The sequence below is a fragment of the Ochotona curzoniae genome, unplaced genomic scaffold, assembly GCF_017591425.1.
Source record: "Ochotona curzoniae isolate NIBS_2020 unplaced genomic scaffold, NIBS_Ocur_1.0 scaffold_4701, whole genome shotgun sequence".
Classification (NCBI taxonomy): Eukaryota; Metazoa; Chordata; class Mammalia; order Lagomorpha; family Ochotonidae; genus Ochotona; species Ochotona curzoniae.
The window spans coordinates 64951733-65007258 of record NW_024467122.1 but is presented as its reverse complement, the minus strand read 5'-3'; the positions used below and the strand labels follow the sequence as shown (position 1 = coordinate 65007258).

Here is a 55526-nt window from a genome sequence, read left to right as displayed (position 1 = left end):
AACAGTGCTTACATTGTAGGTTAAAAAAAAAAACATTTACAAGTGTCCATCGTGTACCTTGTACTAATATCTTCAATCATTCCTAAACTTACAATACTTTCCTCCTAGCACATAATCCAGAATCCGCTCATATGATGCCTTGCTCTCGTCTTTCTAGAATGCTCCCTTACTGTCTGTGTTAGTGAACTCTTCTCCACCCTAAGAAATACCCAAGAAAAGCCCTTACAATGGAAAAGTTTATTTTAGCTTGCAGTTTTAGGGGTTCAAAACTGAACACTTGGCAGACTCCCAGGAAGGCAAGAGACAGCGATGGTGAAGCACAGGTAGAGCTGCTATCAGCAAGTACTCTGCGAGGAGGAAGGAGGAATGACAAAACACCTCAAACAGCCATCCCACATCACTTGAACCCTTGCCCCTCCTGGGCCAACCCAACATCGTGACCAGCTAGGTACGTCCCTGCACCTCATCACCTGAGCCTCCCTTCCCACAATGCACCAGGCACCATGCCACTTTCCTAGAGATCAAAACACGGCTGCAGCCCTGGCCGAAACTCTGCCTGCTTTCAATGGATAGTTAGCCTAGTCCAGGACACTAACAACTCCTTCGTAAAAGGACAATTCCAATTCAGTGTGTATCATTCCTGTAAATACATCCTGCTTTTCTGCACACCTCCACCAATGTCTCTTCTATCTTGGTAAGAGAGCCCAGCCAGAAGGCATCTCCTGTATAACCAAATGATAACACAGTGAGCTAGGTACCAGGGTAGGTAGCTTTTACAGCCAAACTTCTCACAAGAACTACTTTCCAAGGACACCTTCGCTCCCATTAGGCCCATCTCCCATAAACAAATCAGATCCAGTTTGTACTCTCTCCCATCATGCCATCCTGGGGTCAAACACAGGCCTTTAAGGATATACTGAAACTAAAATTCAAACCACAACATTCTGCCTTTGATCCCCAAAAGACAATGGGCCTCACAATGGAAAACATTCATGGGGCTGGCATGGTGGCTTAAGCTGCCCCCTGAAAACTTGGCAGCCCAGACAGTGCCAGTTTGAGACTCTACTTCCAATCATGCTCCCTGCTAATGCACCTGGGAAGGCAGCTAAAGCTGGCCAGAGTAACTAGAGCCCTGCACCCACAGGGGAGACCTGGATGAAGTTCTATGTTCCTATCTTTGGCCCAGACCTAGCTCTTGCAGTTATCTGGGTAGTAAATCAGCAGATCTCCATCTCTTTCTGTGTAATTCTGCCTTTCAAATGAAATATTTAAAAAAATAAATAGAGGAGCCAAGGTTATGGCATAGCGCATTAAGCTTTGACACTGACATCCCAGATAGGTGTGGGTTCAATCCTAACCATGTATCTTCCACTCCAGCTCCCTGTTAATGTGCATTCTGATATGGGATGTCAGTATGCCAAGCAGGACTCTAGTTAAACACCAGCCTCAAAGCACATATTAGTAGATCTAAAGGGAGAGAGAAGATTCCAAAACAGTAATAGTGGGAACTTTGTACTGGCAAACCAGGGTAGGGGGCGGGCCTGGTGGGGGTTATTGTGGGCCGCTCCGACTAGGCTGCAGCTCCCACTTGTTTATGTGAGGGCTGAGTATGTGCTGGGCAGAACCAGGCTGGACTGCAACACCCATTGGTTCCAGTGGAAGACAGGGATGGAAACAGAACCACCCAGCAATTGCAACCACCAGCTGATCGGGACAATGAACTGTGCCGGGCCCTGTGCTTGCTAGTACATGCGGGAGTCTGGACTGGGAGCACCTCAGACAAAGTTTCTTTGGGGATCTTCCCGATCGAGCTTCCGGACTCAGAACCCTAACCATCAAAAGACAGAGGACAGAACAAGTCAATCAACCATCTCAGCTATATGTTGGCAGCGAAATACGGGGCAAACAGAGACTCTATGATGGACTATGTCAATCAGTGGATTCTCCAACAACCTCATTGTGCTTGGAGTGGTGAGAATGGCAGCAATTCAGAACTGTTGAATTATCAAAACCACTTGAGCAAGACCCCTGGAGCATGCCCCATATCTGGGACCTGAGGTGGGTGGGAGACTGCGTGAGGCTTCTCCCTTAAAATCCCCTTTTACATCAGCTATATTAAGGAAACAATGCGGAACTAATTGTCTTGCCCATCTTCCTGTAGTTCTTGAATCTTTTTACCCTAACTCTGTCAAGATTGTCAATCAATCAATCAATCAATAATGGTGGGAACTTTGCACACTCCCTTCAGGAAGGTCCAGAGCAGTTGGTACAAACTACACCATCGATCAAATGGACCTAACATCTCTACACAACACTCTACCTAGACAGATCATACAGCAGGTCACAAAACAAGTCTCAGCAAATCGTAAAAACAGGATTCAAGTCAAGGATGGTTTCAGATCACAGCGATATACAACTATAAATCCATGACAAGAGGAACTTTGGAAGCAATATGAATACATGCAAATAAATTATTCTTGAATAACCAACAGATCAAGGAGTAAATTAAGAACGATTTTGAAACATTCTTGAGACAATTTAAAATGGCAATACAACATACCAAAACCCAGAGAGGCAGTATTAAGTGGAAACACTTTAGCCATTAACGTCCTTTTCAAAGAACAAAGGTCTCAAACAACTTATTGCAATACCTGAAAGAACTAGAAACACAAGAGCGATCAAACTCAAAATTAGGAAAACCCAAGAAATAATGAAACTCGGGACATGAATACATGATAGATTTTAAATATACAAAAAAGGGGAGGGGAGAGAAGGGTGGTGCCATGGCGCAGCATGCTAAACCTCAGCATCCCATAGAGACGCTGAATTTGTGAGCTCCACTTCCAATCCAGCTCCCTGCCGTGGCATGGAAAAGCAGCGAAGGAGGATCCAGTCCTTGGGCCCCTGCAACAATGTGACAGACCCAGAGGAAGCTCGAGGCTTCAGAATGCCCCATAATTTACTGTAGCACTGCTCCAGTATTCCCTAATGTAACTGTTTTTTTTAAAAAAAGATTTATTTTTATTATTTTTTTATTGGAAAGGCAGATATACAAAGAGGAGAGACAGAGAGGAAGATCTTCCGTCCGATGATTCACTCCCCAAGTGAGCACAACGGTCGATGCTATGCCAATCCGAAGCCAGGAGCCTCTTCTGGGTCTCCCACACGGGTGCAGGGTCCCAAAGCTTTGGGCTGTCCTGGGCCACAGGCAGGGAGCTGGATGGGAAGTAGGGCTGCCGGGATTAGAACCGGCGTCCACATGGGATCCCGGGTGTGCAAGGCGAGGACCTTAACCACTGTGCCACCGCGCCGGGCCCAAATGTAACTGTTTTTTATCAAGGTCTCCTGCCCTCCCCTGCCTAGCTTCTTCTCTTTTGAGGCTGACAATTTTGAGATCTGGGAGGACTCCTCCACGCCCTTACAATTCTGTTGGTGTCCACCCCGTGCGGTTACACTCTCAGGCTGGTGTCACATGGTGCCCCAGCCTGCCAAAGATCACGTGGCGGACTTACTGCAGCTTTTCCTAGCTGGTGCTCCATATCGCCAGCTGGTGCTCTGTGGCCTCAACACCACCTCCAGTTCCACTAGGCACGGCCTTCTCGGCTTTCATTTGAATCCTCTGGCGCCCCCTCGTGGCTCTCCCATCGCTCATCCCGTGCACACCTGAGGAAGCCCCGCCTCCTGGAGCTCCCCAGGTGTAGCCACCAGCACAAGCCACACCTGAGTCCACTTCAGCCACGACTGCAGCTCCTCCGGCCTTCACTAATCAGCTTCCATTTTACACACACTCATGTCTTTACGGAGCGACTTTCCCCCCCCTCACTGTGCAATCCCCAACAGGCTTGTTTGTGTTTCCTTCTGTCCTTCTTTCCTTCCTTCCTTCTCCAGCCAGGCTGTGAATTTTCTAAATCTCTTCATCGAGCTCCTGTTTCTCAGCGTAAAACTTTCACAAACAGCAACTCATCTTGCAGCCCTAATTAGTTGTGCCCTTGAGTTTTCCTCCACCAAATCAATTTATCACCTGTGAGTTGAGGCTCACACAAAGTTTCTGCACAGGAACGCAAGAAAGCCGGCTGCTTTGCCACAGTGTAACAAAGACAGCCCCGCTCCCCCTAACAATTCTCAGTGCCACCCGCATCCTTACCAAGAGTCCCCTGACCCTGTCCTTCTCCACCAGCCCGCAAATGAACCACTTTGAGGGCACTACTGAGAACTTTGTCTCAACAGTTCAGCCAGTCTCTTCCCATCTTTCCTTTTAATAAACCAACTCCAAAGGCTGCTCCACATTTCCTGATGAAATCATGCTCCAACACCTTGACACCAATTTTCTGTCTTAGCTTTTTGTCACTCTAACAAGACTTAGAAAGGAAGGAAGTTTCCTTTGACTCACGGTTTTGGAGAGTCACTGCTCGAGGTGCACTTCAGGCCATTCCTTCAGCCACCTGCAGCGGTCAATCCGGAAACCGAGACCGGGATGGGCTTCCAGGGCCAACCCCTTCCGGGGAACTATCCGGATATCCTACAGACCTTCCTTTTAGCCCACCTCCTCAACAAGGTAATTGGGTTGTTTTCACTCTATTTGAAAAGTGCGTGGCGTTTGGGGAAGACAATGAAATATCTAAGCCTAACACCATCCACACGCAAAACCCAGTTCCTCCACTGAGCCCGCGTGGCAATCTCATACCCCACAGAAGTAATCTGTGACGTCTTTAATCATTCAAACTTGCTTTTTGTCCCCTCACACTAGTTTTTTTTCTCTTTCTCTCGTATATCACATTGATTTAATGCCAAAATCTTCCATTCCCACAGGCAGAAAGCTCTGGTAAAAACCAAATTCATATTGAGTCTACATGTACCACATCGCGAAATACAACACTTAAGTGTTCAAAAAATTTTGGTGGGCCGGCATGAGGGCTTACTATGCTAATCCCCCACATACAGTGCTGGAATCCCATGTGGCTGCTGGTTCGTACCCCGATTCCTCCACTTCTGATCCAGCTCCCTGCTAATGTGCCTCACAGTGCAGCAGAGGATGGTCCAAGGACTCACGCCTCTGCACCCACTTGGGAGATCTGCAAGAAGCTCCTGGTTCCCAGCTTCAGACTGGCTCAGCTACGGCCGTTGTGTCCATTTTGTGTCCACTTTGGGGGGCGAAGCAGCGGATGGAAGATTTCGCTCTCTCTGTCTCTTAACTATAATCTTCAAGTTAAAAAAAAAAAGGAGGGGGGTTGACGATTTTTAAAAAGTGGGAAAAGCAAAGTGGTCACTGGTGGAAGCTGGCATCTACAATTGGGTGGGCAGTAGAGTGGAGGGGAACAAGCGCTTAATGAGGCCATATTATGAGGCAGGTACACTGCTGAGCAGGGCTTCAGTCTGCTTCATTTACTTCTTTACACGGCAGTTAAGTACCAACAACATCATCTGCATTTTCCAGACAAGGAGTCGGGGATAAGGAAAGGAAGAACCGCGTCTCACGCCCGGCCACGCTCCCGGCTCCTCCCCACTCCTCTCCCACAGCAGCTCGCCCGGCGGCGGGCCGGCCCTTCGAGAAGCCGCCCGCGGCGCGTCTGCGACGTCATCACGCAGGGCCGGGCGGCGAGGCCTCGTCCTTTAAATGCCGTCCTGGCAGGACGCGCGCGACTGTGAGAGGAGTGGAGGAGCGCGTGTGGGCGTCGGGAGGGCGGCCGAGGTCTGAGGCGCCGGGGGCCGGGAGGTGGACCGAGAGGCTGCCTTGTCACGGAGAGGCGGACGGGACGGCGCTGCCCGGTGGGCTGCGGGAGGCGGGAACATGGCGGCCCCCTGGGTCGGACGGGGACCCGCGGCTCCCGGTTCGACGCGGCCCCGGTTCCCCGCTCCCATTCCGCCTCGTACCTTGCTTGCCTGCAGAGCGTGGTTGTTCGTGTCTCATAGGCCGGGGCGGGGTGGGGTGGGGTTGGACATGGAAAGACACGGAGAGGTCACGCTGAGTGAGCCTGGCAGGTGTCACTGAAAGCTGCAGGGCCCTGCTTCCCCGCAAATGTGACGCCGGGGTCTCTGAAAGGGCGAGGGTGCTGCCCCCTCACCGTGCTGTCTTGGAGAAATGGCAACAAGATGGACTTGGACAGTAAGGGATTAGCGGGGAGCTGGGTTTAGATGCACGGGTTCTGGCCATGGGGCCAACGTCTTTTTGGGTCCGAAGTCGGGTATCCTAAAGAGTGACACGCTGGCGTTAAGTGGAAAAGGACTCCTACAATAGATGCTCAGTTAAAAACAGCCTGCCAGCGTGTGTGTTTGAGAACAGGTGATAGGGAGAAGTTTCTCCCCGCCTGGCCCTAGCTAACCTCTTGTTTTTGGTCTTGAACCTTTGGTTTTTCCTCAGTGGAGTGTGTGTGGTTCCCGAGGGGCCCTGTCTCTGGGCTGTTAGCCGACGTGTGGGATACAAGCGAAGCTGAAATCTAGAAAGATGAGCTCCAGCGTGGCCGCAAGTGAACCAGTGCTGAACTGGTGAGTTGTTCATCCTGGCAGTCCACCTGAGGCAGTGAAGTGGAGCCCGTGGCTGGGGCAGCAGAGGAAGGCTTCTGACCAGGAGAGATTTGCCAAAGATACAAATCCAGGGTCCCAGAGTTTATTCTCACTTTCACATGCTGAATGCTTTGTAAGGACTAACTAATAGCTGCACTTTTTTTTTTTTAAGGCAGATTTCACAGAGAAAGAGGTAGAGCGATCTTTGACCTTCTGGTTCAGATCTTCGACCTTCTGGTTCACGCTCCAAATGGCCACCATAGCTGTAGCTGACCTAATCCAAAACCAAGGGCTTTTCTCTGTGTCTCCAATATGTATGCAGGGGCCCAAGACCATGAGCTGTTCTCTGCTGTCCCAGGTCATCGGCAGGGAGCTAGTTGGAAAGTGGAGCAACTAGGACACAAACTGGCGCCTGTATGGGGTGTTGGCACCGCAGGCAGAGGATTAGCGTGCCAAGCCGCTGGGCCAGCCCCTGCTGACTGCAGTTTGACTCCTGAAATGCAGCACTCCAGTTGTGCTTGGGTTTAGACGTGGTGGAATTTTGTTTTGTGTCCAAAACGCTTGCCCATTTCCAGAAAAGGAGTAACAAGGGCCTCCCCCCCTTTAAGAAGAGACATATTTCTTTTTGTTATACCGGAAATTAGAACAAGTGAGAAGACTGTAGACTGCACTTTAGATGTACAGAAAAATGTCATAAATGGAGAACCAGATGAACTAATGTGTTTTGTAGACATTCAGCTAATATATATATTGAAACTGTAGATCATTTTAACACAACTTGAGCCAGCCAAAGGGCATACAAAAGTCACAAGATAACAAAGATTTTTAAAATAATAGCTGACTCCGTGTTCAGTTGACATGTTCAGTAAGTACTTGTTTAATGCAAACAAGACTCCCCTCTCCAAGACCCTCATGGTTGGAGGCTGCTGATTCTCTGTTTGTTGATAAACAGAAACCTTAAAATGTAAAGAGATGTCTCAGACATGGTGCCATGACAAGGTGATAAACTCTCCACTGGCACATAGCAAACAGGAGATTGCAACTTTTCCATTGATATTGTAACCACAGGGGTTTTCTTTTGTTTGTTTGTTTTGTTTTTGACAAATGCCATTAAAAACAAGAAATGTGTTTAGAAAAGATATCTGAGAATTTACCATTTAGGGAATAGGACAACCAGAACCTGCTGCTTGTCTAGATTGTTCTTTTGTAGGATTTAAGAGGTGTGTATATCTGTGTTCCACGCCAGTGCTATAAAGTGTGTTGAGAGGCAAGGCATTATGGAATCAAACACGATCTAGAATGTTTGCACAGAATCGTAGCCATTGAAGCTATCCGTTTATTACAGTATCCAACCTACCTTTGTCCTTTTTGGATGATTGGTTTTTATTTTTAATTTTTTAATTCCCTTGTCAGCTAGCATTTTTGGAGTGTTTATGACATGGAAACTATTGACTGTAATATGTTTGTCTCTAACCTCACTATGTTATGCAAAATCGTGTATCACCTTAGAGGTGGTTTGAATAAAGAGATGCAATTTATCTCTTTACCAAATCAACAAAAATTAGATTTGGATAGTCAGTCTGTATATTGCCTTTTAGCCTGGCACAGTAGTGCGTGAACAAGTACATGGAGAAGTATTTTCTGTCCCGCAACCAGACATCTTACTGTGCTGCCTTGGAGCCAGCGGTGAGCTCTGCCCCAGGAGACTCTTCACTGCACGTCAGTCTGTTGTATCTTCAAGTCTCAGATTTCTCTGACATTTCTTTAATTGAATAAATTGTTATTTGTAGGGAAAGCAAAATTGATAGTAGCAACTGAAAATTTCATAATGAGCCTGGGCTTCAAGTTATCAAAATAAAACATCCAAGTTCCTAAGCCAGATGCCTGAAATTGTACATATAAAGAGGAGAATTAAGAGGAAAAGGGTGTGGAGAGTGTTAAGTTATGACACTTCTTAGTATAGTGGAAATTTGCAGTGGTTAAATCTGCACTTTGTTTCCCAGGGATGATTCACCCAAAAACGGCCTTAAGACATTTTTCTCTCGGGAAAATTATAAAGAGCATTCGATGGCTCCAAGTTTGAAGGAACTGTGTGTTTTGTCTAGCAGGTAATCTGTGTGTTTATTTGACTAGCCCTTATTTAATTGCTGCTACCTTGATAGTTGTGGTTTTGTATCTACTGCCATTAAACATTGAAATTATAGAAATGTAGAAATTAAAAAATAGAAGAAAATTATTAAAGCTTGACTATTTTTTTTTCAGATTTTTACACATGAGTATTTATACACAGAGTGGATCACTCTGTAAAACATGTGTACTCTGCCTTTACAACAGTGTTTTGTGAGCGTCCTTTCTGCGCTCACGTGAAGCTCAGTCCTGGTGGCTGCCAGTGACTTCAATCTACAGTTGTGCTTGTAGTTCAGTTAGCTAGTTTTATGTGACAATATGTTCTTCATTGTTTTCATTGTATTTACAAACAGTATGTTGGTGAATTTTTTAAAAAAGGTTAGTTTTTATTGCAAAGTCAGATATATCTAGGGGAGGCGGAGAGACAGAGAGGAAGATCTTCCATTCATTGATTCACTCCCCAAGTGAGCGCAACGACCAGTGCTGAGCCAATCCGAAGCCAGGAGCTCTTCTGGGTTTCCCACATGGGTGCAGGGTTCCAAGGCTTTGGGCCGTCCTTGACTGCTTTCTCAGGCCACAGGCAGGGAGCTGGATAGGAAGTGGAGCTGCCAGGATCAAAACCAGCGCCTGTATGGGATCCCAGTGCATTCAAGGCAAGGATTTAAGCCACTAGGCCACCGCAGCAGACCCTGAATTTTTTTTATGTTTCTGTAGAATCAGTTTATAGAAATCAATTCCCGAAGTACCATAGAAATTTTTTTTTGTATGAAAAACTGTTCTGTGAATATTTTCAATTCTTATTATTTACTTACTACCACCTTTTCTTTCTGATTGACTATTTCTGTTTTGTTGTGGATTAATCCAAAACCAAGTAATTGAGTTTATTGACAAGATGTCTAAATGCACTGAATGAGGACTAGCAGTCTCCCCTTGGGGAAGTCGGTGTTGACTTCCTTCTCTTTGCCTTCTTCCTCTCCTACCCTCTTAGAATCCTGTTGTCAGTCACCCCTGCTTACTCCTCATTTCTAATCATCTTGAATAATATATAATTTTGCTCAAGTTTTTCCTGTTCACATCATCTCTAGATTCTGTATTCCTTCTTGGCTACCCTCTTATTACGTCTCTTATTTGTGCTTAGACTTCCTTAAAGACTTGTATGTGCTTGCTGAGTGAAAATAAGGAGCAGAACATTTACAAAGACCTATGGAAAATGTAGAACAAGATAGCACTAGTAAGTTCTTCCTGCTAAATAATTGAAGTATACATGGGTTAAACTGCCTAGTCAAAATGTGGATAAGGGTCCAGCACGGTAGCCTAGTGGCTGAAGTCCTCACCTTGCATGTGCCAGAATCCTATACGGGCACTGGTTCTAATCCCAGCAACCCTGCTTCCCATCCAGCTCCCTGCTGTGGCCCAGGAAAGCAGTTGAGGACGGCCCAAAGCTTTGGGACTCTGCACCCACATGGGAGACCTGGAAGAGGCTCCTGGCTCTTAGCTTCAGATTGGCTCCGCTTTGGCTGTTGTGGCTGCTTGGGGAGTGAATCATCAAGTGGAAGATCTTCCTCTCTGTCTGACTTTCCAATAAAAAATAAAATAAATCTTTAAAAAGTGTGGATGAGTAGGATGGATTGTCGAGCCAGACCTTGAGTTCACTGCATGTCCACTGCACTTTCTTTTCCCTGGACATCCCACTCGTGTTTCTCTGGCCTCCACCCACCAACCTTCTAAAACTCTTCTCACTGTCATCATCAGGCTCCTGACTGTGGAGCAGTCCATGGTTTCTGACTTCTGGGTTACTTCTTTCAACTTTCACATGCCATTATCCTCATCAGGCTTCCCCCTAAGAGAGTAATTAATAGCTTTCAAAAAATACTAATCACAATACTAATTTTGTAGTCTTAACCCAGCCTTTTGCATCTGAATCTATAGGTAACAAGAATATGAACCCGACTGAGGCTGGGGTAAAATCAGGGTAGACCTTCATATGAGTATATCCTGTCTTTCTGTCTGTCATGTGTGCCAGTTGTATACAGTAATCTGCATGCTGCTGCTTTCCAACTCTGTTGGTGATGTCTCCATGTCAGTACATATAAATTCATATTTTTATGGCAGCATCATGTTCTGTTGGGTGGATATCATTTTTTATCCTTGATTCATGTTTAGCCTGCTTCTACTCCTTTGTTATGAACAGTGAGCAGTTTTTAATATTTGTGTTGCTAGAATAAGTTGAAGGGAATGCATATATGCATTTTGAAAGGTATTACCAGATTGTCATGAAAAACATTAATGAAACAAATGCTTTTTTATATTATCAAGTGATTGAATAAATTCACAAAAAAGCAGCCAGTTGTATTAAAGAGATAATTTCAAACTTGAATGTTCTGGAGAATTTCAGAAGCACCTTTCTTCTTGGCAGAAATAGCTAGGGTATCCGCTACTGTCAGCTGGAGGATGTTACGGCAGCTAGACTGCCTCATGTATGCGCATCTTTGGATTTGTGTCTTAAATATTTTTTTAAAAAAAATTTGTATTTCTTGGGGACAACTAATTTCTTAAAACTTACCAGATAGATTAAAAATTGCCTGTATCTATTTTAATCAAGGAATACCTACCATTTTAAAATTATTTTTGTGTTTTGATAATATCTATCTTTTAAAAAAAAAAAAAGATGTGTTTTATTTACCTGAGAGGAAGAGTTGTGGAGAGGGAGACACATAGAAAAAGAGATCTTTCTGGTTTATTTGCTCGTTCCCCAAATGACTGCAGCGACTAGGGCTGACATAGGGCTGACCCAGGCCAAAGCCAGCAGCCTGATTGTAAGTGCAGGGACCTAGCCCTTAGACTGTTGTTTGTTGTTTTCCCAAGCAGTGCGCAAAGTTGATTGAAGTTGAGCAGCCGTGACTAGAATAGGCACCCCACATGGCAAGCCAGCCTTAAGATAGCAGCTTAGCCTACTGCACAACAGCACCAGCACCAATAACATGTGTCTTAATCGTTTCCAAAAAAATTTCCCACCATTTTTTAAATTATCTCAGCCTTCATTTCACTGTAAAAAAAAATTTTTTTTTAATATTTGTTTATTTTTTTATTGGAAAGGCAGATTTATAGAGAAAAGAATAGACAGAGAAAAAGATCTCTCCAGTGACCACAATGGTTGGAGCTGAGCCAATCTAAAGCCAGGAGCCACAAGCTTCTTTCAGGTCTCCCAAATGGGTGCAGGGTCCCAAGGAGTTGGGCCACCCTTGACTGCTCTCCATGCCGTAAACAGGGAGCTAGGTGGAAAGTGAAGCAGCCAGAACACCACTGGTACCCATATGGAAGCCTGGCACTTGCAGGTGGAGGTTTTGCCAGTCCCAAAGGAAAATTTCTAACATTTTCTTTGTTCTACCCTTCTTAAAACTGAAAGTTTTTGATTCTCCCTGTTTTTCGTAGAAATTTTAAGTAAAAAGAGACTGGGTAGTTGACAAAATGAAGGCAGAAAACTTCAAACCATCTACTGTACTAAAACAGAATGCTGCAACTGTGGCTAGGGTGAGGCCTGTCAGGCTCTGCCTCTGCTCCCTGATGAAGATTTTGACAGCACTGCACACGGAAATGATGTTGATGTGCGGCCATTTCCCTCTGTGCAGAATGTAGCCAATTTAAGCTGCTGGGGTTTCTTGACATTCCTACTCTGGCATATCTGAGTCAGCATCTTGTTGCTGCAGCAGCTTAATTAAATTTGCCAGTTACTGCCACAAGGACAGACATGTTCTCACATTTAGAGAGACAGCTGTGAAGCAGTATTGTTACGAGTTGCGGTTTGAGTAGTTCTCAAGACATTGTCTAGTGAGAAATCAACTGGCTGTAATATATTTCTCCCAAGATCAGCAGTTAATATTCATTTTGTTAACCTAAAATATGCTTATTTTTATACAGCTATTGGAGAAACTTTAGTAGCTAAGTATATCTTTTTGCCTACATTATTTTCAGAATCAGTATAAGCATCCTTAATTTAAATTCATATATTCTTTTCCTAATAACTAATCTGCTTTCTTAATTAGTTTTTCATCCATAGCTTGGCTGTAAGAGTTATCTTTAATGTTTTGCTTTATTTGAGGTGCCTGAATCTTTTCCAAAAGAGACATTTTTATCATTTTCTATTATTATAAAGTTGATTTAAAACAAAATGGGGTCCTAAGTCAGTCTTTGCCTAGACATAGATCCAAAGCAGTAATTCTCAGCCTTACTAGGCTAAAGCCCTCCTGCCTTTTACAACAATTATTGAAAAAAAATCGCTTATTTTCTGAAATGAAGTTAATATGTATAATTATAACTTTTAAAGGCAATGTAATACCTTAAGTATGTAATGTTAAAAGGAAAAGTATTTGTAATGTATATTTTACTATGTAAGTACATAGATACTACTGATCTAGAAGATACGATATGGTTGTAAAAGACACCAGTTAAAATGCAAAGGTTTTTTTGGTCATTGTTTTTAATATTTGAAAGACAGGAAGAGAGAGGGAGACAAGGAAGAGAAGAAGAGTCAGAGCGAGAGTAATTTTTTGTTTGTAAGTTCACACCTTAAGTGGCCACAACCCCCATTGCTGAGCCAGGCCCAAGGCATAAGTAAGAAATTCCATTTGGGTCTCTCACACAAATGACATGAACCCAAATACTTGTGCCTCCGTCTGCTGCTTTGCAGGAGGATTAGTGGAAGCTTGATTGGAAGTTGAGCATACCAGACTTGACCTACACTCTAGTTAGAAAGTGGGTGTCCCAAGAGGCAAGTAACACACTGCACCACAAGGTCCATTCCAATCAAGTTATATTTATGGGAACTAAGATAATCAGAGGAAACACTGAATAAAATGTGCTGTTATGGTAAGCAGTAACAGGGCAGATTTGCTTATGTATGAGTAGAGAAGCTTCAGGAGACCTTTAAGAGTTGTATAGAATAGTGCCACACATTACAGACTGCTGGTCTTAACCTGTACCTACTTCAGCTTCCTTCACTTCTTTCCTCCTCTTTTGTGACAAACCAGATGCACTGAGCTTCCAGAATACCCCATGCACATTAGTTCACCATTGGTAATTAAGAGCTTCCGCGCTCTGGTGTTTGCCCACCCTTTGCTTTCTCCCTGCTCCTGCCTGGTCCTGGTGTCCTCAGGGTTCTCCTCGCTCACCTGCTTGGTATGTTTGGTTTGGACATCTAAGATCTCCACTGTTCTCCATTTATTTGGCCAATCCTTTTGAACTTTAAAGTCCTGGAAAACTGAAATTGTCTTGTGCCTGGGTGGATTGTGTTTAGTATGTAGCTGGAGTATGGTCATCACTTATATGATTGAATAGAGGAGTCATGAATGAACCAATGGTGGCCATCTTCCTCATGACTTTTGCTCCCTGAGTGAATTTTTGCTTAATGTGGAGCCAAGTCATAGGAGCAGCTTTAACTTGACAGTGGATTTAAAAAATGTAGTTTCTTAGTGGTCTTCTAAATCTTGTTACTGAAAATGGGGTTTACAATAACTAAATAGCAGGGATAGACAAATGATTATACAAGACAAGAAATGTGTAGCCTTCTATTGATTTGGAGTGGTGAGGTGACTTTTTTTTAAACAATGATTAGCATTTCACAGATACAAAGTAACATTCTTTAAGTGTATTTCATTATAAATTTGCCAGGGTTTCTCTTTTGTATCTATGAAAAACATGAAGGCTTAGTCACATGTGAATGGTAGAGGATTGTGTAACTTTGCTAAAGCTGCCGTTTATGCCATTAAATGACATATAGTGTTGGAATTTTCTTTTTAATTTTTAAGGTTCATCAAGGGGACCAGAAAATGTTGAACTGCAGGGTATCTGTTAACTCTAAGTTTCAACCCCCTTATGTACTATTACTGACTTTTGTTCACTATGTTAACTGATACCTTACTGAAGAATCTAATTATTTTTAAAAACTGACATTGTAATGTAAAAGCAAAATACATATGTATATAATGGACAAAAATATTTTCCTCTTCAGTAAATGGAATAAAGTTCCAAACTGCGTAATTAGTCTAATAGGTATGTCTCTCCCTCCTCATCAGGTAATTGAAGGTAGGCTCACAATGTGATCCTGCCCTGCAGAATACTTCATCTGCACTAAATGCTTGAACATCAAAATGCAGGTGGCAGAGTTGGGGAATAAGCCAAAATACACTGTGTTAATCACACGTATTCTCCTTGGTGATTGAGAATCGTGAAGTTCCATGATAGTAATCTTCATGTGAAAAGCACATATTTGTAAACTGTATTTCTTTTTCCAGACGTGTAGGAGAAAATTTGAATGCCTCAGCAAGTTCTGTAGAAAATGAGCCGGCAGTTAGTTCAGCAACTCAAGCAAAGGAAAAAGTTAAAACCACAGTTGGAATGGTTCTTCTTCCAAAACCAAGAGTTCCTTATCCTCGTTTCTCTCGTTTCTCACAGAGAGAGCAGAGGACTTATGTGGACTTGTTGGTTAAATACGCAAATATTCCTCCAAATTCCAAAGCTGTTGGAATAAATAAAAGTGACTACTTGCAGTACTTGGTATGTATCCTAACCCTCCAGTGTTATTGAAAATAAATAAATAAAAATTAGCTAGCAACTGTTTTTGTTAAATTTACTTTTATTTTATCTTTCCATGTTTGTAAAAATGGAAAATGTAAGGCATTCAGTTGACAAAACATTGATTCTTTCAGTTTCTCAGAGATTGAGTTACATAGCAGGTGTTTTGTTGTTCCTGTTATCTGAGGTGTGAGCAGTAGGTCAGATGGCCACATCACAGGCTGCCTGTGTTTAGAGCTTTCATCTGGGCCTGCAAATGAGTCAATTATTTTGCACAAAGTTTTAACCAATCTTTTTTGAGATTATCTTTAGTAATAATGAACATTATGGGTTTTGTCTTTTAATTTGACTTGGAAAAAGCGATAATTTGCCTTAATTTGCATTGATTATTAATGTAAGTATTTTCCATTTGTTTATGAGGTATTTTTTTCTTTACCTTTTGCTTGTCCGTATCATTTACTCAGTTTTCTAATGATATTTTTTAAAAATGTTAATAGTGGTATGTAAAATAAGCTTTTTAATTCCTAAGTATGTTATCCAATTTTAGTCATTTGCTTTTCTATTTTTGTGTTTTTAATAAGGGATTTACCACTCTGATAGAATTTTAGTTAACTTTTTATCTGTGATTTCTCCTTTGAATTTGGTGGGTTAATTATTCCTTACTTTCAAATTATTAAAGCAGTGATTGAGAAGTTGCTGTTACTTAACCACACTTTTTATTCCAAGACCATGTCTACTTTTTTGAAAACCAGGATATGAAAAAACATGTGAATGAAGAAGTTACTGAATTCCTAAAGTTTTTGCAGAATTCCGCAAAGAAGTGTGCCCAAGATTATAACATGCTTTCTGATGATGCCCGCCACTTTACTGAGGTGAAAAAAAGTCACATTTATGTAGTGTCCAAATTGATAAGCAGTAGTTACATTCCAAAATATCTGCTGATTTGGCCACCAGTTTATGAAACTCAAAACTGTTTAGAAAACAAGTGTACCTTTACTTATTGATGTCTTAGATTGACCAGAAGCATTACTACTTCATTAATCTGTCATGCTTAGTAATATTCATAGAAATCTAAACTTACTCTGATCACACATGTAACTTTGTGGCAGTAAATTGTATTGAAATATTCATATGAATTTATTTGTGCATTTCTTAAATAGCAGGGAATGTCTAATAGGACTGCTAATTTTAGTATTAAATATCAGTATTTTAAGAAATCATGTTAAAAACTACTAAGGGAAATGAAAAATTGAAGAACATAATTATATGTAGACCTAGAAACTTGATTAATAAAAGGAGGCTAGTTTTTGCAGTGAATGGTTATTCTCTTATAACTGAAATATTTTCGTTGCATTATTTCAATGGTTCGTTGTAAATGAATTTTTCTTAATTATTATCCTCTAACAATTTTTTCCCTAGCAAATTTTAAGAGCTTGTATTGAACAAGTGAAAAAGTATCCAGAGTTTTACACCCTTTATGAAGTCACCAGCTTGATGGGATTCTTCCCATTCAGTACAGAGATGGGCTTGAAGTTAGAAAAAACTCTACTTGTGTTGGTAAGGTTTATTATATAAAAAGACACACTTTTAAAATCTGAAATATTGTCTATATTTTATGTAGATTTTGTTTTATGTCAGAGCTGGACTGATCTGAAACTAGAAGCCCAGAGTTTGTTTGGAGTCCTCCATGTGGATACAGGTGCCCAAGTACTTGGGCCATCTTCTACTGCTTTCCCAGGAACATTGGCAGGAGCTGGATCCGAAGTGGAGGAGCTTGGACTCCAACTGGTGCTCAGTGGGATGCTGGTGTTGTGGTACTAGTTCAGCCTGCTATACCACAATGTCAGCCACTCTAAAAATATTTTGTTTTTATAAAAAATTAATACTATTTCTTTGCTTCTTGTCTTCTTCAATACTGCTGAATACAAGAAAGTCCTTTTAAGGGAATTTATAGGCAAATATTTAAAAATAGGTGTGGAAAAGGGTTTCTATTTACAATTACTATATTTTATTCTTAGTAAAAGAGGAGAATAAAATTTAAAGTGCAGGGGGAATTCCGTGAAGGCTCTCATGGATCCTTTCTTCCAACAAACATTGGTCTTTATCAAACAAAATCATCACTGTCTTAAAGAGTTTCTAAATGTCTCAATTGTATTTGCTAATGTGATGAGTTTCAAGTTACAAGTTTCCTATGATGAAAAGAAAAATATCAGGATGCTTGCAATAAATATGTACTTCTTATCTAGGGCAGTGTAAAATTTGTGAAAACAGTATTTCCTTCAATGCCTGCAAAGTTGCAGCTCTCAAAAGATGATCCTACAGTTGAAACACCAGAACAAACAGCGGAAGCTATGCATTATGTAAGTACCAACGTGGCTTTGAGCCTTACTATGTAATCTGTCCCTCCCTAAATGCATAAAATCTGATTCTCTAAAATCATCTTTATGACTGTCTTCCTTTTCATTCAACTGTAACCATGTAATATTTACACGTTTTTCAGGATATCAGTAATGATCCAAATGCAGAGAAACTTGTCGCAAGATACCAACCTCATATAGCTCTAACAAGTCAATCATTGTTTACGTTATTAAATAATCATGGACCAGACTACAAGGAGCAATGGGAAATTCCAGTGTGTATTCAACTAATACCTGTTGCAGGTTTGTGATGTGCTCTTCAACAATGCTGTCAGAAGGCGTTGAACCATTCCATTTTAGGTGTCTGAATCTCAATGGCCACTTGTCAGGCATAAAATCTAAAGTTTGACTGAATTCTAAGTTTGGCATTTACCCTCTTCGGAGTTTTTTAATATATAATATATAGGAATTGACACTTTTTGGATCTGTAGTAATGTTGGAGGATGGAGAACTTACTAGGGAAGAATGGCTACCATTACAGGAAGTGGCCAGATTCTTCTTGTGCCCAAATGAAGAACATTCCAGGACTTTATTGGACAGCTTCAGGTGGATGTGTTTCTGGGACTTAGCTTATTTGCCTGTTACGGGAATTTAGAATTAACGGAGTCCTATACTTAAAAACCCTGGGATTATCTCTGTATAACATTACACATTAATTCCTCCATGTAAAATACCCCCTACTGTTTTGGTTTGTATTTAGTGATTTTTTTTTCTTCTGCCAGAGCTAGTATTTTTATAACAAAGGTAATAAATGAAAGATAATGTCTAATGAAACAACTACAAGTTAAATATATTATCTGTTGTAACAGTTTCATAATTTTTGTAAGTTGATTTAACAACTGAGTAATAATAGCCAGAATATAATAGTGAAATCTGAGAAACACTAAGTCTTGTTAGAAAGTGAACAGATTTCTGTGGCAATTGGATTTTCTTGCCCTTGGATCTCCAAGGGACGTTAATACCTTTTCGCCTCTGAGGTGATAGATACGAGATGTGCTGCTGATCTTGATTTCCTTGTTTTGTGATGCTTCTGTCATAAATCCTGTTTTATTTTTGTAGTGAAATTATAGGTACTGATAACCCACTCTGTTTCTATTTTAAGGGTCAAAACCAGTTAAAATAATTTATATCAATTCACCACTTCCCCGAAAAAAAATGACAATGAGAGAGAGAAATCAAATGTTCCATGAAGTTCCATTAAAATGCATGATGACCAAAGCCACATCTGTTCCAGTCTCTGCAGTGTTTATGGACAGACCTGAAGAGAGTGCATCTGAAATAGACGTATGTAATCATTGTTTTCTCTTCAGGGAAATGGTGCTTGTTTATTCTTGAAAGCCCAGTTTCATTTCAAGTTTTCAGACCTAGTAGTTAAAAATGAAGGATTCAGTTGCATTTCGGAGGGCAGGTGTGTTGGCTTTGCAATTGAGATAATTGTGTTCCATGTCAGAATGACAGGATGTGAGTCCCTACTCTTCCTCATTTCAGTTTTCCATTCATGCATAAATTTGGGAGAAAACATGATAACTTAAATGGTTGGGTCCCTGCCACCTATAAGGGAGACATTGACTGAGTTCCTGGACCCAATTTTGTTCTGGTTCAATTCCAGCACTTGCAGGTATTTAGGAGAATGAACCAGTGGAGGGAGCAACTAATTTAACTTTCCTAAGCCTCAGCTTTCTCTTTTTATTAAAAAAAAAAGTGTGACCATTATTGTGCAGTAGGTTAAGCTATTACATGATGATATCACATTCCATATCTGACAGTTACATCAAGTCTCAATTGCTCTGCGTGCTATCCATGTCCTCAGCTGATGTGCCTGGGAAGGTAGACAAAGATGGCCAAGTGCTTGGGACCCTGCTACCCACAGGGAGACCCAGACAGTGTTTCAGGGATTTTGTTTCAACCTGGCCCAGCTGTTGCAACCTGGCACCAACTGTTGCAGACAGCAACAGAAGATAATTTGCTTTTTCTCTCTGTATGTGTCTGTGTGTCACTCTGCCTCTCAAATAAATAAATGTTGAAAAATCAAATAGAGATCAGCATCTGGTACTGCATACTAAGCCACTCTCTGTAGTGCTGGAATCCCATATGGGTACCAGTTGAAGTCCCAACTGCCCCACTTCCCATCCAGCTCCTGTTAAAGTACCTGGAAAAGCAGTAGAAGATGGCCCAGGTGCTTGGTGCACTCACTTGAGAGACCCAGAAGAGGCTCCAAATTCCTGGCTTCAGCCTTCAAAATTTAGGAGTGAATAAAAGCAGTCTTCTCTCTGAGCTTGGGTTGGTGGTCAAGGGTGCAGATGCTAATAAAATAACCTCAGAAATGTAGGAGTGTGGAGATGCTATTGGAAAAAATAAAGCAAATGAAGCAGAAATAGATTTTTATTGAGGATCAGTAAGGTCTTTGAGGATTGGAAATAGGAACAGATTTTAAGTGAGGCAGAAAACAAAATGTTTAGAAAATTTTATTTAGGAGTGCATGTAGTTTTAAGCATGCCAACCTTTTTGTCTGTAACTGTTTTTTTTCTGCCATTTGCATCTTAATATTTTTATTACATGTCATAAGCATACTTCCAACTTATGTTTTGTTTTACAATCTGTCTTGATCTACTGAAAACTAGTGTGGTGAGGCCAATGTTGGAAACTAACAAGAATATGAAGTAGGGATGAGAGTGATAATAGGTGATAAGAGAGGCTTATTTCTGCAATGGTAGGCCTCAGCTATGAACTGTCCTCGTGGTGACAGCTAAAATGCTGGGTTAAGTATAAAACTTTCTGACAGATATCAGTGATCGAACAGGATAGTGAGGTCCTGAAGAAGACAGAAATCCAGAAGGAGGGACTGTCACAGGCCACTGAGAAAATGAGCTCTGTAATTTTGACAGCATCCTGAGACTAAAAGGACAAAGGTCAGATTTCCATCAAGGACTTGGACTGCAGGGTACTAAGTGGCAGGATATAGCATCACGTTACACCTCACGTTACATACGCTTGATTTCCAGTGATTGATATTCTGATTTCTGTTTCTGTGTATTCTGTAATTATCATTTCAAGTTTTATATTTACTGATTTTCAAATGCTTAGTACATTGTTTTAAATCTCAAAACTTTCTAATTTTATTTATTCCTAGAATGCCAATAAGACCTTAGCAGTTCCTGCTTTGTACTTGAAACTTACTTTGTGTATTAAGTTATAGTCTGTTTTTGCCAATGCTCCTTGCAATCTTGGGAGGGAAGAGAGATATTTTTGACTTAAAAACCAAAGTGTGTTTTAGTAAATAGTTTTCCAACTGTTAATTTGCATTTATTTAATTAATATTGTTCGTGCTTTGTATATTCCTGTTTGTTTTTGCTTACTTAGAAACCTTTTATGATTGACCAGGTAAAATGATCAGATTCCCTTGTATTTTTTCCTCTATATATCTGTATGTTTTCCTTAGAGAGTACTCCCGTCCCTTGGTTCACTCCCCACACACCCACTGTGCCTTCCCCCTGACCAAGACTGAATCTGGGGCTTGGGACCTTATTCCTGGTCTCCCCTGTGGGCATAGGACCCCAGTGACTTTAGCCATCCCATTACTTCCCAGGGTGCTGGAATCAGGAGCCAGATTCCAGAGTCACCCTAAGTTTCTCTGTGGGGACACAGGTGGTATCCTAACTTCTAGGCCAGACATTTGCCTAACTGTATCTTGATGTTACTTTGTGTGTCACATTTTGTGACCTTGTGCATTCATCATCAGCTTCTTTTTTTTTTTTTTTTTTTCAGTAGAATACTCTTTTTTGACCAAAATCTTTTGTGGTGATTTCCACTTTGTCTAACACTGATATTACTCTTCCTGCTCTCTATGATGTCAGATCCAGGTGTTTTGTTTCAAAAAGAGCAAGGTACTGTGCCAGAAGACTGTCTAAACACAATGTCTTGTCTGATCTTTAGAACAAGTCTGACATAACCGTACAATTTCTGTATTAGAACTGGAGAAATTGAAGCTCATGGTGGCTAAGGAATTTATATGCCTTGATCTTTCTTTCTCACTACATAACTGTTGGTAGCATGTTTCTTGCAGATTCTAAACTGTAAGGCTAGTGATTGTATATATAGAATCCTTAAAAACATTTCCATGGCATTTATCTTAAGTGTTCCACCAGACTGAGGAGACATCTTATGGTTCTATGTACTTGGAGAGGTGATAGTTTATTTTTATTATTTTTTTTATTGGAAAGGCGGGATATACAGAGAGGAGAGACAGAGAGGAAGATCTTCTGTCCGATGATTCACTCCCCAAGTGAGCGCAACGGCCGATACTATGCCGATCCGAAGCCATGAGCCTCTTCTGGGTCTCCCACGTGGGTGCAGGGTCCCAAAGCTTTGGGCTGTCCTCGACTGCTTTCCCGGGCCACAGGCAGGGAGCTGAAAGGAAAGCGGGCTGCCGGGATAGAACCGGCGCCCATATGGGATCCCGGGCGTGCAAGACGAGGACCTTAACTACTGCGCCACCGCGCCGGGCCCGAGGTGATAGTTCATTATTGAATAAATAAAGCTGTCTGTAGTTCATACTTTACCAAAACAAAAACAGTACAGTACATAAAAATCTGTAGCCTTAGTAACTTGTGTCCCAAAAATACAATAAACCTTTTCTGAATCACTGTATTCATTTGTGTCCCCTTACACTTCCGTGCCCCCTCATCCCCCATACCAACTAAGGGATTATTTACTTAAAGGGGGAGAAAGAGCTTAAATCCACTGGTTGGCAAACCCGAATGACTTCAGTGGCCAAGGATTTGGAATGGGGGGCTGGGGGAAAGGGATGGGCAGGTGCCAAAAGTTCTGTCCTAGTCTCCTAGATGGGTGGCACAAGCCCAAGTACTCGGGCTGTGTCCTGCTGCCATTCCAGGGACAGTTAGCAAGTGGCAGGATCGAAGGTGGAGCAATAAGGACTGGAACCAGCACTGCAGTATGGAATGTCAGTGTCACGATCCCTGCTCAGATGGGGACAGAAAGTCATTGGTGGCAGGAATATGCCCGATGCTGGTAGTACTTCACAGGCTGCTGGGGAAAGCAGCTTTCTGTGGAAAGACTTTGTTCTTGGTCAGTTGAGCACAGATCTTTGCATGAACACTAACTGGAGTAGGAAAAATGAAAGCTTGCCTTCTATTTGACTTTACATTTCTTCTTTGTAGTCATTTATTCTATGATTAATAGGCTTTAGCAATTTATGAGTTATTTTATTTCCTGTGCTGAGTTGGCAGATTTATTTATGTGTGCCTTTCAATAGGAAGGTGGTTAATTACTAGCAGTTTGTTGTCTTCTTAAGCATGAACTTTAAAAGCCTTTGGATTTGTTACCTTTTAAAAAACTTGAGAGACAGATACAGAGGCAAGCACAGCTGCCATCTGCTGGTACCCTCCCCACATGCCATAATGACCAGGCTGAAGCTCGGAGCCAGGAATTCAATCTAGATCTACTACCCAGAACTGTCATCTGCCTCCCAAGGTCTGAAAGAGAGGGAACTGAGGATGCAAACTTAGTCACTCCCGTATAGGATGCAGACCAAACTTTCTAGGCTTTCTGCTTCTAAAGAATGTGAGCTATGTATTTGGAGGGATGGATAAGTGAAGAGTGATCTGAAACTTTGACTAATAATTTGCTAATATGTTCTCTTAAGATGTCCAGTGAAGTTAATGATTGCCGGAAAATTGAGTCTCTTGAAAATTTGGATCTGGGATTTGATGATGATGTTACAGAACTTGAAACTTTTGGAGTAACCACCAGCAAATCATCCACATCACCAAGTCCGGCACATAATTCTACAGAGCTCAACAGGTCAGATTCTCCTGCAGCCCCCAAAGTAGCAACCACACCTGTGACACCAACTGTACCAGATGTCGCAGCTAATTCCAGAAGTTTGTCTCGGATTCTGATGGAACAACTGCAGAAGGAGAAACAGCTGGTCACTGGTGTGCATGAGGGCCCAGAGGAATGCAGAAGTAAAGATGATCCGGAATTGGCAACGTGTGGTGAAAATATATCAAAGTCTGACAGGTCTTTGATGAAAGAGAGTGACTTGAAAACATCTGAACCTGTGCAACTGGAATGTCTTAAGGAAACTGAAAGCTCTAATAAAAATGATGCAGCTGCAGATGAGATGCATGCTGACAGCAAGAAACTACATGTTCAGCAGAGTGCAGATGCTTTAAAGGATAAGACATTAGAGGCAGATAAAACTGGAAGTGAAAATCTGTCCAGTAGTGATACAGATGAGGACTGCTTAATCATTGATACAGAGTGTGAGAATACCAGCACTGGAAAGATGACAGCTGTGGATTCTAATTTAAGTACTAGAACAGCTAGCCCAAATTCTTCCACAGTACCAGCTGCTGTGGCAAGCCAGACTAGTAATACCTGTGCTCCTGAAGAGTCCTGTATTTTAAAAAAGCCCATCAAACGAGTATATAAAAAATTTGATCCAGTTGGAGAGATTTTAAAAATGCAGGATGAGCTCTTAAAGCCAATTTCTAAAAAGGTACCTGAGATGCCATTAATGAATTTAGAAAATTCTAAACAGTTTGTTTCTGAGCAGTCTTCAGCTCCTCTAGATGCCTGTAGTTGGCCAAAATTTGGGTGGACTTCTGCGTTTCAGAAACCAAAAGGACGTAAGTAAATATTTGCAAAAAAAACTTTCACTGTTCCTTTTCCTCAAATTTTTCTTCCTCATTTCTTCACTTTTCTATACCCTTTTTTATAATCTTTACTTAATAACGTTTTAAGTTTTCAATCTGGTGGTCAGTATTTCAGCTTCCAAATTGTCCTTTGTAGATAAGTAGGCAAAGGTATATGGATTTTATAGTGTTTATTCAGCACCTGGAGTGGCTGCTAAGTTTTAGGTAAAATGGTCTGCCAACCTGATATAGAGGAAATGTATCAGGAATAATTACAAGTGTTAGTCATTCCAACGTGTATTTATATTTGGTATTGGACTATAGTATACTTTATTTTTGTAAGATAAATATAGATTAGTTCTTCAGTCCTACATAGATTAGAAATATTGGACCAGTGCTGTCAACCCTGTGGCCTCGGCATCCCTCATGGGTGCTGGTTCATGCCCTGACTATTGCTCCATCTCTGATCCAACTCTGTGCTTAAGCCTGGGTAAGCAGTTCAAGATGGTGCAGTTCTTTGGGCCCCTGTACCCACATGGAAGACCAAGAAGATCTAGGCTCCCAGCTTTGTAGCAGCTCAACTCTGCCTGTTACGGCCATGTGGGAGCTAAACCAGCAGAGGGAAGACCTTCTACCTCAGTCCTTCTCTTTCTGTAAACCTGCCTTCCAAGTAAAAATATATCTTAAAAACACACACACATTGGCTTTTGGATATCTTTTAAATGAGATTTTGCCTCCTTATTAATTTAGATTTATTTAAAGAGCAGAGTGACAAGGAGAGACGGGCATATCTTTCACCTGCTGGTTTACTCCCAAAATGGCCAGAATTGCCAGGATTGGGCAGTCTGGGGTGTTGAGTTAGGCTGAAACTAGGAACCTGAAACTCCATCCAGATTTCCCACATAGGTGGCAAGTGCCAGACACTTGGGCCATCTGCTGCTTGAGTGGGATCTGAGCCTGCCGTTGAGCACGTAACTCCACATGATGCTCATACATGTGGTTGCAGTTGTTACACCATAATGACCCCATGTCTCAGTAATTTATGTTTTGCCTCGAGTTATCAAAGTTTACATTTAAAATAGGGCCTTAAAGATTTGATCTCAGCTCTTACTGCAATTCCAGTAGAAAAAAACTTATACAGTAAAACTATGAGAGTAACCTAAGACAAAAAGTACAAATTTGAAGTTGATAGAAATTTAAAGATGGTTGAATTGTTTTATTCTGAATCATGGTAAGAGTTAACAAAATAAATATAACAAATTATTTTTAAAGGGTTGCCATATGAACTTCAGGACTATGTTGAAGATACATCAGAATATACGGCTCCCCAGGAAGGAAATTTTGTTTATAAGTTATTTAGCCTGCAAGACCTATTGTTACTCGTGCGTTGCAGTGTCCAGAGGATAGAGACAAGACCACGTTCCAAAAAATGGAAGAAAATCAGAAGAGTAAGTTGTTTTTTTTGGCGGGGTTAGAATGTGATAGCATAAGTAGATGATTAGCAATTTAATATGCTAATCTTATGTTTTATTTTTAAATTGGTGATTACTCTTGTGGTATTACTAGATTGAACTTTGTAGTAAAATTATGAGGTCAGTTTTAAAATAAAGTTGATATGTACATATTCATAAATGCCTGTAACATTCTTATGTGGAAATTATGAAAACTATACAATCATTGGTTTGATCTAGATTGTCACGTACATTCCTGGTTTTCCATGTGAATTTGAACATTTGTTATGAGAAGTGAGTATGTGTCATTTTAGAAGTCCAGGTACTTTCAAAGATGGACTTTCACATGCATTTAAAATATTTCCCTAAGTATTAGAAAACCACATTTCATTTTTCTCCCATTTTGGGGAGGAGGGGTTGATATGACTATTTTCCTCAGGAAAGCATTTTTCAGTGAGATTTGAGTAACTACTTCAGTGGGTTTTTTATAACTAATATTAGAAATTCTCTTTTCAAATTAGTTTTTCTCTTTTTTGTGTTTAGCCAATTCCTGTAATTAAGAGATACTTAGTTATAATTAATGATGTAAGAACTACTAAAGTGTCTTTCTCTACCTTTCTCTTAGAATTGATTTCTGTGTGTACATTTATCATTGTACCCCATTTTGGTTGTTTTTTTTTTTTTGATTTTTGGTGTCTGTTCATTGACCATTTTATATTTTGGAGAGGATAGGGATTAGGTGAATTGTGTATATGGTGATGATCCCACCTTGGTCCTGATTGAGTGTTCCCTCTCTTTTATCAGTGCTTACTTTTCCACACCAGTTAGCACACCATGTACAAGGTAGAACTGCGCAGGCCCTAAGATGTATATTCTGCTTGTCAGAATCCATTGAACTTTGTGGAACTTTTATTTGATAATATTTTATTCTTTAACTGCAAGGAAGATTGTGATGAAACTATTTTAAATTATTTTAAATTCTAAGTTAGTTTCCATTATTAGGTTTAAGCAGAGAATTTTGTGAGTTTCTTTGTAATAATTTGAGAGCGATGGAGAGAAATTAAATTTCCTACCCACCGACTGACTCCACAAATGCCTGCAGCAGGTCAGAAATGAGCCAGGTCAAGGCCAGGAACTCAGTCTTGGTTCCCGTGAGTAGCAAGGACCTAAATCTTAAGGCATCACCTGTTTTCTCATGGAATAGGAACCAATGTCAGGATTAGAACCGAGGCACTCTAGTGTGGTATGTAGATGTCCCACCTGGTAGCTTAATTACTGCATCAGGTGCCTACCTCCAAATGGAAAGTCCTGCAACGCAGAAGGCTTTGAATTAAATGATAAGGAAGTGCTTTTTATAGGAAAGTCATGAATCATAAAATATTATAGGTTTAATGTTAATCTCCATTTGGGTAAATGTAAGTATCCTGTGAATTAGGAGATTTTAATTGGCTATTTTTCCTCTCTCATCTGTATTTAACTGTAATAAATTTAACAGATCTAAAGTTGAATATCTGAAGTGCCTGTAGTGTCAGTGTTGCAGATAGTATTTTCAAATTTGTTTTATTTCTTGTTTGCTGTCTTTCTGGTTTATTTTGGACTAATCTCATTTCACTTTCTATCCAGTAAGCCTATAGCACTTTGAGTTTGTCTTTCACTCAATAGTACTTAGAAATTGTTGATAGCCAGTATCTCTTAAGTAAGAATAGCCTTGGGAAATTTGGGATCCTCATTTAATTCTTGAATGAGACAGTTTGGTAAGGACATTGTCATTCACTTGACTAAAGTGAAATTAGTAACTGTCAAGACATTACCTATAGTAGAGAATTAATTTTTCATTGCAATGTCAGGACAGTTTAGCCCAGAGGATGTCTGAGAAGAAGTCTTATTATTTTGGTTGTGTCAAATCCAAGAGTAAAACTTGAAATTTCCACTGAGTAGCTATTACATTGTACCCATCATTATTTGTAATGTTTCAGTGCACGAGGCTTAAATCCCTTGGAAGAATTCTGTCCCATCCAATCATGTCTTAGGCGTGTGTCTCCAAGAGGTTTTATACCAGAAAAACACAACAAATAAGTGCCAAATAAATGAGTGACCTGAAGAGTGGCAGCAGGTGGAGGATTGGCAATTATTGTTAAAGAAAGATTTGTGGAAGTGGTGTTTTTTAGTCAAATAAGGATGCATCCTCAGTATTTCCTGCCTAAAACCCAACTTGAAATCTGTTTAACTTTTGATGTTTAGAAACTTCATCTCTCTTCCAGTTTTCCTTAATTCTTCATTTCTAAGTTATTGTGGCTGAGATTTTAGTTTCCAATGTCATTTATACTTCCTCATCAGAACTGTGTTCAGGAGCTGCATTTCAGAGGAGAGCTTAAACAGCAGCCATTTTCAAAAGATGGTACGAATTTAAGGGGCTAATTTGAACCATATTACAAAGCTGGAATTTACCGAATTTTAAGCATAATTATGAAATCCAGTCCAAGTAAATTCAAATGATTTTATATTATCCGTTATTGTCTATTTCAGCTAGCCAAATGTTCTAAGTGCTATATTTTTAAATGCTCAAGAAATGAGATGCAATTATTTTAAAATTTTTGTTGGCATTCTAGAACCAGAGAAGAGATTTTGATCTAGATATTAGGAAGAAAAAAAAGAATGTGAAGGGATTGATGAGAGAATACCAGTTGATACCACTTTAGGAATATATCTAAAGTCTGAAATGAGGAAAAACTTATGTAAGAAAGTGGAAGACAGAAAACCAAGAAAAACTTTGGAGAAAAGTAGAAGCCATCTATTGGGGGCAGAAAATAGTGAATATAATTTTGCATTATGAAAATTTTGGTTGTAAATTTGAATACAAAGATAAAAATTTCTTTCCCTTAGCTTCCTGGAGATGGCAGTAGAACACATGCAGAGGTTAGAGCCAGATTTAGAACTTAGGTGTTTAGATGGGACAGTGTTATCAAAGAAAATCCACCTGAGTATATACTTCTAAATAAACTTTTCAGAATAGTATATATTTTACTTATTCAACCTGAATACACTCTGAATAGATGATTTCTCAGATCTTTAGTATCTTCCTGTTGCAAAGATGCCATCCATTGGCATTGATGTTAATGCTCACTGGTTGAATGAAAATGAGTGCTCAGAGCATGAGTCTGAGACAGTGTGACTAAGGACCCACAGGAACCAAAATCTAACCACTTTTATCTCCTAAGAATTTTTTTTTTTTGCTTGCTTGTTTGTTTCTTTTACAATTATTGCTTCCCAGAATGTAGCTTTGAACTGTTGGGCAGTTTTGTAAGACAGCCTCTGTTCTAAGGATCCTAGTACATTCCCTGACAGAAATGGTATGTATGCATGTATGAGGAGATACTGGTTCTGGGTGGGGCTGGCAGTGGCTGTGCGAGATTTCTTATCTGTTTCCCTCTTACCTGTATCTGCCAAGGATATATTCATTCTCTCTCTCTCTCTCTCTCTTTTTTTTTAAGACTTACTTATTTGTAATGGAAAGGCAGGTATACAGAGAGGAGGAGAGACAGACAGAGGAAGATCTTCCATCTTACGGTTCACTCCCCAAGCAATCGCCAACGCCTAGAGCTGAGCAATCCGAAGCCAAGATCCTCTTCCAGGTCTCCCAGGGTCTGAAGGCTTTGGCCATCCTCAACTGCTTTCGCAGGCCACAGGCAGGGAGCTGGATGGGAAATGGGGCCTCTGGGATTAGAATTGGCGCCCATATGGGATCCCGGTACGTTCAAGGCAAGGACTTTAGCCACTATACCATCGCACTGGGCTCAAGGATTCTCTTTATGAGACTGAAATGTATTTTTTTGTCTGAATCTGTTCCAATTGAAAGAGTGAAGAAATGGTTATGCTGTATAGGCAAATATGTTTTGTGTTAATGGTAAATTAATGGCTCTTTGAATGCATATTCTTGCATTCCAGCAATCTCCAGTTTATGTGCTCCCAAAGGTAGAATATCAAGGTTGTTATGGAGTTGAAGCTTTGACTGAAAGTGAACTTTGTCGCTTATGGACTGAAAGTTTATTGCATTCAAACAGCTCATTTTACGTTGGTAAGTTGCATAAAAGTCTTTGTTCTTTTTAATTCCCTTGTACACTCATACTTTTTATAAGAGATTCAATTGTAAACGTTTTCATTCTATACTTTTTAAATTTTGTGATTATGTTAATGTTTTCACCTAGTTGTGTTTTCTGAAAGAACTGTTTGTTTTTACATATGTATGTGTGTTTCTAAAATTGTGGCATGGTCTGCAGCGGTTTGATTGGCATTTGCTGGATTTATGCACGATTAGTATACCACACATGACAGATTTTTTTGTTGTTGATTTTTTTATTTCAAACATCTCAGTCCCTCCCATTTCATGCTTCTCTCTTCAGACTCTTCTTCCTGTGATCTCTCAGTGCATTATCGTTAAGTTCTCTTGATTTGCTGCTACTTTATAATTTACTGTTCTTCCATCCATCCCTTTTCCAATTATAAGTAAGTAATTTTAAAGTCAGTATCTAAGGAAACCATGTCCTCATAGTGCTTAGCACAGTGGCTGGTATATGAGAAGATTATTTGCTTGAAATGTTTTTATCCTTTTGGATAATCAGGCAATTTTTTGTTTTTACATTTTTTGAGAATGTTAATAATAAGATAATTAGCTCAGTCCTTCTACTTAACTATCAAAGGAAGTGGATGGCTAATGGTACTGCTTGAATCCCCCACCCTGCCTCCCGCATGCTACACACTGCCCACAGTGGTTTGCAGTAGTTTTGATAATCAGAATTTTTCACATTTTTCCAAAAGATCTCACATTAATGGTTATCATGTAAACTGTTTGGAAGCCATTGCCAACACATCCATTTTAGGTAGGGCAGAGTAAAAATTTTTTAATAAACTATTTTAAAATACTGATAAAGAATGGAAATTCATGATTAAAACACTGAAAGTTTAAGCTTTTTAATGGGTAATTAAGAAGTTTAATGGGTCAAGCTCCCATGCTGTTAAATATTCTTTTTTGGCCCATAATTGAAACTTTATTGAAAAACTGATATCAAAATAGGAAATAACTGTCGGGGTCCCTTGGCCAGCAAGTCAAACCCAGACACTCGTTGTCTTTGTGGAACCTTTATTGTAGAGATGACACAGCAAAACCAGTGCGCAGCGGCTGCACAGTGGCCACCATGCAGCCACCGCGCAGCCGCCACATCGCGAGGCACGCAGCAGCTACATCTTGGCAAGGCGCACTCTCTCCCTCTCTCTCTCTCCCTCTCTCTGGCTCCCTTATATTGGGTAACTTGGCCAATCAGCGTAAAGGTCACCTCTGCACGCAGTAGGCAGGCCAATCCTCACACAGATCATGCGCTATCCATGTGCCATCCACGCACCCCTGGGCCAATCACAGCAGACTTCCTGAAACTTGTTTTTCTACCACAGCAGGAAGCAGCAGTTCAGCGTCCATCCTTCTAGGGTGTGGGCTGCAGGCTTCCTACAGCTCCCCACAAATAACTTGTATATCTTTTTAAAAAAATCAGACAAAATTCCATTATTCTAGTTTCACCCGTGAGAAAACAAAAATGCAAAAGTTGTGAGGGTCACTAGTGTTTTTCTAAAGGGACAGCCTTGTGTAAGTCAGACCCTTCCATCCGGAGGCTGGCACAGCCTGGTTAAACAACCTATACCGTGTACCACTGTCAGAGCGTGGCTGAACACTGTGCTGATCATGGAGCAACCTGGACATTTTGCTCACCTAAAATAGGAGTTGGGGCTTTGAATTGGCTTCCTTTTTTTGTCTCTTTCCCTCCTCCAAGGAGGGGGTGTAGTAAGTCTGTAGCCAAGGCACGTTGGAGACCTGGCGTGCCTAGGTGGCTCTGCTGTTCTTAAAATTCCTGCATGACGATTGCACTGTGTGCTGGCCATCCTCACTCATTCCTGTCCACCTTGGAGCCGTTCGTCTAGTATGGGGAGATGGTATCTTCGGTCTAGGTGAAACTGGTGAAAAATGTATATATTATTACACTGTTTTAAATGATCATTTGTTTTTTATTTCAGTGAAGGATGTATATGCAGTGTACATTACTGCCATCAATCTTCACTTCATTAAGCCTTTCCAGTGGTTTTCCTGAGTGTCCTTCTTTATTAAAGAGGACTGTAACAACATTAAAAAAAAATATATATATATATATATATACACACACACACACACAGTTGCTTTTAAAAGCCCCATTACATGCTGTACTAAATATATCTAAGACTTCATATTAAGGTACTTCTGGCCCCACGTTGTAACGTTGAAAGTACGAAGGACATGATGTGGGAAGCTGGTACGAGTACTGCAGGAGTACTGTGATTCGCTACAACAGAGATGGTGCTTGCTTTCTACCGTGAGAGTGCAAGAAGGCAGCAGACACTGTTCTAACTGCTGCTGATAGCATTGAAGAAAAAAAACTAGTTCTCGGCATTTTAATGTTTTAAATCGTAGTGTCCTAAATAGATAGTTTGATATTTTCCACTTCCCTTCTATTTACAATGGGAATATTTATAATGTTTTGACAGAAGGTGTAAAGGAGCAGAGCAATGATGATTTTTCTCATCAGTTATTCACTTTCCAAGTTTCTTTCTTATGATCATTTGTGTGGTCTGTATACATCCAGAGTGCTGTCTGTATGAACTGGATGTGTGTTTGCATGTGTCGAAAGGCTCTGTACTGCACAAAGCACTGCTTACCAACTTTGATGCATTTGAAACAGATTTGTGAAGTGCCCTGAAGTACACAGATTGCTTCTGTCCAAGGCCAGAGGCTGGGAAGCTTTGCCCTCCCCAGTGTTGCTCAGCTTCCCGGAGCACTGAGGAGATGAACTTCTCAAGCATGTGTCTTAATCCCTTCAGGCCCACAGGTTAGAACGCTGCAGCGTGCAAAGTTGTGATCCTCTCAGAGAGGTGGGCGCCCAGAGCATTCACTAAGATATTTTCACTGTAGTTATGTTTGATATACCGTATTTGGTGTATTACAGTAGTATACCTGCTTTCATTGCATTAATCTTTATAAAGAGAAAGTCTGTGAGTTTCCTGAAAGAAGTATTTAGTGAAAAGCCAAATATTTTTATTGCATGTAATGTTTCTTTTTATAGTTATTAAGCCATTAACATGTGTCTTTGTTATTAGAAATGTCATTGTATAATGAGTGTTAGAAATGCAGAGGTGAAATCAGAGCTTGGCATCAGAAATTACGAGTAGGAGTGGGAACTAATGGATTTGCTGTCTAGGAAGGAAGCCTTCTAGTAAAAATGCTTCTAATTAAATTTCTTTGAGCATTATGCAAATGAAAGGGTGCTGAATATTAAAATGGAATGCTAAACTATGCACATACTTTATTGTCCCAGTGATTGACATCAGCTTCCTAGATAATTTGATTAAATAATGGGCATTTCAAATGAAATAAAAGAACAGAAACAGTATTATTTTCAGCATCAACTGCTTGAACCATGCTACAACAGCATGGTATTTACGGTGAAGTGATTGTATAACATGTAACTCAGGTTTATTTTTCATATCACTCTTTTTTGGCTAATTACACAACTTCAGTGTTGTGTCTCAACCTGTTTTAGAACATGCCTGATGCTTTTTTAAAAATGCATGTTATCAGGAGAATCAAGATGGTGGAATAGAGTAAAGACACATTTAAACAGACTGAGAAACTTCAACCAGTGTAATGCAGAGAGGGCACATTCCAAGAACTAGGAGAGGACAAAACAACAGCAGGGGGATACTTAGAGACTGACAGACACAGGAAAGTGGTAGACACAATGGTGAGGTGTTGCAGACAGATATCCCAGCAGCATTTTTCAAGTGGTGATCCAAATTGCACTGGCAGCCATAACTACATCAGCAACCATGTAGGAAGGGACTTTGACCAGGATGCAGAAGGTGAACCCAGATGAAGAACTGCCCGTCATTCTGGTCTGTTTGATTTGACCAGGAGCAGAGACAGAGCAGCAGATCCCAAATGCACAGTGCAGGAACAGGGTGGGTTTCACAACCCAGTCCGCCCCCTAGAGCTGTATTGGTCCTAATTTTGTTTAAGGAGGCAAGGGCTATGGTCAGTACTGCTCATTCAGTGAGCTGGAAGTGAATTCATTTTTGGCTCAGCAAACTGCAACAATGTGGCATCCTGCAGGCTGCACCCAAGATAGGTCTGGGTGGCTATCAGACCTGATGACCAGCAGATCAAGAACTCTAGTAGTGGCACATTAGGTGCAATTTCTTACAGTGTGGCAAAGAATTAAGACTGCAGGGGATGACAGTGAGCTGCAAATGCGCTGAGCTTGGTGAGAACTCACCGAGCTCATTGCATTGCACTGATCCCACAGGAAAATACCGACTATGAAATTGTACTGCTCAAAATAGGTCTATATAGCCCTCAGACCTAACAGCCAGCAGGTTCTGACAAAATCGGTACCACTAACAACATAGCTATATAAGACACCTGGTGTCTCCCTAATCCTGGGACCTACTCCAACTGGAAGTGGAAGAAACATTGTACAAACAGTGGTGCAGCCTCAGCCTGATATCACTGGAGGTGGAGATTGGTGAGCTGGGAACTGGGGCTGTGGAGACCGTGGTAGAAATCTAACATAAGAACCCAGACCTGGAAACTTGCTGGAGGGAGTGGCAGAACTGACTGCAAACAAAGAGCCCTATACCAACTGCAATAAGTAAAATTGAACTGTAGATCTGTGGGTGTTACAGAGCTTAGAAACCTGCCCCCAGGGAGAAGAATCTGATAACCACAAGTACAATGACAAAGAGCAAAAGAAGGAACAGAGGCACAGTGAATATTACTGAAGACTCCCCTGTGAAAGAGCAAAACCCTTTGCCAACCTCAGAGTTCACTGAGGAAGACATTAAGAAAATGGGGGAATACAGAATTCAAAACACTTGTTATGGGCCCAGCACAATAGCCCAGCAGCTAAAGTCCTCGCCTTGAAGGCACCGGGTTCCCATATGGGCGCCGGTTCTAATCCTGGCAGGAACAGGAATACAGGAAGATCTTCCGTCTGATGATTCACTCTCCAAGTGAGCGCAACTGCCAGTGCTACATCAATCTGAAGCCAGGCGCCAGGAACTTCTCCTTGGTCTACCATGTGGGTGCAGGGTCCCAAAGCTTTGGGCCGTCCTTAACTGCTTTCCCAGGATATCTTCAGGGAAATGTAAGGGAAGAGGGGCTACCAAGATTAGAATTGGTGCCCATATTGGATCCCAGCTCATACAAGGTGGGGACTTCAGCAACAAGGCTGCTGCACAGGCTAAAAGTCCTTCCTTGCATGCACCAGGATCCCTTATGGGTGTTGGTTCATGTTCCGGCTGCTTCACTTCCCATCCAGCTCTCTGCTTGCGGCCTGGGAAAGCAGTTGAGGACAGCCCAAAGCTTTGGGACCCTGCACCCATGCCAATCTGGCTTCAAATTGGTTCAGGTCCTGCCATTGTGGCCACTTGGGGAGTGGACCATTGGAGGATGATCTTTCTGTCTCTCCTCTCTGTACATCTGCCTTTTCAATAATAATAATAATAATAAATAAATATTTTTTAATAAAATGGGAAACTTTGGCTCCGCGGCGTGGCCTAGCCGCTAAAGTCCTTGTCTTGAACACGCCAGGATCCCGAATGGGCGCCGCTTCTAAACCCGGCAGCTCCACTTCCCATCCAGCTCCCTGCTTGTGGCCTGGGCAAGCAGTTGAGGACGGACCAAAGCTTTGGGACCCTGCTCCCGCATGGGAGACCCAGAAGAGGCTGCTGGTTCCCAGCTTCGGATTGGCTCAGTACCGGCCGTTGCACTCACTTGGGGATCTTTAAAAAAAAATAAAATGGGAAACTTTTTGGTGTACTTTCATTCAAATAATGAGATTTTTGTATCTAAGTTTTTGTTACAAACTACTTATATCTTAGAGATGTGTGAAGGTTTTTAAAAATTCATGGAAAAAAATGGAATTAAAAAATAATTTTATTTTGGTACAAAGAAATTGAAATCCAGGCACAGATTTGTTTTCTGTGCTACATGTTTTCTGAAAATGTTTTGAGCTTCTCATTTGGAATTAGAAAAGTCAATATTTGAACAGTTACTAAATTGTAGGCTTAGAGATAATTTTATCTTTGTAGTCAGGTATAAATGTTCAGGTAATTTAGAATGAATATGTATTTCCTTTTTAATCTGCATTTAAAATTATTTTTAAATATACTTACTATTACTTGTCAACTTGCTAAAATATATCTTCATTTTAGAATATAAACTTTCTTTAAAGTTACTAAAATTTTGTAAAAACATCTTTGAGGAGACAAGATGATTTGTTTTTTAAATGTTACTGTTGCTTGTTGCTAAAGTTTTGGTATTTTATTTTAGGACACATTGATGCATTTACTTCAAAGCTTTTCCTGCTAGAAGAAATTCCCTCAGAAGAATTAAAAGAAAAGCTATCAGCACTCAAGTAAGAAAGCTTACTTGTGGTAGGAATTGAAAAACTTCTCAATATAGTGGCTCATTTTTCCTTACTTCCAGATATTGGTTAATTTTAAATATTTTCAAGACTTTTGATTTTTATATATGGATACTTCCCTTATCAAATTTTGATCCATCCATGTTAATCATCTCCATCTCTAAATTAAATGTGATATCAGCCCTGTTTGATGGCATTGCACGCTGATCCTGTACTTGTGGCACCAGAGGGTGCTGGTTCTAGTCCTGGCTATTCCACTTCCAGTCCAGCTCACTTTTTACAAACTGGAAAAGTATCAGAGGATGGCCCAAGTCCTAGGCACCTGCGCCTGTGTGGGAGACCCAGAAAAAGCACCTGGTTCCCAGTTTCAGAACAACCTAGCTATGGCCATTACAGCCATTTTGGGAGTTAGTCAGCAGATGAAAGATCTCACTGTCTCCCTCTCTCTGTAAAACTGTGACTTTCACATGAAATAAATCTTTCCCCAACAATTGGTGTCAGTAGTAGCAGTACATTTGCCTGAGATGCAAGACTACAGCTAGAGAGTAGGTGTTGTCAGGAAGCACATGCTTAGGCAACAAGCTTCGGGCAGTCATAGCACTGACCTCTCACGCTGTGTATATTGATTTTGAGATAATAGTTTGTAAGTTTGCCCAAGCATTTTTATGTTTCTAAATGCGAAGGAAAATAACACATGAATATGACCTCATTTGTATCTCATAACTTGCTAAGAAAGACTGATGGTAATTTTCTCTCCATTTCGAGTTATGAAACTAAGATTTAGAGTGCATTTCCACAGAGCATTGGCCTGAGCTAGTCAAATTCTTGGTAGTTGATGTGTGATTCACCACTTAGGAAGAGAAATTGACCTGACATAAACTGTCTCCATAGTTCCAACTTTGGAGCTTGACACAGATTTTCACATTTCCCAGATTCAAACTTAAAACTTCTGCTTAAACTTCAGTACACTTGCTTATGTTAAAAGGATTGCTTCTCTTGAGCAGTAAGTTTGTTAGGTTTGTAACTAGAAAAGCTATTCTATGACCTGTCTACTGTTTGCCCCTTTCAGTGAAAACTATTCTGTAAGGAAAAAAAAAAAAAAGGAAAATGGAGAAGGAATGAGCTTAGGCTAAAAATACTAAAGAAATACAGTGAGTTCTTGTATCACACAAAGCCAAAACATTTTATGACTACAAAGGTAAATCAGGAAGTGGCAAGAATTAAATGTTTATTTAATATATAGGTAAATTTTAGTTCTCTTTGTTTTGCATTTTTCTCATCTGTTTAAATATTGAGGAAATCTCTAGAGAGCTGGAATTGTTTTTTGGTTTTAAGTTTGTTTTAAAATTTAGGATTAACACATAATACTTGCATATTTTTAAAGGTTGCAATGAAACCTTTTGATACGTAGGGACAGCTTAAACCCACCTTACCAGGAAGCCAGCCTGCCTGCTTTCTTCTCTTTGTGTCTGGAGTCGGCCCACTCCTCTCTTCCAGTTCTGCATACAGAATACAGTGCAACATCAGGACCAGAGCCACCCCCACTGTGGACGGCAAAACCCCAGGACCTGTGACAGTCCCCCTGCTGTGTTTCACTGCCCTCTGTCCATCTTCTGAGCTGAGTATGAGTTAACAGTAAGAATTTTGTGGATTAATTTTATATGAATGTTTTCTGTTTAATAGGATTTCAAGTTTACTTAACATTCTACAGCACATTCTGAAGAAATTAAGTAGGTAAGTATTTTTTTGGGCCTGTTACATTTATGTCTTTATTTTCTTTGATGAGATTTCTTAGATTCTTTGAGGATGTGCTGTTAGAGATAGATAGAAAATAGCCCAGGAATGTGTAAGGATTTTTTAAAGCAATTTTCCGGAATCTAACTTATTAAGTTTGTAGACAGACCCACATAGTAGAAATATGATTAATCTTTACTGGAAATACTATATTGTAGGAAAGAACTGCTGTTCTCCTTGGGCCCTTTGCTGCAGAGTGATGTGTAATCTCAGGAAAGCGCAGTATTCTGATCATATCCATTTAGCTCTTCATGGTGATATATTGAATCCCTTAGAGCTTTCTAAGGAGGAAGAGAAAATGTGGGTTTGAGGTTTGACTTGAGAGAAAGGCTCATGATTTAGGAGATGTCCTGTGAAGTTTGCCTGCCTGCATTTTTGCAGTTAAGTCCTATACTCCACATGTGGGCAGATTGCTTATCATCTCTGATTTGTTCATTTAGCTCTGACGGGATAATAATTAATATAATTCACCTTGAAAGTTATTGGGGATTTATTGAAAACATTAATGTGAGGTAGTATAGTTGCAGTTAGCTCATGATATTCATTAGTTGCTAGCTGCTATTACTGTCCTCATTGAGTCTCATGTTGATTTGTTATTATTTATCTGGCTGTTTCTGATACAACTGAGTATAGTGAACATGTTACATTTGACTTTGGTTTTTTCTTTAATATTTATTTTTATTGGAAAGTCAGATTTACAGAGAGAAAGAGAGACAGAAAGATCTTGCATCTGCTGGTTCACTCCCCAAATGGTTGCAGTGGCCAGAACTGAGCCAATCTGAAGCCAGGAACCTCCTCTGTGTCTCCCATGAGGGTGCAGGGTCCTCCCAGGCCACAGGCAGGGAGCTGGATGGGAACTGGAACAGTTGACTGGTACCTTTATCGAATCCCAGTGCTTACAAGGGGAGGATTAGCCAGTTGAGCCATGGGGTGGAGCGGTTTTCATTGACTTTATGTATCTATTGGCCTACTGTTATGTACAAAAAAAGGTACAATGTAACATGAATGAAAATACATAGTAATGCTTATTGGTATCTGTTGTCCATGCATTAGAAATTTTTTTCATTAATATTATTTTGAAAACTTACCCATTGACTTACATAATAGTTAAAAAAAATCAGATACACTAAACTTCGGAATAAATATTACTGACCTAAAAGGTATAGGCAGTTAAAAAGATTTCTTAAGTTTTGTATTATGATAAAAATACTTTTGTAAAGGTTTTGTTCTATTCCTATAATAGCTATATGCAGTTTTATGATAGGTCATGATTAAGAAAAAGTTGTTGCACTTGATGCCATGTGAGCCCACCATTGAGTTTCAGTGTGTGGATTTAGCTTGCAGGAGGGCTCCTACTTGTTGTCTCATGCTGCAGAGGATTCTTCACTCCTGATCTACAAGGCTTCTGATGGAACATTTACAAGGACAGCGTACAATTTGCATAAAACACATTGTGACCTCCCTGGTGTACCTTCCAGTCTGTCAGTTCCCTGGGTCCCGTTAGATCCCAATCTCCTGTTACCTTATCATATCCATCATGGAAGAATACCTTGTACCTTTCCACCGAAATCACTGGGCCCCACCACGCAAACAAAGGTGAGATCTTTGTTTTTGAAATTGTGTTCTATTCATTTTTTACTGTTATTATTTTTTTCACTGGTTGTTACAGCCTAATGTCCAGATTTACCATGTCGATTTCAGTTATATCCTTAGGAAGAATAGATAGAGTTGAATGCTCTGTCAAGTCCCATTTTGATGCTAGCAGAGCTTTTTGTAAGATTTGTAAATCAATTAAATACAATTCTGTCAGTTTGTTCAGTGGATGCATAAGTGAGACATCTGCCTAGTTACATCTCTGTGTTCCTATGAAATGCCAGGTTAAATGTGTTTTGGTGTATTTTATTTATGTGCATTTGATACCTGTTCATAAAACATTTGAAGCATTAAGCATTTTGTGGAATAATATTCCCAATCTATATTAAAAATTGATCAACAGGGTATAGAAAATAAAGCAGATATTACTAATTAGTGAATGAAATGCCTCATTAAAAACACAAATACAACATTAAGAACTAATTGTATTCTAAGTATTATATAGCTCAGTGTTTATTGAATTAGTGTTATTGTCATTATCGAATTAGCAATTTAATGGTATTTCTCTATCTGAAACTCTTTGTACAGGTCATTTGTATTATACACGAAATTCCAACTTTGATTGTAGGAAAGCTTTGTTCCCTACAAATGAATCTAACATTCAGAGAGCAAAAACTGGATCTCTTTTTTTCCCTGCTGCCAGAATTTTTTTTTGTTTTTTTTATTACGTTTTGTTTTGACTTTTTGATAGGCAGGGTTACGGAAAAAGGTAGAGACACATAGACACCATCTGTCTGCTAGTTCACTCCCCAGTTGGCTGCAACAGCTAGAGCTGAGCTGGGAATCTCCCACACAGGGGCAGGAGCCCAAGGACTTGAGCCATCCTTTGCTGATTTCGCAGGCCATGAGCAGGGAGCTGGATGGGAAGTAGAGCAGCCAGGACAGGAATCGGCATCCATATGGGATCCTGGCACCAACAGGAAAAAGGTTAGTTTGTGGAGCCACTACACCAGCACCCCAAATTCTTTCAAGGCAGAATTATTGTCTCTTTTGTAATTTGAGTACAGTTGCCCCACATCACCGATCACTTCTATGTCCTTTGAATGGTCAATTCTTTTCTGTGTTTTACTGAATTAATCTGTAATTGGTGTTGAAGTCTTTTTGAGAGATACCAGAATGCAGACACTGAGGATATTTTTGATAATTGTCCCGGCTTGAGTGGCTTATGTTTTGCAGGTCTCCCTTCTGAGACTGCTTTGCAGAGAATCCTGTGGAAATGAGAATTCCTTACTCATTTCTAGTTAACTGTGGTCAAGAAATCATGTGTTATATAGATAGGACAAGTAAAAGCATGGAGAAAGTTAATTTTTAAGCATTTTAAACTAATTAATATGTAGTTTGGGTTTTTTTTTTCCACTTTAGTTTTAATTAGACATATTGGGTTTATTTTTTGTTGTTCTTCTTCTTCTTTAAAGATTTATTTATTTTTTTTTTAAGATTTATTTTTATTATTTTTTTATTGGAAAGGCAGATATACAGAGAGGAGAGACAGAGAGGAAGATCTTCCATCCGATGATTCACTCCCCAAGTGAGCGCAACGGGCCGATACTATGCTGATCCGAAGCCAGGAGCCTCTTCCGGGTCTCCCACGCGAGTGCAGGGTCCCAAAGCTTTGGGCCGTCCTCTGCTGCTTTCCCAGGCCACAGGCAGGGAGCTGGAAGGGAAGCGGGGCTGCCGGGATTAGAACCGGTGCCCATATGGGATCCCGGGCGTGCAAGGCGAGGACCTTTAACCACTTGCGCCACCGCGCCGGGCCCAAGATTTATTTATTTTTATTGGAACGGCAAATTTATAGAGACAAAGATCTTCCATCCACTGACTCACTCCCTAAGTGACAACAATGGCCAAAGCTGAGCCAATCTGGAGCCAGGAGCCTCTTCTGGGTCTCCCATGCAGGAGCAGGGTCCCAAAGCTTTGGGCTGTCCTCCACTGCCTTTCCAGGATACTAGTAGGGAGCTGGATGGGAAGTGGAACAGCCAGGATACCAACCAGTGCCCGTATAGGATCCTGGCGCATGCAAGGCAAGGATTTAGCCACTAGGCCATCTTGCCGGGCCCTAATTAGACATCTTTGTAACCAAAGGGAAAGTTTTCTTTAAAATAATAATTGAGGGGCCCAACACGATAGCATAGTGGCTAAAGTCCTCGCCTCGAACACGCGTATCAGGATCCCAAATGGGCACCGGTTCTAATGCCAGCAGCCCTGCTTCCCAGCTCTGCCTGTGGCCTGGGAAAGCAGTCAAGGATGGCCCAAAGCTTTGGGACCTTCCATCCACATGAGAAACCTGGAAGAAGCTCCTGGCTCCTGGCTTCGGATCAGCACAGCTCCAGCCATTGCAGCTGCTTGGGGAGTGAACCATTGGATTGAAGATCTTGCTCTCTGTCTCTCCTCCTCTCTGTATATCTGCCTTTCCAATAAAAATAAATAAATCTTTAAAAAAGTAATAATTGAACTATTTTTTGAAAGGTCTCTGGGGTATTTTTTGTTTTTGTTTTCCTTTTTTGGAGGATCTCCTCTTTTAATTTAGGAGCACTGATTATAGTCTCAGCTTTTGTCTGGGCGTGATATTAAACATGAATGGTTTAATACCTTGTCACTGAATGACTTTAAGAAGAAAAAGTGTGTGAGCATTGTGTATGTAGTATGCTTTAGAAAGGTGATAAATTATCAGTGGACTGGCAAATAATGTCAGATACTTTATGCTTTGGAAATAAGGTGGTTTCATCTTTCCTAGGTCTAAAATATACTCTGACACAACTAGATCAGTTATTTTAGAAGAAATTGCACATATCCTAGGCTTGGCCACATAAAGTTTAGCAATTATGTGTCTCTCACTGAGCACATGTTAGTCTGTGTACTTTTAAAATTACTTCATGCATTCAGTCCAGGGGCAACTCTTGGCAGTTTTATCCAAGAGTAGATTGTTATACACCCTAAGATATGGTACAGTGGGCAGATAACTAACATTTGGTTTTGATACATTTTTGAAAAACCAATGGAAAGTTTTTAGAGATGGGCCTACCTGCACTCGGTCTACCCCTCCAGTTAGTGGAAATCACCCCAAGCTCTCTTTTTCCTGGCCAGGTCTTGGGGAATAGACTTTGTAGTTCCAGCCCAGGTAAGTCTCGAGAGGGAGTCCGGCCTTAGCAGCAATTGGGAGGGATCAGCACTTTGGGGAAACTTGCTGAAATAAGAATGTGGGTTAAACAGAAACCGTCTGTGTATTTCTTAGTTTTTATCGGGTGCAATCCCATACTCCCTCCCAGCTCTCACCCTTGTCCAGTTCCTTGGTCACGCTGCCTGGGTGAGCTCTGCGTCCTGCGTCTGCTGTACCACACAGAGGCTGTTGAAGCAGGGAAGGGTCCCACCAGCTCCCTGTGCTGCCTGGGACTTCCACTTCTTGTACGAGTACTCCAGACTGAGGCTTTTTTGTCCTTTTACAACATCTGCAGTCAATATTGCACATGTGAACACGCACACACATATACAGGCTTTCAAAGGAAGTCTTCAAAAGGTTTGCTTTCCTTGGAGATACTGTAAATGTAATGTGCCTTTATAGGAAGTACCCAGCTGAATGGGGAATAGTATAGATCACTCTTGTTAGAATACAGCAATTTTCTAATTACAGTGTTAGAAAATTCATCAGAATGAGCTTCAGAGAACAGACTGAAATCCTTAAGTTTATCCTTTCTAGCCATATAATTAGCATCTCAGAGTTGTCCCCTAAGGAGACAGTAGATTTTACGAATTAGAAGCAGGTGTCTGGTGCGTTGCTAGTGAGCCAGCAGCTCCCTAGAAGCAGTGGAAGCAGTGCCAGCAGCACTCCGGCTGGCCTAGGGATTTGCATGTGGTTAGAGCTGCCGTATTACCTGTCATTGCCAAGGTGGGATTCCCTGGACAGGATGTGCAGAACAACCTGTGCAAGATAGTCAGGGAAGGTCGAGAAAGCTGTGCTACATTCTGTAGGAACCATTCCAGGCCACGCACCTTGGTCTTTGACTGCAAGGCAAGGCCTTTGCTATCCCTTTTAAACGCTTTATGTGCTCTCAATGACCCAGGTAACAGCATTTCCAGTTCTCATCTTTAACTGCAAAGAGCAAGGGATTGTGCCCTAGAGAAGTCCTTTCTCCTGTAGTCCATAAACTGAGAAGTGGGATATGGAGGAGGAACCAGCACCACCACAAAAGCATCCTCCCTCGCCTCTTTCCCTTCCAGGTCTTCTGTATCACCTTGCAGCTGTGCCTTCCCCTTTTCTTCTTTTGGCTGATTCTTCTCTGTAATGCCCTCTGTTTTTGCTATCTCCTTGCCCCCTTCTGTCTTGTCTTTGTTTTCTCTTCTGATTTTTCTTTTCTCCTTCTTCCCCCGTGGCTATTTTTTCTCCACACTCTTACCTTCCTTGTATTAACATCTGTTTTTCGTTTGGTCACATAATCTCTTCTCCCTCTTTCCAACTCCGAACTCCTCCTTTGTCCTTCCTTTTTCTCCATATGCGTTTCTCATTTCATCCTTGTTGTCTTCAACCTGATTATTAAAACCATAGCACTGAAAAGGCTTAGCATTTTCTAATTTACTGGCATTGTAGTCTGCTTCACATATAACACAAATAGTAGTTTTCCTGCTCACTTCTCTACCCTGTTCTGCCTTCTTCCTTAATTGTAGGAAAGCTGGGTAAAATAAAATTGTCAGATTAGAACAACCAGGTAGCCAAGGATTAAGAACATATGCAGGAACTGGCACCATGGGATATTGCATGTTAAGCCTGCACCTGCAGTGCTGACCATCCCATTTGGGCAGCAGTTCAAGACCCAGCAATTCCATTTCTGACTCAGTTCTCTGCTAATGGCTTCAGAAAGCAATAGAAGATGGCCTACCTACATGAGAGACTTTTCCTGCCATTATAGCAGTCCAGCTCCAGCTGTTGTGGCCATTTGGGGAGTAAACCAACAGATTGAAGATCTCTCTCACTCTCTGTAACCTTGCCTTTCAAATAAATAAAATCTTCAAACAACAATAAATGCATGGAAACATACAAAAGATCATTTGCAAGGTGATGAGTACATGTGTAACAGTGGACTTCATGTGGATGTGATGGAAGTGCAGTAAGCTGTTCTGTTCTTTGCTGCATTTCTTAGATTGGAGCAAGAATGCCTTCCCGGGGCCGCAGGAATCCAGTTTCCATGGAAACCAAAAGCAACTGTTTGCCTTCTCAGCAAATTGAAAGTGAAGGAGTGGCTCCCAGTAAAAGAAAAATAACTTGAGGACCATACAATGAAGATGAAAATTTAAAAACCAGTTGTAACAATGCTTAATTTTGAAAAGTTTGAAAGGAAATAAAAGATTGGTAAGCAGGAGGAAACTTTTCTTGTAATAGCCTCAAGAGTTATTAAGAGTGCCTTGAAAAACTGCTGTCTACATCAAGGACTGTGTCAGAAGTACAGTGCTCTGCCCTCCAACCGTGCTGCTTGAGGAGAATCCAGTCCTATCTCAACATGACCATGACAGAAATGTGTAAAGAAGAAAAATAGCTACCTGTTTCCAAAAAGTGTAAATAAGAAAATATTTTGCTTCTTTTAGGATATTTATCATTGTGTCTTACGTTACTAATTCAAACTGTATTGCCAATGTTCAGATGGGTTCAAAGGGTTAGCTGCTGCAATATGAGAGATAATTATGAGCTTTGTCAATGTTACCTCTGAACCATTTGAGCAATTTTTGTATGTAATTATCACAGGCTAATAAAATTAATACTTTAAATGTCTTGGTGAGACTCTGTTAAACAAAAAATAAGCCTTTTGGCCTATGAAGTCACAAGTTAGAATTTTCCTTGTTGGGCAGCCACCATTTGCTTAAAAAAAAAAGGAAACCAGAGCCCAGCGTGGTAGCCTAGTGGGTAAAGTCCTCACCTTGAACGCACCAGGATCCCATATGGGCACTGTTTCTAGTCCTGGCAGCTCTGCTTCCCATCCAGCTCCCTGCTCTCTGTTAGTGGCCTGGGAGAACAGTGGAGGACGGCCCAAAGCCTTGGGACCCTGTACCCATATGGGAGACCTGGAAGAGGTTCCTGGCTTCAGATCAGCTCAGCTCCGGCCATTGTGGCCACTTGGGAAGTGAATCATCAGATGGAAGATCTCATTCACTGTATCTCCTACTCTCTGTATATCTGACTTTCTGATAAAAATGAATAAATCTTTAAAAAAAGAGAAAAAGAAAGCCACTTCTCTGATGAAACAGATTTGATGAGAAGAGCTTCTGTTTCAGGCAGAAATGGGTGTTTTCCAGAGAAAATGGGATTGCTGCAACTGACCTGATTAACATGTTCAGGAATGCGCTGGTTTTTCCTCATCCATACTGGTGAGTTGACGTTTTCCAGGGCCACAGAGTAAAAAGGTATAATGAGGGGCCAGCACCGTGGCATAGTACTCTAAACCTCCTACTGTAGTGTGGGTGCCAGGTTGTGTCCCTGCTCCCTTCTGACCCAGCTTCCTGTTTGTGGCCTGGGAAAGTAGCGCACAATGGCTCAAGCCCTTGGACTCCTACACTGATGTGAAGAGACCCAGAGGAATCTCCTGGCGTCTGATCGGCTGAGCCAGTGTGGCCATTTAGGAAGTGAACCACTGGATAAAAAATCTTTTTCTCTCCTCTAACTCTGCCTTTCCAATAAAATAATAATCTTTTTAAAAGGGGGAGGGAGCAACATGAGCCAATTTTAATTATAGCCAATTTGTGCTTAAGAGATAAACCTGCTTAATTTTTGTATTTCTGTTATTCAGTATGCACTAAAATTTTAAGGAAATATGTCATTTGTAAAACATAGTCACAGTAAATATTTGCCTTTTGGGGGTGTTTTCTGTGTTTTTGTTACAAGAAATCAGGCTGGAAATTATCAGATGTTTTAAGTAACAGTTGAAATTTTATAACTACCAAGTTATATCTGTTTTAATTTGGGAATTTGTGAAAATTTTTTAACTTCAAATGCATATAGCTATTTTCCACCCACTTGGGAAGTGAACCAGCAGATGGAAGATCTTTCTCTGTGTCTCTCCTTTCCTTCTCTGTAAATTTGCCTTTCCATTAAAAAAAAAAAAAAATTCAGGCATTCAGTTCTCCCCAAGTGGCATCTCAACCACCTCTCAAGTAACCAGTAACCTTCTCTTAAAATAGTTCTAAAGAATAAGTCATTGTCAGTACAAGTTGTCTTGGGTATTTTAACATATCACTTCCTCATTGAGCCATTTCCTTTCTTTAAAGTATTGAGCTATTTTTTACCTTTAATCCGGAAATGTTTCAGTAATGAATCATTTGGTCATGAGCCACGGGAGAGGCTGTGGATGCACTTGGCATTAGGAGAGGGGTGGACAGTGATTGCTTCAGGTTTAACAGCTTTAACAGCTTTTTATTTCTTTAACAGCTTTTTATGTTATACAGTGAAGTGTGTTCTTGCATGTGGCTGTTTTGAGTTAGTCAGTTATCAATAACTCTGATAATGTATATAAAGCTAGCCTTCTGTTGGTGCCTAATGAAACCCTTATATATAATGTATTTCTGATTATGCCTAATTTTTCCTGATTTTTAGTAACGAGGACTTATATTTAAGAATCTTTAATTGGCAGGCCTGGCACAATAGCTTCGTGGTTGAATCCTTACCTTGCACATGCCAGGATTCTGTATGGGTGCCGGTTTGTGTCTCAGCTGCTCCACTTCCCATCCAGCTCGCTGCCAGGAGCCTGGGAAAGCAGTCAAGGACATCCCAAAGCTTTGGAACCCTGCACCCAGGGAGACCCGGAAGAGGCTCCTGGCTTTGGATCGGCTCAGCTCTGGCTATTGCGGCCACTTGGGGAGTAAACCAGCAGACAGAAGATCTCTCTTTCTCTCCTCTCTATAAATCTGATTTGCCTTTCCAGTAAAAATAAATGTTTAAAAAAATATTTCTAAGTGGCATTAACAATAGGAATAAAGGCATTTATTTAAAAATGTTAACACATCAGGATGTGATGAACTTGGTCCCCTTTTACCTCAGTGGTAAATATTTAATGTATATATTACCTGGAGAGCAATTTAATTCAGTAAGTATGTCAGTGTAACTGTGTTCCAGGCAATCAAAAGTAGTTGTCCACTGTTGCTCTCTCTCTCTTTTTTTATTTAATTATTTATTTTAGCTCTAACAATATTTGACTTACACTAAGGATAAGTTTTTTTTTTCACTGTTACCTAAATATAGGTGCCTGATACAATGCCAGTTTGCAGTTTTCCATAGCTGCAAGTTGCAGACATCAAGGATAGATTCTTTTTCTTTTTCTTTGGGGAGCTCATTTTGGTGGAGAACTCAATACTGATGCTTGGAGTATGGGTTTGTATGCTGTATTTGTTATCTGTAATTTTCTGAGTAGTGAATTACCCAGGACTTGGCTACTTGAAATAAGTGTGCCACAGTTTCTGGGAGTTGGGAATCCATGTGGCACTCACCTAAGGCCCTCATCCAGCTGAAAGCTCCCGAAGGTGCAGTCTCAAAGACTGAATGGCTGAAACAGCTGCTTCTGCACAGGTCCTCTGGTAGTGGAAGTAGGAGGCCTCTGTTACTCGCTGATTGCATTGGCAAGTCTCGGGTCTTTCCCTGTGTCCTTCATCATAGACCTGCTTGTGTGTCCTCAGAACAAACTAGACTCTGCTAGTTAGATGTAAGCCACTAAATTCACACTCTGAATCAAGGAGTGTGAGAATTGTTGACATATTCTAAATCATCACCTAGGCTGTGAACATGTTCATTTTTAAAAAGAGGGTTTTTTGTTGTGCTTTTTATTTGAAAGGCAGTTACAGAGAGAGGAGGAGATACCAAGATCTGTCCTCTGGTTCATTCCCTAAATGGTTGCAATGGCTGAGACGGGGCCATACTGCAACCAGGACCAAGAGTTTATTCCAGGTCTCCCATGTGAGTGCAGCAGGCCAAGCACTTGGGCCATATGCTGCTGCTTTCACAGCCATTAGCCAGGGAGATGGATCAGAAGTGGAGCAGCCAAGTCTCAAACTGGTTCCCATCAGAGGTAGAGTGATGTAAAAGAATTGGGCTTAGAGAGGAGAGAAAAGAAAGGGTACTTTAAAATGTGTTCCTGGCAACTTGTTAAATCTGAGGCAGAGTTAGCTGTTTGTGTCCAAAGTAATGGAGCACTGTCCCCAGCAAAAATTTAAGAGTCCTTGTTTTATCTGTAGTGATTGAAATGAGAGCAAAGGATGAGATGACTCAGAAAAAATGAGTTGAAATAAGGAAAGGGCCATGAATAGAGCCCTAGGAAAAGACTGTTATTAAAGTGGCTAACATGGAAGTCAAACTTAGAAACTAAGTCTGGAATGTGTGGTGGAAGCCGTGAAATTCCTCCCTGCCAGCTCATCAGCACAAATTGCCTGAAAGAAATTAACCTGTTCATTTCCAGTTCTGCATGGGTCCTGGGTTTGAATACCATGAACACTTTTGAGCTATAATAAAGCAGGAACAGAGTGGAAAGAAGGGTGAGAAGACTTTTTAAAAATATTACCTACATGTAAAATCTGTCCCTAATGGACACAAAGTAAAGGTATTTGCTGGGTTGCCCTTGCACATATATGGTATTATTGAATTTTCAGATGTAATGTAGAAATTAAGGGAGATGCATATCAATGACCTGTGGCTGATGTCCAAACTACTCACTGTGGTATATCATGGCAGATACACAAATCATATCTAGGGCACAACTTCCTGAAGGAATCCAGGCCTGCTCCTGGTTTCTGGGATGGGTCACTGGATTGCTTCTCCAACATTCTCTCAGGGGTTTGCCTTACGATGTTTGCCTTCAGGATATGAGCTGGTGTTTAAAAGTGATTATGCTGGGGAACTGCAGGAGGGTTTTCTTTTTTCTTTCTTTTTTAATGTTTTGTTTTGTTTTTGTTTGAAAGGCAAAGTTACAGAGGGAAGAAGAAAGATCTTCCATCCACTGGTTCACTCCCCAAATGGCCACAACAGCCAAGATTGGGCCAGGCCAAAGCCAGAAGCCAGGATCATCTTCTGAATCTCCCCTGTGAATGCAGGGGCCCAAGCACTTGGGCCAAGCTGTCTGCTGCTGCTTTCCCAGGTGAATTCCCTGGGAGACAGGTCAGAAATGGAGCGGCCAAACTTGAAAGCACGTGTATGGGACACCAGGATTGCAGGAGGAGGCTTAACTTGCTACGCCAAATCATCAGCCCCCAAAGATTGTTTTTAATGGCTCTATTTTCTTTTTTATTTTTCCTTTTTATTTTTTATTGATTACATTGCATTATGTGACACGGTTTTATAGGCACTAGGATTTCCCCCTTCCCTCTCCAAAACCCGCCCTGCCTCCATGGTGGATTCTTGTTGCATTACCATAGTTCAAATTCAGTTGATTCTTTCCTTGCAAGCATCTACAAAGCATTGAGTCCAGCATATTATTGTTCAGATAAGTTCAACAGTTTCTTGGGGAGACCGTCTCTGGTTTGAAGGTAGAGTAATGGTTCTATTTTCATGATATAACCTGGTTGATGTTACAAGCAGAGTGGTCTTGCCAGAGCCTGAGTACAAGTTGAATGTGTGTATGTGTGTTGTCAAGCAGGTTAGGGATAAGAAATCTTTCTTACACTCTATATCCTAGCTTGTGCTTATGCAAAAGTTTATGGCTTAGCATATCCATGTTCATCTTAAGAATCAGGCATTTTGACATAATGGAAAAGCTGCTGCCTGCAGCAATGACATTCCATATGGGTGTCAGTTATAAGTCCCAGCTGCCCCACTTCCAATCCTGCTAATGGCCTGGGAAAAGCAACAGAAAATAATCCAAGTGTTGGGCCACTGTCACCTCCGAGCTGGAGACCAGGATGAAGCGCCTCACTTCAGCCTGGTCATTGCAGCCATCAGGGTAGTGAACCAGCAGATGAAAAATCTTTCTCATTCTCTCACTCTCTCACGCTCTCTCCTTCTCTCTGTAACTCTTTCAAATAAACACTGAAAAAAAAAAAAGGCACTCGAGTAGGACAAAACCACAGCAGAGCTGTGGGCTTCCATTCATGCAGTGTCTCAGCATACTTTATAATCATACAACATGGCTCTCCTTACATGATTCTGCATGTGAATCTACATCTGAAATGCATTATTACCCATCAAAACCTCACCTGTCCTCTGCTGGATTGAGATACATTTTTGAGTATCTGTTGGATGCTATGCATTATACTAATCTCAAGGAATTTAAAATTTAAATAATATTTGGTTCTACCTTAAGGATATTTCCTAATCTAGTCAGGGACTAAATAAGCATACAAGCTGCAATGCATACAGAAGGTTCAATTGACACAACAGCACAAAGGTGTAAGTAGAGGGGACACCTTAAGAGAAATGCCTGGTAGAAGCAGCCTCTGATCTACTTGATGTTGATGTAGAAGACATCAGGGTGGAAGGCAGCAGAGGATGGTTGAAGTTAAAAAGACAAATTGGAGCTCAGGAGCAGAAAGCATAGAATGTCACCTTCAGTCCCATTTGAGTCCAAAGGCAAGGAGACTTTGAGGGCTCTCTGAATCAATCTCATTCAGATGGAAATAGAATCAATCTCATGAAGGCTATAAGTTACAGGGTTATTTAAAGAGGAGACCAACGGACGGCAAGGAGGTGTTAACTGCACAAATAGAAGGCGGAGGGAAAAGGTTTAGATTGGCACTGTTCAGAAAAGTGGGCTGTATCAGATGTAACCGTCCCCTTCAGGAATGCTTCTCCCTGCATCACTGCATCACACCTGGGTGAAAGACAATGTGCTGGCTGTTGGCGATACAAAGATGAATTAAAAGATCTAATTTTCAAGTGTTTCAAGGCTCATCATGGGAGGAGCCAGTCCTCTAAGCCAGTACAAAAAAAATTTTTTATTGGAATTAGCTTATGTTACAAGTAATTTTCATGAGACAAGAGTTGCAAAAAGCATCTCATCAGTTAGTTGAAACTTAAGCGAAAAACCATGAGGCAAATGTGTACAGCAAGTGATTGCAGTGACAACTGAAGTGTTTAGCTTAAGTATGTCACTGATTTATACTGTTTAAAATAGGAATTGCATGAAAACAAAATATGTTAATGGAACAATCAAGTGGATGTTCTATGAAATACTGAAATATATGAGCCTACATAACTTAGGAGAGAGAAGCCGATAAGTGTGTTTGCAGCCTACTTTGTGTTAGTACAGCAGGAAAAGTAGGATTGGTATGTCTAAGACCAAACCTTTCTTTCTCCCTCACTGTGTGTCAGATGTATCCCCATTCAAAATTCCTATGTTGGAGACTATCCCTGTTGCAACAATGTCAAAGTTATGGCCTCCCAAAGGTGTTCATGTCATTAAGTGGCTTGTAGGAGTGGATTTTTCCTCTCCTGCCCTTTCTTTGCAGCCCTTTCTTTTGCCCTCCTGACTGCTACTGTGTGAGGAAACAGTAATAAGGCTCACTCCAGATGTTAGTACTTGATCTTGAACTTCACGGCCCACAACTCTAAGGGCTGCAATGAGCACACGTAGATGACAAATCTTAGTTTTCTAAATCCCATTCCTTACTCATAGGAACCAGAACTTCTACAGAAAACAACGACAAAACAGGTGACTGAGTCGGACAAAATATGAAATGTACCTGGAACATCATGTTAAGCCAGGGAGTGCTCAGGGAATGACGGGAATGTATCAGAACACAGCAACTAGAATCAAGAAGGGCCCAGATCTGAGAAAAGTGAGGCATTGAAGGATGACAGTAAGGTGCTGTAATTTTTGAGTAAGACGCCAAGACCCATGAAGAATAAATGAATCCATGAGGAAGAAGGAAGCATTCCGTTCTGCAGTAGAGCACCGACTGGTAGTCAGGTGAAGTAAGAAAAATCGTCACTTTGCAATTCCTAGGCAGGCCTTGTGGCTAAGAATCATGAACAGATGCTCAATGTGGTGAGTGATGACCAGTAGGAATACTGGCATTGCTGTGAAGAATCTCCCTCACAAGCTGCTGTTCACTTACTAACCCTAACAAACGACTTGACTTCATGCTGAAGAGACCTGGGCAGAAATTATCTTAACCAAGTGGTAAAAGTTAGCAACACAAGCAAGGAAACAAATCAACAGCATGTTTTCTGACAAGCATAGTTTCACTCCTGATTTGTTCCTGGAAAAAAAGTTATGCATGAATCTTGACCAAACAAAACAAAACAAAAACAAAAACAAAACACTGAGGGAATGCCTAGGAAGTAGCTGGTCACTCATCTGCAAACTTTCCATGTCTTACACATAAGAAATGAAACTCTGCAGATCTATTTCAGATTAAAGAAGACAACTAAATGTAACGTGTGGTTCTGCTTTGGACGCTGGTCCTGCAGAACATCATACAAACGGGCAGAGCTGAAGATAGCCAGGCTGTCTGGGATGCTGCCACCCACATGGGAGAGCCCTGATGGGGTTCCAGGAGCCGGGCTTTAGCCTACCCCACCATTGTGGCCACTGGAGAGTGAACCAGTGGTTACAAGATTCTTTGTGTCTCTCACTTTATCTAATTCTAGCTCTATAATTCTATGCTTCAAACAACTAAAAGACAAGGAGAGAAGAGGAGACACAAGGGAAGGAAAAAATAGCAATCAAGGCCATGTGATGGTGCAGCCAGGTAAACCCTGCCTGCAGCACCAGCATCCCATATGGACACTGTTCTAGTCCCAGCTGCTCCACTTCCAGTCAGTGCCCTGTTAATGGCCTGAGAAAACAGTGCAGGATGGCCCAAGTTCTTGGGTTTCTATACCCATGTGGGAGACCTGGAAAAAGCTCCTGGCTCTTCTTTGGACCTGCTCAGCTCTGGCCTTTGGGGCCATTTGGGGAGTAAATCAGAGGATGGAAGATCTTTGTCTTTCCTTTTCCCCCTTTAATACTCTGAATTTCAAGTAAAATAAATCTTTAAAAAAAGAAAAGAAGGAAACACAATTGACAAGAGCCAGCATTCCCCTGCGAGTGCCCGTTGAAATTGCAGCTGCTTATCTTCCAATCCAGCTCCCTGTTAATGCAGCTGAGAAAAGCACCAGCAAATTCCCAGATATTTCCATTTCTGCCATCCACTTGGAAGGCCCAGATGGAGGTCCAGATTACTGGCTTGCAACCAGATGAAATATCTGTCTCTGTGTCTCTCTTGCTCTCTGTCACTATGCCTTCCAAATAAATGAAAAATAAACCTTAAAAAGGATAAAACTTAGAGTTTGTAGATTAGTTGATAGTGATGTAGCAATGTTCATTTCCTGTGTGTTATTTGATGTGTCTGTACATGTTCTATGTTTAGGAAAGACACACCAAAGCATACACTGGTTATGGGACATTGTATTTGTAAAAACATAATTCTCACAATTTCATGCAAAACGATGCCCATATGTGATCCTGGCACTTGCAAAGGGAGGATTAGGCAGTGGAGCTATGGCACTGGGCCAAATGGATCTTAATCACTTGGGTTTTTTTTTTCTGGACCTGTGTCTCATTATCTGTTGAAAACATCAGAGTGGGACCCAGCATAGTAGCATAGTGACTAAAGACCTTGCTTTGCAGGTGCTGGGATCCCATATAGGCACCAGTTTGTGTCCTGGCTTTACCACTTCCTTTCGGCTCCCTGCTGTGGCCTGGGAAAGAAGTAGAAGATGGCCCAAATCCTTGGGACCCTGAACCTGCATGCGAGATCTGGAGGAAACTCCTGGCTCCTGGCTTCGGATCGATTCAGTTCTGGCTGTTGGCAGCCATTTGGATAGTGAACCAGCAGACAGAGGATATTTCTATCTCTCATTCTTCCTTTAAATCTGACTTTTAAATGAAAATAAATAAATCTTTAAATAAAAAGAAAATGGAATTAAAAAAAGAGAGAGTAGCAGAGGCAGTGCAAATTCAGCTCAGTTTTAAAAGCTGGGATGATTGTTATTTCAAAACCTCCTCCAGCATTCTATGAAGCACCCCAAACCTGCCTAGACCTGAAGACGTGGTCTGGGCTTCTTCCTCAGGCAGTGCCAACACTCAGCTAAAGTTTATCTCTTATCAAAGCAAGAGTCCTGTGTCCAATCACTGGCGTGCTGCTCTTTTATTTGCCTCACTATCTGCAGGGAATGTTCCTTTGTGCCAGGTAAACATAACTCAACTACAGTTTGGCAAACCGGTCTTGCAGCACGCCTCAGTCTGACTTCAACTTAGTGAAGTTATTAGGGGCCTGAGCGTCTCAATTTTCATTCCAAATTCTTGGCCCCCACATAGATCATAATTCAACACAGAGGCCAAAAGGGAATATACACAAGTGAGAACTTGATTTATTTAAGAGAGACTGAGTGAATACACAGGCATGCAAGAGTGTGAGCAATCCCACATTGAGAGGTGTCCATGGTGAATAGGTCAGCGAGGGAGGAGTCCAGAGAAGGATCCAGAAGCCAGAAAGCAGAAGGGTGCTGCACTGTGCTATCAGTTCCTTTTATGAGGTAGGAGTGGTTCCATACTTGAATCTCCCAACAGGGTGGAGATGAGTGTGTGTGCTGTGGACCCTAACTTCCATGTGGCCATCCCTGTTGTGTTTCCTCCCTCCAGGTCCCTGAGGAGACACGTGTGCATCATGGGAAAATGGGCACTCTGGATTGCTATGGAAGGAGGTGGAATTCCAATTGCAGGGGCTTTACAGAAATCATGAAAAGCATCTGACACAGGTATTCCCGCGTAATCTTCTGCCTACTTCCTCCCCTAACATAACTGAAACTCTAGTATGTTTTTCATTTAGCCTGCTGGATGAAACTGCAAATAAGTAGAACACTGTGTCCAGGAACAGTGTTGATGACTACATAATCCTTCCTATGGTAACAGTCAC

General features: G+C 41.1%; 1 protein-coding gene across 2 annotated transcripts; it reads left to right on the top strand.

Annotated features, from left to right (window-relative positions):
- The first annotated feature begins 6253 nt into the window (after positions 1–6253).
- On the top strand, positions 6254–45426 carry ICE2 (interactor of little elongation complex ELL subunit 2). 2 transcript variants are annotated; one of them, XM_040969086.1, is made up of 15 exons: positions 6254–6483; positions 8505–8609; positions 14919–15180; positions 15951–16070; positions 16618–16755; positions 17445–17558; positions 17699–17858; positions 18718–18899; positions 23278–24265; positions 25544–25719; positions 29668–29797; positions 36128–36212; positions 37905–37955; positions 39353–39611; positions 44801–45426. In XM_040969086.1, the coding sequence occupies exons 1-15, from the start codon at positions 6443–6445 to the stop codon at positions 44924–44926; spliced, it is 2937 nt and encodes a 978-aa protein (XP_040825020.1). In that variant the 5' UTR covers positions 6254–6442; the 3' UTR covers positions 44927–45426. The 2 variants fall into 2 exon arrangements, with proteins under 2 accessions (XP_040825020.1, XP_040825021.1); XM_040969087.1 differs by lacking the exon at positions 6254–6483 and having other exon boundaries at positions 8520–8609; positions 15079–15180.
- Positions 45427–55526: the final 10100 nt, after the last annotated feature.

Coding starts and splice junctions, on each gene's coding strand:
- ICE2 (XM_040969086.1), top strand. CDS start 6,443: ATGAGCTCCAGCGTGGCCGCAAGTGAACCAGTGCTGAACTG. Junction 17,559..17,698: donor CAGCGGAAGCTATGCATTAT/GTAAGTACCAAC, acceptor CACGTTTTTCAG/GATATCAGTAATGATCCAAA. Junction 39,612..44,800: donor GCCCCACCACGCAAACAAAG/GTGAGATCTTTG, acceptor TGCATTTCTTAG/ATTGGAGCAAGAATGCCTTC.